This window comes from Salmo salar, chromosome ssa12, assembly GCF_905237065.1.
Source record: "Salmo salar chromosome ssa12, Ssal_v3.1, whole genome shotgun sequence".
NCBI lineage: Eukaryota > Metazoa > Chordata > Actinopteri > Salmoniformes > Salmonidae > Salmo > Salmo salar.
Window position 1 is genome coordinate 35,843,357 of NC_059453.1, and position 72,089 is coordinate 35,915,445.

At 42.1% G+C, this 72,089-nt stretch overlaps 1 protein-coding gene across 2 annotated transcripts; it reads right to left on the reverse strand.

Annotated features, from left to right (window-relative positions):
- Nucleotides 1-11,838: 11,838 nt before the first annotated feature.
- On the reverse strand, nucleotides 11,839-53,314 carry LOC106564814 (egl nine homolog 1). 2 transcript variants are annotated; one of them, XM_045691302.1, is made up of 6 exons: nucleotides 52,245-53,314; nucleotides 27,288-27,407; nucleotides 22,682-22,786; nucleotides 14,417-14,553; nucleotides 13,914-13,981; nucleotides 11,839-13,641 (listed from the first exon to the last, which is right to left on the reverse strand). In XM_045691302.1, the coding sequence occupies exons 1-6, from the start codon at nucleotides 53,034-53,036 to the stop codon at nucleotides 13,586-13,588; spliced, it is 1,278 nt and encodes a 425-aa protein (XP_045547258.1). In that variant the 5' UTR covers nucleotides 53,037-53,314; the 3' UTR covers nucleotides 11,839-13,585. The 2 variants fall into 2 exon arrangements, with proteins under 2 accessions (XP_045547258.1, XP_013986717.1); XM_014131242.2 differs by lacking the exon at nucleotides 22,682-22,786 and having other exon boundaries at nucleotides 52,245-53,311.
- Between the last annotated feature and the right edge of the window lie 18,775 nt (nucleotides 53,315-72,089).

Here is a 72,089-nt window from a genome sequence, read left to right on the forward strand (position 1 = left end):
ATTGTTGTAACCCGTGGTTTTGTTATTTTGTACCTATTTGTGTGATTTGTGCGCTATCGCTTTTTTCCTTGGGCTGGAGTGTTGTGACGCAGTTGCGTCCGGCTGTTTTCCTCTACCTGAATAAAGTGTGCCTGTTCACTCATCTCTGCTCTCCTGCACCTGACTTCCTTCGACCAGTTGCGCACATTTTGACAGTGACAAATAAAATTTGATTTGATTCCACTGCAGATGTGGAAGGCCGAAATAGGCAGATTCGATGGATTGAGACAATATCTCTAGCTTAAATTGACGCATTTTGAAGGGGATTTTTGTATTATGTTACTTAGATTGTCGCATGGGTTGACCAGGGAAAGAAGTTGACCGGGAAATTTTGTGGAATGGTAATGCAGGTCCATTGACTGGGTTAAATCCTATTGAACAGGTAGAGACCAAATGGTGGATGTTAATGGAAAACATTCTAGTGCGAAGGAGATTAGGTGTGGGGTCCCAAAGGGGAGCATCCTTGGCCCACTTCTCGTCTTACTATACCTTAACGATATGAAATCAGAAAATGCTCATCATTTGCTTCTGAATGTGGATGACTCTGCTCTACTGGTGTCCAATAAGAACAAAGCCTCAGTAGAAGAGATCCTTAGTGCAGAGTTATCCAATATCACTAAATGGCTTTCAGATAACAAACTTTTTCTGCATCTTGGAAAAACAGTTATTTAGTTCCAGAGTAAAGCTTGTAAGGTCCCCTGGTTTTAGTGTCAAAGTGGTCAATTTAGTGGTTACACCAAAAACTTCAGTCAGGTGTGAACTGGATAGGTACCTGACTGGTGAGACTATGGCCTTAAAGGTTTTAACAAAGAACCATAAATATTCATGACACGTAAACAGAGGTCACATAATATCAGGCAATAGCAAGCATTTTATTAACTGTCTGTTTTAGATACAAGTTTGAGGTGTTTTATTAAATTTTTTATTTATGCTTTGGTCACAAGTAGAAGTAAAGGACAAGTCAACAACATTATTTGGTTGTGAATGAACAGAATATTAACTTTTTTAAATGAGATTTTCATTGGACAGTTACAAATTTCATACAATTCTCCTCATTTTGCCATGGGGCAGAAAGAACATTTTGCCATTTTAAACCTCATTTCATGCAGTTCTACTTATTTTGCCATGCGACGGAGAGACAATTTTGCAGTTTTAAAGCTAATTTCCTGCAATTCTACGCATTTTGCGTAGTTGGAGGGAAAATCAAATCATGTGTAGACCTTACCGTTAAATGCTTACTTACAAGCCCTTAACCAACAGTGCAGTTACATTTTTTTGTTGTTGCAGTTTTGAAGCTAATTTCATGCAATTCTACATTTTGCCAAGACTAATGCCATGTTCATATAATGTCTGAGTGAGACTGACAAAAAAAATCAATGGGGGCTCCCTGGAGGTCAGGGCCCCTGGGTAATTCGGACATGATTAATACAAGGTTTAGATAGCTGGCTAGTCAAACTACCTAGCAATCTAAAGAATGTTAGCTGACATGGGCTAATTCAGTAACTATCAGTGACTGACATAAGAAGTGGAAAACTGCCGATGCACTAAGAAATTTAGCTTATGCCGCTTATTGGCTTGGCCGGCACTACAGGGCTCTCTACCTTGCAAACAGAAGTGACAGTCCGCTTGACAATGTCTTAAGCTAGCTAGCATTGCTGCGCACCACTGCTTGCCCCATTCACAAACAGAGTTGTGTGGGTGTATGCCAGTCATTATAAATTTAAAGTAAAGAGCTGATTTTCAAGTCCAGCCAAACGGAAAATGTTACGTTTTGGCAAAAGTATGAACTCACACAATATCAAGAAATAGCAAGTCTTTTTGAAACCGTCTGTTTCAGGTACAAGTTTGAGGTGTGGTTTTAAATAAAAAAATCTCTTCAATTTATGCTTTGGTCTCAGGTACAAGTCAACAACATTATTTTGATGTGTGAACAGAATATGAGCTTTAAAAAATGTAATTTTAATTGAACAGTTACAGTGTACAATTAAACTTAAACTTTGCTTTATGTCTATTAAAGTGGCATCACATCTGTGTGAGAGAAAACCATAGAGAAGGAATAAAGTTCAAATCCGTGGCAGAAGCTGTCCACCAGTTGTTAAAGGACCAGTGCAGTCAAAAACCTGCTTCCCTGTGTTTTAAACATATTTCCACATTATGAGGTTGGAATAATAATGTGAAATTGTGAAAATGATGATAATGCCCTTTTAGTGTAAGAGCTGTTTAAAAAGACAGCTTGAAATTTCAGCATGTTTTGGTGGGGTGGAGTTTTGGCCTGCCTGGTGACATCACCAGTTGGTAAATTAGTTAATAGACCAATAAGAAATGGAGTTCTCTGCCAATAACAGCTAGTTTTTAGTTTTCCCCTCCCCACTCAGACCACTCCCAGACAGTCCCAGCAAAATTCTTGCTTGAGAAATTGCTCTTTGCTAAGAAGCTATTTTTGTTTATTTTTGACAATTTTAATTGAAAGCAAATACAGTAAGGTACTTACTTATTACCCAGACATGATTTGATATTGAGATAAAAACAGCTGCATTTGAACTTTAAAAGTTTGCTCAGACTCTCTATAGAATTTCTATGATGTTTGCCCAATAATACCATTACCTACTAACTGTGTGATAATGCTGATGAATACACCTGTTGACCTAGAAATTGGCAGATGGCAGAACATCCAACATCTTGATAAACTGGCAATGTCGATCAATCATATGAACTTTGATTCTCAGATGACGCTATTTTCTAATCTAGACCAATTGTCACAAAAGGTGCCGTGTTGAATAGACCAAACTGCAGCGGGTATGTGGATGCTCATGTTTTAATTCAAAAAAGGAGTAAAGCATCCACTGGAAAAACAATACACACGACAGACACAGTCTTACAGGCATACAAAAACGCAGTGCAAGAACAACTACCCACAACCCCAAAGAAAACCACACACCACTATATAGAACTCCCAATCAAAGGCAACTCAACACACCTGCCTTCAATTGGGAGTCTAATCACCAACACAAACCCCTTAACATACAAAAAACCTGCCACATCCTGACCCAAAACTGATACCATACCTCCCTCTGCTGGTCAGGACGTGACACCAATATCAAGGAAGTGGGGAATGTATGGGGTGGCAGATCGAATCCCTGAGCTGACAAGGTAAAAATCTGTCGTTCTACCCCTGAACAAGCCAGTTAACCCACTGTTCCTAGGCCGCCATTGAAAATAAGAATTTGTTCTTAACTGACTTGCCTAGTTAAATAAAGATAAAATAAAATTGTCTGGCTGGCATTCATAAGAGCACACAGGTAGTCCCTCCCATTTTCAGTCCATTTTCTAAATTATAAATAGGAACATTCTTTGAGGATGTGTCCATAACATTGGGGCTTACTCCAACAGAAACTACAAAATGTAACTGCAGACATGGCTTCTGATGATCTTCATGTGCTGCTATGCTGTGCCACAAGGTAAGACTGAAATCCTGGAGATGACCCAAAATACTATTATGAATTGTTGGATAACTATGTGTTTCAGTAGTACTTACTTACTATACTATTAGGGTTGCAAAGTTCCCTGTAATTTTCTAAATTTCCGGGTATTTTACAAATCATTTGTAGACTGCAATTTGACCACAAGAATCACAAACAGATCATTTCAAACCATGCTTACATTTGTATACAATTATGTGTCTATAATGCGTGGGAATAGTTCGGAACAGATTTCCAAAATTAAAATCACTTGGAGCTGATTTCCTGGTGTTTTTACAGTCTTATGTCCAACAATAAAATTAAAACAAGAAAAGATCCCCAGTTGGGGAACCCTGCTGTAGTGGTTTGTATCAATGATGTATTAAAGGGGAGGTTCGTCACAACTTAAATCTTTTGTCTTGCCCATTCACCCTCTGAATGACACACATACTTGCAGACTTGTTTACGCTGCTGTGCATTTTGTTGCCGATCTTACTTTGCTACCTGACGGTTTTTTACTTTTTCATTACCGTATATTTTTACTTTTTCCCTCACTCAACTTTTTTCATTCAACTTTTTCACCCCGGAGGTTTTATCTGGACATGGTTCGTCAGGACTTCAAACAGCCGAAGCTAAGTAACATTAACATGATGCCTTCTAATTGCAGTCGTTGTACTTATAATATACAGGAGAACGATCGCCTTACGGCAAGGATAGCTGTGCTGCAAGCCCAGCTTCAGACGCGATCGTTAGGCAAGGGTAATTTCAGTGTAGGAAAGGATGAAACAGCGTCTGTGCCACCAGTAAGTACAGATAGTAACGTTAGTATAAACCCCCTCGCACGGTCCCGCGCAGCCGGACATCTTTCTCATGGCTTCTGGAGGGAAACGCTGTAGGAATGCTCAACCGGTGTCGCTTATTCAGCCGACAGAAACTTTCAACCGGTTCTCCCCATTAAGCGAGTCGGAGTCGGAGGCCGAGACTTCTCTGGTCTCTACTCCTCCCGTTGTGGGGTCTGAGACGCCGACGGCTCCCACCATTAGCTCTGACAAATTGAAAACCCTAGTCATTGGCGACTCCATTACCCGCAGTATTAGACTTAAAACTAATCATCCAGCGATCATACACTGTTTACCAGGGGGCAGGGCTACCGACGTTAAGGCTAATCTAAAGACGGTGCTGGCTAAAGCTAAAACTGGCGAGTGTAGAGAGTATAGAGATATTGTTATCCACGTCGGCACCAACGATGTTAGGATGAAACAGTCAGAGGTCACCAAGCGCAACATAGCTTCAGCGTGTAAATCAGCTAGAAACATGTGTCGGCATCGATTAATTGTCTCTGGCCCCCTCCCAGTTAGGGGGAGTGATGAGCTCTACAGCAGAGTCTCACAACTCAATCGCTGGTTGAAAACTGTTTTCTGCCCCTCCCAAAAGATAGAATTTGTAGATAATTGGCCCTCTTTCTGGGACTCACCCACAAACAGGACCAAGCCTGGCCTGTTGAGGAGTGACGGACTCCATCCTAGCTGGAGGGGTGCTCTCATCTTATCTACGAACATAGACAGGGCTCTAACTCCTCTAGCTCCACAATGAAATAGGGTGCAGGCCAGGCAGCAGGCTGTTAGCCAGCCTGCCAGCTTAGTGGAGTCTGCCACTAGCACAGTCAGCGTAGTCAGCTCAGCTTTCCCCATTGAGACCGTGTCTGTGCCTCGATCTAGGTTGGGCAAAATTAAAAATGGCGGTGTTCGCTTTAGCAATCTCACTAGTATAAAGACCTCCTCCATTCCTGCCATTATTGAAAGAGATTGTGATATCTCAAAATTGGGTTACTTAATGTTAGATCCCTCACTTCCAAGGCAGTTATAGTCAATGAACTAATCACTGATAATAATCTTGATGTGATTGGCCTGACTGAAACATGGCTTAAGCCTGATGAATTTACTGTGTTAAATGAGGCCTCACCCCCTGGTTACACTAGTGACCATACCCCCGTGCATCCGGCAAAGGCGGAGGTGTTGCTAACATTTACGATAGCAAATTTAAATTTACAAAAAAAAAAAAAAATGACGTTTTTGTCTTTTGAGCTTCTAGTCATGAAATCTATGCAGCCTACTCACTCACTTTTTATAGCTACTGTTTACAGGCCTCCTGGGCCATATGCAGTGTTCCTCACTGAGTTCCCTGAATTCCTATCGGATCTTGTAGTCATAGCAGATAATATTCTAATTTTTGGTGACTTTAACATTCACATGGAAATGTCCACAGACCCACTCCAAAAGGCTTTCGGAGCCATCATCGACTCAGTGGGTTTTGTCCAACATGTCTCTGGACCTACTCACTGCCACAGTCATACTCTGGACCTAGTTTTGTCCCATGGAATAAATGTTGTGGATCTTAATGTTTTCCTCATAATCCTGGACTATCGGACCACCATTTTATTACGTTTGCAATTGCAACAAATAATCTGCTCAGACCCCAACCAAGGAGCATTAAAAGTCGTGCTATAAATTCTCAGACAACCCAAAGATTCCTTGATGCCCTTCCAGACTGCCTCTGCCTACCCAAGGACGTCAGAGGACAAAAATCAGTTAACCACCTAACCGAGGAACTCAATTTAACCTTGCGCAATACCCTAGATGCAGTTGCACCCCTAAAAATTCAAAACATCTGTCATAAGAAACTAGCTCCCTGGTATACAGAAAATACACGAGCTCTGAAGCAAGCTTCCAGAAAATTGGAACGGAAATGGCGCCACACCAAACTGGAAGTCTTCCGACTAGCTTGGAAAGACAGTACCGTGCAGTATCGAAGAGCCCTCACTGCTGCTCAATCATCCTATTTTTCCAACTTAATTGAGGAAAATAAGAACAATCCGAAATTTATTTTTGATACTATCGCAAAGCTAACTAAAAAGCAGCCTTCGCAAATGGAGGATGGCTTTCACTTCAGCAGTAATAAATTTATGAACTTCTTTGAGGAAAAGATCATGATCATTAGAAAGCAAATTACAGACTCCTCTTTAAATCTGGGTATTCCTCCAAAGCTCCATTGTCCTGAGTCTACACAACTCTGCCAGGACCTAGGATCAAGGGAGATACTAAAGTGTTTTAGTACTATATCTCTTGACACAATGATGAAAATAATCATGGCCTCCAAACCCTCAAGCTGCATACTGGACCCTATTCCAACTAAACTACTGAAAGAGCTGCTTCCTGTGCTTGGCCCTCCTATGTTGAACATAATAAACGGCTCTCTATCCACCGGATGTGTACCAAGCTCACTAAAAGTGGCAGTAATAAAGCCTCTCTTGAAAAAGCCGAATCTTGATCCAGAAATTATAAAAAACTTTCGGCCTATATCGAATCTTCCATTCCTCTCAAATTTTAGAAAAAGCTGTTGCACAGCAACTCACTGCCTTCCTGAAGAAAAACAATGTATACGAAACGCTTCAGTCTGGTTTTAGACCCCATCATAGCACTGAGACTGCACTTGTGAAGGTGGTAAATGACCTTTTAATGATGTCAGACCGAGGCTCTGCATCTGTCCTCGTGCTCCTAGATCTTAGTGCCGCTTTTGATACCATCAATCACCACATTCTTTTGGAGAGATTGGAAACCCAAATTGGTCTACATGGACAAGTTCTGGCCTGGTTTAGATCTTATCTGTCGGAAAGATATCAGTTTGTCTCTGTGAATGGTTTGTCCTCTGACAAATCAATTGTAAATTTCGGTGTTCCTCAAGGTTCCGTTTTAGGACCACTATTGTTTTCACTATATATTTTTACCTCTTGGGGATGTCATTCGAAAACATAATGTTAAATTTCACTGCTATGCGGACGACACACAGCTGTACATTTCAATGAAACATGGTGAAGCCCCAAAATTGCCCTCGCTAGAAGCCTGTGTTTCAGACATAAAGAAGTGGATGGCTGCAAACTTTCTACTTTTAAACTCGGACAAAACAGAGATGCTTGTTCTAGGTCCCAAGAAACAAAGAGATCTTCTGTTGAATCTGACAATTAATCTGGATGGTTGTACAGTCGTCTCAAATAAAACTGTGAAGGACCTCGGCGTTACTCTGGACCCTGATCTCTCTTTTGAAGAACATATCAAGACTGTTTCAAGGACAGCTTTTTTCCATCTACGTAACATTGCAAAAATCAGAAATCTTCTGTCCAAAAATGACGCAGAAAAATGAATCCATGCTTTTGTTACTTCTAGGCTGGACTACTGCAATGCTCTACTTTCCGGCTACCCGGATAAAGCACGAAATAAACTTCAGTTAGTGCTAAATACGGCTGCTAGAATCCTGACTAGAACCAAAAAATTTGATCATATTACTCCAGTGCTAGCCTCCCTACACTGGCTTCCTGTTAAGGCAAGGGCTGATTTCAAGGTTTTACTGCTAACCTACAAAGCATTACATGGGCTTGCTCCTACCTATCTTTCCGATTTGGTCCTGCCGTACATACCTACACGTACGCTACGGTCACAAGACGCAGGCCTCCTAATTGTCCCTAGAATTTCTAAGCAAACGGCTGGAGGTAGGGCTTTCTCCTATAGAGCTCCATTTTTATGGAATGGTCTGCCTACCAATGTGAGAGACGCAGACTCAGCCTCAACCTTTAAGTCTTTACTGAAGACTTATCTCTTCAGTAGGTCCTATGATTAAGTATAGTCTGGCCCAGGAGTGTGAAGGTGAACGGAAAGGCTGGAGCAACGAACCGCCCTTGCTGTCTCTACCTTGCCGGTTCCCCTCTTTCCACTGGGATTCTCTGCCTCTAACCCTTTTACAGGGGCTGAGTCACTGGCTTACTGGTGTTCTTCCATGCCGTCCATGGGAGGGGTGCGTCACTTGAGTGGGTTGAGTCACTGACGTGGTCTTCCTGTCTGGGTTGGCGCCCCCCCTTGGGTTGTGCCATGGCGGAGATCGTTGTGGGCTATACTCGGCCTTGTCTTAGGACGGTAAGTTGGTGGTTGGAGACATCCCTCTAGTGGTGTGGGGGCTGTGCTTTGGCAAAGTGGGTGGGGTTATATCCTGCCTGTTTGGCCCTGTCCGGGGGTATCATCGGATGGGGCCACAGTGTCTTCTGATCCCTCCTGTCTCAGCCTCCAGTATTTATGCTGTAGTAGTTTATGTGTCGGGGGGCTAGGGTCAGTCTGTTACATCTGGAGTATTTCTCTTGTCTTATCTGGTGTCCTGAGTGAATTTAAATATGCTCTCTCTAATTCTCTCTTTCTCTCTTTCTGTCTTTCTCTCGGAGGACCTGAGCCCTAGGACCATGCCTCAGGACTACCTGGTATGATGACTCCTTGCTGTCCCCAGTCTACCTGGCCGTGCCGCTGCTCCAGTTTCAACTGTTCTGCCTGCGGCTATGGAACCCTGACCTGTTCACCGGACGTGCTTGTTGCACCCTCGACAACTACTATGATTATTATTTGACCATGCTGGTCATTTATGAACATTTTAACATCTTGACCATGTTCTGTTATAATATCCACCCTGCACAGCCAGAAGAGGACTGGCCACCCCTCATAGCCTGGTTCCTCTCTAGGTTTCTTCCTAGGTTTTTGGCCTTTCTAGGGAGTTTTTCCTAGGGAGTTTTTCCTAGCCACCGTGCTTCTTTCACATGCTTTGCTTGCTGTTTGGGGTTTTAGGCTGGGTTTCTGTACAGCACTTTGAGATATCAGCTGATGTACGAAGGGCTATATAAAAATACATTTGATTTGATTTTAAAACACTAGATTGCTAATTGATATGTATTGGCCATTGATAGACTTTAAAGCCACTGTCCACCATATTGGTACTTCTCAGAAAGAGCAGTCCTCCATAGGAATAAATGGAATGCTACATTATTTCAATTTAATGTTTCAAGGGTAAAATTACATATATTTAACTATTTATTTGCTGTAGAGTGAACAGTAACATTCATACTCTCTAAGAATTGTACTTCAAGGAAAAAAAATGTGTTGTTGTTTTGTTTGTTCATATAATACAATTTAAAAGTATGCATTAAGGTGTCTGTAATATAATATGCTTGACAAAAAAAGAATACTTCCTTTTTTACACTGGTGGAGGGGTACAAAAATGGTGACGCAGTGACTTCAAAACAGCGCCACCCATCAGTCATCTAGTGTTTATATGCACCATTGGTTTCTGTGTGCTACAGCAGATGGAAGTTATGGCTCCCTGTGTGGAGGCCACATCAAGCAGTGTTTGGAATAAGAACCTAAAAGGATATAGCTGTGCCTGTCCACTTATAATTGTTGGTATCACATAATGACAAATTACTTTCTAATATAAATAAAAATATCAATAATAAATACAATGAAAATGTATAACCACGTCTTTATTAATAGTTTGTGTTTCCATGACAGCCTCATTTTTGACACCACAGTAAAGCACACTGGGATTCTGGGCTCTGCACTCTAATCGCACAGAAAACTTCAGCAACGGAGGTCTGTGAAACTCAAAGTGGAAGAATATGCCATTCTAGAACTTGGTTGTACATCTTTTAGGAAATCCTCTGAAGTGTTTACCTATTTGTTGTTCTGGAATTACTTTTTCTGTATCACCTTTCCTCCAGAAAGGGCTGGTATAGAAGAGAGGGAGTCATAGGATTTAACATGACCATTGTGGTCTGCACACTCCCCACTTGGATAGAGACAAACATAGGAGACAACCTTTTCATCTAGGAGGGCCTGTGGATGAGATGTGTGACCAAGAGCACAGGCTAGATACAGTGTAAGGTCTACGACTCCATGCTGGCCTTACCTCAGGACCTGCAGGCCTCCAGAGCCCTGATCATCATCTCCATCATGTCCGGGGTTCTGGGGGTGATGCTGCTCATCAGGGTCAAGTGCACCAACCACATCAAGAGTCAAAAGTCCAAGGCCATAGTGATTCTAACTGGAACTCTCTTCCTCATCCCTTTCTCCTGGATAGCCAGAAACATCATCTGAAACTTCCACAACTCATTTGATTGCCCAGAGGAGTGAGCTGAGGGCTTTACATCAGGTGGGGGACCTCATCCTTGCTCCTGACCAGGGGGACCTTGCTGTACAGAACTGTACAGAACTGCTGTACAGAACTGTCTACCCCTCCAATATCTCCTAAAGCCCCACTGAAGCAGGAGTTGGATGGAGTTTGTGGTCAACACCCAGGGAGTGGCAGGGTGGATGATCTCCTTAGTGTCACGGCTCCTCCTCTGCAGTGCAGGGGCGGTTCCCCCTGCCGGTCAAAGGAGGATCGTTAGTGATTGCCACCTGGGCTCAGGGTATTTAACAAACTGCTCCACTAACCTCTCTGGCTTCTCGCTTGGCTTGCTCTCTCTCTCCCTGCTCCTCCAGGTATGATCCTGTTTTGTTTGATCCTTTGTTGGTGTATTTAGTTTCCACTCAGTCATGTTTACACACACATATTCACGCATCCATGCACCCTACATACACCCTACATTATGACATTTCCACACCTCATTCCTTTTTCTTTGTTTAGAGTTAATAGTTTTGTTTTATAATAAAGAACTTTTTGAATTGGCCTATACCGGTTGTTGATGTCGTCTCATTTTTGCCACAGGCTATGAGCCGGCCTGTGACATTAGTGACCTTTGCTTTGTCCTACCGGGCAATTATTCTGTTTCCCCATTACAGTAGGGTAGTAGCTTTGGCCATCACCTCCATCTCCAGCATCATTGGAACTCTGTGGGTGTTGGGGTCCATTGTCAGGGCCAAGTGCACTGAATACCTCAAGTGGAATTTGTCCAAAGACAGGGTGACGGTCATTGGCAGAACATTTATCATCCTGGCCTGTACTGTTCATCTGATCTTTGTCTTCTTGGTTGCCCTTGATGTAAACCCAAAATCATGAATGATTTTGGTGTTTTTTCGGAATGCAATAGGTGGGCCCCTGCCCTGCTCCTGATAGTAGGGACCATACTCCTGGTTAGAGCAGAACAAGCCAGACTCTCTTACTCACTCAACCTCTAACAGCTCTGTAATTTCTTGTTTATTTGGGGAGTTTCCTCCATATTACTTGCACCCATCTTATTCCTTCATACACTTGTAAAAACCAAAAGAGTAGGGGCTAGAAAAATATCCTTGGCTTTCCTGTGGGTGTGATGTGAGACATGGTCTGGGAAGAGAAGTTCCTGAGGAGACTGCAATGAAGAGATATTCAGACATGGGTGAAAAAAATTCTAATATTTCAGCTGTGCTTGATTGAGCTTGCCCTTTATAATGAAACCAATTGAAAAGTCTGTAATTATTTACCGGAACATATATTTTAAACTTGATGCAAACAATACATACATGTTTATCTCAAGAAACCATTTATTCTCTAAATGTTGTCTTATTTACTTGTCACCTGATTTATTGATAAATGAATAGATCAATGGCAAATAAATACAGTTTAAACAAAATCACATGCAAAGGTCCTGTGGTATGTTTTAGGGTGGATGGAGAAATGGAAAACCTAATCAGTTGCACAACTGAATGCGTTCAACACAGCCCATCTGAATCAGAGAGGTGCGGGGGGCTGCCTTGATCAGATCAACGTCAACGGCGCAGTTGTTGTTGGGGGTTATTGCCTTGCTCAAGGGCAGAAAGGCAAAAATTCAAATCAACGTTTCGGATACTTGCCCAACGCTCTTAACCGCTAGGATACCGGCCGCATTCAGTTAGGTCTGCCAATTCTCCTGTTGATAAACTCATTGGTCAGATGTGCCTTAACAGGAATGAATCCTTTATGGTTTTGTGACCACATGATGGCGATGGTGTATAGCCGGAGAGAATAGTCATGACTGTATTATTACAATCTCTCTCACTCACTTTCAATCTCGGCTCAGTGGTCAGAGAAAGAATCGCACAAATGCATACGTGCAGATACACACACACATCCCACACACGCTGCAATGACGAGACGATACAGCCGCAGACTCAAACTGCACTTACAAAATCAGCCTTTTTATTCAAAACTAAACTTCAGAGCTGCAAGGTCGCTGCAAGGCTAATAGGTAGGTGTCCGTTTTTGGTTTTTAAGACAACGGTGATATTACGTCTGCAACAACAGACAGATCTCTGATCGCAGGTTAGGATGCTCCTGTAACGTACACAGGGCCGTGTTCATAAGGGCAAATAAGGAAACGTTTTAAAATGCTTTGCAACGGAGAACGAGCACGTCAGTTTCAGTCCATTTTCTTCTGTTTGGTGGCTAATGAACAGGACCCAGTTACCAAACAATGGATGCCAGGACACAGAACAGCACCGCAATCAACATACGCCTGCAATGTGAAAATCACTACAGCCCGTTTGCACAAACGGGAAAACTTCTATCGTATTCGAGTCAGTGCAGCTTAAGCTATTAATAGCCTTTTCACTCTACTAAGCCAAACCATACTGTACTGTATTGTACTGTTCTGGCGTGGTTACGCATCATCCTCATTTACTAGGACCGTGCTGCAAAGGATCATGTGAAAAGAAAGTATCCAAATCAGCACAGTACGGTTTGAGTCGGCCTGATAGTGTGCATCAGGCAATAGCCGGACAGTGTGTCACAACCTCCTGTCGAGGGACATCATACACAGTCTTCTGTACCTTTTTTAACAGTGAGAGATCCATCCAGATGGAGACCATGACAACCCGTCTGACAGATAAGCACATATGGGTACCCTTCTTACATCACCCCCAAAATTCACAAGAATATAATTTCTTTGCATTCGGCTCACCCCGTACATATTTTTTTTCTCCAAAGCTAATTTTTACACTGGCATTCTACACATAATAAAGCCAAAAACATCAAAGCAACAAGCAAAAACAGAAACTTGGGAAATAATGATGAGTCCTTGCAGTGCAATGACATCACATTCAGGGTCTGTGTGTGTGTGTGTATGTGTTGTGTGTGTGTCAACTTTGGATAATAAGTGTAAAGAAAGCGGACTAGTCCGAGTTGGTTTCTTTCGTCGCTCTCCTCTTCATCCCACCATCCTTCTTATTTCCTTCCTTCCCTCCCTCCATCCATCCCTCTTTCCGAATCTGTCCACAGCAGCAGCAGGTGATGGCAGTGGCGCCTCAGGACCAACCGCTTCTCTCATATTAGCTCAGATTCGACGGCTTGTTCAATTCTACCTTTACTCCCTTTTCTCCTGCACCTATAGGACAGAATAGAGAAGGAGGGAGAGCGGGGGAGTTACATTTTATTCAACCAGTTAAGAACAAATTCCTATAAATTATTATTTCATATGATGATCACTATGGTCCTGTAGTCATAAAGCGTCTTAGTCTCACAGTGCTGATTTAAGATCAAGTGCTGATCTAGGATCATTTTATCTTATTTATTAGGATCCGAAAGGCAAAACTGATCCTAGATCAGCACTCCTACTTTGAGACATTTTATGAATACGTGCCCAGGACTCCATCTTACTTGTTAGGTATTTCTCCTTGGCCCGAGCTCGTTCATCGGCATCAAAATACCACACTGTTATGGCATACCTGGACAGCGAGTGAGACAACGAAAAAGAGAGGTCAACTAACATACAATTATTCACATAATAGGTATACATACCTAACACTACCCAACCATTTGTCATGGTCCAACTATTCTAACAGTATTGAGCATTTTCAAATATATTAAAGCTGGATAGTGTTGGTGGTGTTGCTTAATGTGGTAACACTTTACAATAATGTCTGTTCATAGATCAAGGCATGCATTAACCTAATGTAAACTATGTCACAATTCACGCTTCAACCAAGTTCTTAAAATGGCCTGACGGATGCTTTACTTATATGACATTACAATAAGAAAGACAAAACAGGAGGTGTGGGGTTGTGATGGAAGACAAGCAGACAACCCTGGGTCGAAGGTCAGGAATATGACATTTTCTCTGCGGTCAAAAGGTCAGAGGTCAAGCTAAGAGATCACCTTACCTGGTGTGGTATGCTGGCTGCACCTCATGGGGGTTCCGCCGGTCCGACCAGAAGAAGAGCAGGCGGTCGAACTTGGGTTCGATGTCGGCGAACTGTGCCTTGGCCTCTGGGAAAATCCTCAGGATTCCTCCATGTTCCTGCGAGACAAAACAAGTCATGTGTGACATCAATAAATTATCCAAACTTATCCAATAATTAATTAATTAATTCAGAAATTTTTAAAATTGTATTCCCCCATTTTGATTTGTCAAAGAACATATCCCCTCATAAAACAGCAAAAGGTGCGAATAGAAAGAAAAATCAAATGGAATAAAAACCTTTAAAAACACCTACCGTTCTGGACATTGAAACATTACTTTTTTGAAAATGCCATGCTGCAGCAAGGTACATTGTCATATTAACAATCTTCCGCAGGGAAACCAAGCACCAAGTTTCATTAGCAATTGCAAATATCATTGAACAATAACCTTTGTAATTAAATATATTTAAATATATATTTAAATATATATATTTGCAGGCCGGGCAAAGGGCATTCCCCAAACTGTTGCCACAAAGTTAGAAGCACAGAATCATCTGCTGTAGCATACAGATACTGTAGCGTTCTCCTGGCATAAGCCAAACCCAGATTCGTCTGTTAGACTGCCAGATGGTGAAGCGTGATTCATCACTCCAGAGAACGCGTTTCCACTGCTCCAGAGTCCAATGGCGGCGAGCTTTACACCACTCCAGCTGACGCTTGGCATTGCGCATGGTGATCTTAAGCTTGTGTGCGGCTGCTCGACCATGGAAACCCATTTCAATAAGCTCCCGACAAACAGGTATTGTGCTGACATTTCTTCCAGAGGCAGTTTGGAACTCTGTAGTGAGTGTTGCAACTGAGGGCAGGCGTTTTTTACGCTCTACACGCTTCAGCACTCGGCTGTCCCATCCTGTGAGCTTGTGTGGCCTACCACTTCGCGGCTGAGCCTATGTTGCTCCTAGACGTTTCAATTTCACAATAACAGCACTTACAGTTGATCGGGGCAGCTTTAGCAGGGCAGAAATTTTACAAACTGACTTGTTGGAAAGGTGGCATCCTATGACGGTGCCACGTTGAAAGTCACTGATGGAGATTGCATGGCTGTGTGCTCGATTTTATACACCTGTCAGCAACGGATGTAGCTGAAATCCACTAATTTGAAGGGGTGTCCACATACTTCTGTCCATGTAGTGTATGACGTGATCCTGACTGTGCAGAAAAAAAAGTGATATGAGGTTCGGGAGCGAAACAGGGCTGCATTTTGGTTCAAACCATTTGTACCAGATTCACCTTCAGTTGTGGCTAAATTAACCACTTGTTAGGCAAATAGCGGGGAGGAATGAGGAAGTAAACTCAGCAAAAAAAGAAACGTCCTCACTGTCAACTGCGTTTATTTTCAGCAAACTTAACATGTGTAAATATTTGTATGAGCATAACAAGATTCAACAAGTGAGACATAAACTGAACAAGTTCCACAGACAAGGTGACTAACAGAAATTGAATAATGTGTCCCTGAACAAAGGGGGGGGGGGGGGTCAAAATCCAAATTTACAGTCAGTACCTGGTGCATTAATGCAGCCACCAGCTGCATTAAGTACTGCAGTGCATCTCCTCCTCATGGACTGCACCAGATTTGCCAGTTCTTGCTGTGAGATGTTACCCTCTTCCACCAAGGCACCTGCAAGCTCCCGGACATTTCTGGGGGGAATGGCCCTAGCCCTGAATGCTGATTGGCTGACAGCTGTGGTATATCAGACCGTATACCACAGGTATGACAAAACATTTATTTTTACTGCTCTAATTACATTGGTAACCAGTTTATAATAGCAATAAGGCACCTCGGGGGTTTGTGATATATGGGGCGACAGGTAGCCTAGTGGTTAGAGCGTTGGCCCAGTAACCGAAAGGTTGCTGGATGGAATCCCTAAGCTGACAAGGTAAAAATCAGTCGTTCTGCCACCGAACAAGACAGTTAACCCACTGTTCCCCGGTAGCCCGTCATTGTAAATAAGATTTTGTTCTTAACTGACTTGCCTATTTAAATAAAAATATGGCTATGGGGTGTGTCCAGGCACTCCGTGTTGCGTTGTGCTTAAGAACAGCGCTTATCTGTGGTATATTGGCCATATATCACACATCTCAACACATACAAATAAATGCATGCATACACACATAGGTGCACACGCATCCCTACACACACACACCTTGAAACACGCAGGATAGAAATGTTAAGGGTGTGAAAATGTTAAAAGGAGAATGGCTTTTTCCTGTGGGTTAACCTGGTGCTAAACATAGCTATGAGGAATCTGCACGCCGTGATTTACATAACTTATGAATGCAGGTTTGCTTGGGGGCCGGTGTGTGACAGGTATGTGTGAGGGGTGTGTGTGTGTGTTTGCGTGTGACTGCGTGGGGTCCGATGTGTGTGTGCAGTGTGTGCAGTGTGTGAAGAAGACATGAGAGCGGGGTCTGTTGACCTTCGAACATGCACGTTTCCCCAAGCTTCTCTGGGGGATCAAGTTAACTGTTCGCCTCCTAAGGGGGGCTGGGGAATGATGAGGAACTAGTGGGTATGAGAGAGTAGTAACTTGGTCTTAACCCTACATCATAAGTAGAAAATAACTAAAAGGGAAGGTATTGCTATTTGGAGTGATTTTAGTGCCAACAGAAATTTTATCTGATCTCAATCATTTTCAAATGATTCAAAATGATTCAATTCAGATTCTATTTCTGTCAGCTCTAATATCACTCCATAGTGCCATGTGGATACACTTAAAAGGGCAAATGATACCTTGTGCTTACATGATTGAAAATCAGTTAAACATTACCTCAATCACTTTTAGTTTACTTTATGTGCTAATAGATTGGCTAACCAAATACTCTCTCTATTCAGAGATTGGCCATTTCATTGTGCAGGTATTTGTAAATAAGTGCCCTGTACTCTCTTGGTACCACAACTTGTGTCCTCTTGGCTGTTTCCTTCATAGTAAATCACAGCTATGCCTCCAATTTTGTTACCCACTGTGAGCTTATAAAGTTAACAGAAAAAAAATGTGGAAATACCGTTTAACTTATTTTTTATATGTACGAGGTAACAATCGGTCTACAACATGGTTTCTACTAGAAACAGCACCGAACCGAGCTCTTTGACCGAGCTCTTTGAGGGTGATTTCACAGTCCTCTTTAAAGTGAACTCGGTTCACTTTGTATTCACACTGCCCCTGCCTTTAAAATGAGGACTCAACTATTTTGCCAGTTCACTTCACCTATTCTGTGATCCGAGTCCTCTCTGCATTCAAATTGATATGTTTAGAAAGGAACCAAGACATTTTTCTAACATTCACTCAATGCACTCAGGATTTTTACAAAGTGCAAGACAAGCCATTCCATCCGTTATCGGACAGCTAGACATACCTACTTATATTTTGGAAGCTAATCGATTGCATTTAGTTAAAAGATTAGACAATCATTTTTTATCAGAATATCCTATTAACATGTGCCTTCAGAAAGTATTCACACTCCTTGACATTTTCCACATTTTGTTGTGTTACAAAGTGGGATTAAAACTGATTTAATTGTCATTTTGTGTCAACGACCTACACAAAATATTACAGCTGTGAGTATTTCTGGGTAAGTCTCTAAGACCTTTCCACACCTGGATTGTGCAACATTTTGGATTCAGGACAAAAAGTTTGTTGCAAACAGGATGCATTTTTAATAAATATTTGTATTCTGTACAGCTTGTCTTCTTTTCACTCTGTCAATTAGGTTAGTATTGTGGAGTAACTACAATGTTGTTGATCCATCCTCAGTTTTCTTCTATCACAGACATTAAACTTTAACTGTTTTAAGTCACCATTGGCCTCATTGATACACCATCCAAAGTGTAATTAATAACTTCACCATGCTCAAAGGGATATTTTTACCCATCTACTTATAGGTGCCCTTCGTCGCAAGGCATTGGAAAACCTTGATCTTTGTGGTTGAATCTGTGTTTGAAATTCGACTGAAGGGACGTTACAGATAATTGTATGTGTGGGGTATAGAGATTAGGTATTCATTCAAAAACCATGTTAAACACTGGGTTTGAAAACTTATTGACTCACATTTCAGCTTTTCATTTGCGAAGATTTTGACAAAACAATTCCACTTTGACATAATGGGGTATTGTGTGTTGGCCAGCAACAAAATACTTTCTGAAGGCAATGTAAATATTATTAGTGTCACGGCTGTCGTAGGAATGAGCGGACCAAAGTGCAGCGTGTGTGTCGTTCCACATTTTATTTATACTGTGAAACTATGCAATACATAAATAAACTGAATGACAAAAAAACAACAAACCGTGACACAGAGGTGAAACATACACTACTCAAAATGAATCACCCACAAAACCCAGGTGGAAAAACCCCTACTTAAGTATGATCTCCAATTAGAGACAACGAGGACCAGCTGCCTCTAATTGGAGATCATCTCAAACAAAACCCCAACATAGAAATACAAAACTAGAACCTAAACATAGAAATAGAAAATATAGAAAAAAATCCCCCTGTCACGCCCTGACCTACTCTACCATAGAAAATAACATCTTTCTATGGTCAGGACGTGACAATTAGTAACAAAATACACTGCTCAAAAAAATAAAGGGAACACTTAAACAACACAATGTAACTCCAAGTCAATCACACTTCTGTGAAATCAAACTGTCCACTTAGGAAGCAACACTGATTGACAATAAATTTCACATGCTGTTGTGCAAATGGAATAGACAACAGGTGGAAATTATAGGCAATTAGCAAGACACCCCCAATAAAGGAGTGGTTCTGCAGGTGGGGACCACAGACCACTTCTCAGTTCCTATGCTTCCTGGCTGATGTTTTGGTCACTTTTGAATGCTGGTCGTGCTTTCACTCTAGTGCTAGCATGAGACGGAGTCTACAACCCACACAAGTGGCTCAGGTAGTGCAGCTCATCCAGGATGGCACATCAATGCGAGCTGTGGCAAGAAGGTTTGCTGTGTCTGTCAGCGTAGTGTCCAGAGCATGGAGGCGCTACCAGGAGACAGGCCAGTACATCAGGAGACGTGGAGGAGGCCGTAGGAGGGCAACAACCCAGCAGCAGGACCGCTACCTCCGCCTTTGTGCAAGCAGGAGCAGGAGAAGCACTGCCAGAGCCCTGCAAAATGACCTCCAGCAGGCCACAAATGTGCATGTGTCCGCTCAAACGGTCAGAAACAGACTCCATGAGGGTGGTATGAGGGCCCGACGTCCACAGGTGGGGGTTGTGCTTACAGCCCAACACCGTGCAGGACGTTTGGCATTTGCCAGAGAACACCAAGATTGGCAAATTCGCCACTGGCGCCCTGTGCTCTTCACAGATGAAAGCAAGTTCACACTGAGCACGTGATAGACGTGACAGAGTCTGGAGACGCCGTGGAGAACGTTCTGCTGCCTGCAACATCCTCCAGCATGACCGGTTTGGCGGTGGGTCAGTCATGGTGTGGGGTGGCATTTCTTTGGGGGGCCGCACAGCCCTCCATGTGCTCGCCAGAGGTAGCCTGACTGCCATTAGATACCGAGATGAGATCCTCAGACCTCTTGTGAGACCATATGCTGGTGCGGTTGGCCCTGGGTTCCTCCTAATGCAAGACAATGCTAGACCTCATGTGGCTGGAGTGTGTCAGCAGTTCCTGCAAGAGGAAGGCATTGATGCTATGGACTGGCCCGCCCGTTCCCCAGACCTGAATCCAATTGAGCACATCTGGGACATCATGTCTCGCTCCATCCACCAACGCCACGTTGCACCACAGACTGTCCAGGAGTTGGCGGATGCTTTAGTCCAGGTCTGGGAGGAGATCCCTCAGGAGACCATCCGCCACCTCATCAGGAGCATGCCCAGGCATTGTAGGGAGGTCATACAGGCACGTGGAGGCCACACACACTACTGAGCCTCATTTTGACTTGTTTTAAGGACATTACATCAAAGTTGGATCAGCCTGTAGTGTGGTTTTCCACTTTAATTTTGACTGTGACTCCAAATCCAGACCTCCATGGGTTGGATTTGTGTGATTCTGTTGTCAGCACATTCAACTATGTAAAGAAAAAAGTATTTAATAAGATTATTTCTTTCATTCAGATCTAGGATGTGTTGTATAAGTGTTCCCTTTATTTTTTTGAGCAGTATAAATAGCAGAAGCATAACTGCAGATTAAATAATGCTGTAATTGAAAATGTACACCCAATGTAGGCTACTGCCCCTTTAAGAGCTAGAATTGATTTTGTACCCTGTTGTGATTCTCACCAAATATGTTGTTGAATCAACAGCTTATGAAGCTCCCTTAGCCTATAGATCACATATTGCATATTGACAATAGCTAATCAATATAAAAAAAACAGCACTTTTTTTTGCGAACCTGCACACCATCTCTCTTTTGTTTGGTGACACCAATGTGAGGGGTTATGTCAGGGGAAACCGTGTTGCAGTAGCCTAGTCTGGTGCGGGAATAATGAAAAGCGAACCTCAGGAGCTTAAATTGCCCTAAAAAAGGGAACCGGAATTCAAGCAACCTCTCGAGATCACGTGGTGGGCTATGGAAAGCTGTTTTAACATGTATTCATTGAAATTCTATTTTTTTTATATCAATAACTCCCAATAGGATTCAATGGAGAAACCGGTGTTTGTGAATTCGATTCCCCCTGCAAACTTTTTTTCCTCCCTGAAAATACTATCCACTGCTGCTCCTCAACAGTGCCAGAAGAGCTGTGCTTAGGCCTACATAATGTCTATATTACTGTAGCAACAGGGTTAGGGTCACGGCGTCCTGCGCATCTTTGCTGCAACGCTCCTAACTTGGTGAAATACACGTGCGGCCATGTTGCTGTGTCTTCCTGTTGGGAGCAGGGAAGATATGTAGCAGCATGCAAATGTAATCCTGCCCCCATGAAGGTCGTTATCATAGAATTATAGATATACAAAAATGATTTATCAATATCAAAATTATATATATATATATAAATAATTTTGATATTGATAAATATTGATATTGATAATTTTGATATTGATAAATCATTTTTGTATATATATATATATTTTTCAAAGCATATCAATAATAAAAATATAGATTTTTTTTATTTATAAAAATCCATTTTTATATTAATAAATCGTTTTTGGGGATATAAAACATTCAATTATTGATATAAGAAATTAAATTATTGATATAAAGGAAGACAATTATTGATATAAAAATGTAATGTATTTATGTTAAAACATCTTTCCATATGGGGTCTCTTTTGAGGCGTCTGAGTTCCTTTGCAGTGTTCACACTGCACAAAAAAAATTAAGCGAAAATTGTCTGGAAGGGACCAAGTGTGGAAACACCCTGAGTATCTACATGGTGTAAATGGCACCAAACACACATACTTTCTAATTCATCCTGCAGTCCCAATTTGTCTTATAAAGTATATTTATCCATAACTGAAGCCACATCTGGACTTACCCAGGCCTCCTTTTAGAAACTTGGTCTGTTAATCAATCTGTTAATAAACCCATATTGTAGATCAGTGTTTCTTAATCCTGGTTGTGGGGACCCAAAGGGCTGGACATTTTTGCTTTGCCGTAGCACTACACACGTCATTCCACTAATCAACTCATCCTCAAACCTTTGATTAGTGGATTTGTGTAGTGCTAGGGCAAAAACTAAAATGTGCACCCCTTTGGGTCCCAAGGACCAAGATTAACACTGCTGTAGATGGCACAGACCAAGTCTTGGTGTAATCTAACATCCTATTATGTGCTCTGAAATATACTGAACAAAAATATAATTGCAACATGTAAAGTGTTGGTCCCATGTTTCATGAGCAGAAATAAAATATCCCTGAAATCGTCCATACGCACCAAAATATTATTTCTCTCACATTTTGGCACACATTTGTTTACATCCCTGTTAGTGAGCATTTCTCCTTTGCCAAGATAATCCACCAACCTGACAGGTGTGGCATATCAAGAAACGGATTAAACAGCATGATCATTACACAGGTGCACCTTGTGCTGGTGAAAATAAAGGTCACTATAAAATTTGCTGTTTTGTCACACAACGCCACAGATGTGTCAAGCTTTGAGTGAGTGTGAAATTGGCATGCTGGCTGCAAGAATGTCCACCAGAGCTGTTGCCAGAGAATCAAATGTTCATTTCTCTACCATAACCCACCTCCAATGACGTTTTAGATCATTTGGAAGCGCATCCAACTGACCTCAGAACCGCAGACCACGTGTAACCACGCCAGCCCAGGACCTCCACATCCAGCTTCATCACCTGCGGGATCATCTGTGACCAGCCACCCGGACAGCAGATGAAACTGTGGGTTTGCACAACCAAAGAATTTCTGTCAGAAACCATCTCAATGAAGCTTATCTTCGTGCTTGTTGTCCTCACCAAGGTCTTGAACTAGGCAGATGGTAGACAGCGTGTATGGCGTCCTGTGGGTGAACGGTTTGCTGATGTCAACGTTGTGAACAGAGTGCCCCATGGTGGCGGTGGCAGGCATAAGATACGGACAACAAACACAATTGCATTTTATTGATTGCAATTTGAATGCACAGAGATACCGTGACAAGATCCTGAGTCCCATTGTTGTGCCATTCATCCACCACCATCACCTCACGTTTCAGCATGATAATGCACGGCCCCATGTCACAAGGATCTGTACACAATTCCTGGAAGCTGATAATGTCACAGTTTTTCATGGCCTGCATACTCACCAGCCATGTCACCCATTGAGCAGGTTTGGGATGCTCTGGATCGACGTGTACGACAGTGTGTTCCAGTTCCCGCCAATATCCAGCAACTTCGCACAGCCATTGAAGAGGAGGGGGCAACATTCCACAGGCCACAATCAACGGCATGATCAGCTCTATGCGAAGCAGATATGACATGCTGCATGAGGCAAATGGAGGTCACACCAGATACTGACTGGTTTTCTGATCTATGCCTCTACCTTTTTTTTCAGGTATCTGTGACCAACAGATGCATATCTGTATTCCCTATCATGTGAAATCCATAGATTAGGGCCTAATGAATTTATTTCATATTGACTGATTTCCTTATATGAACAGTAACACAGTAAAATCTTTGAAACTGTTGCATGTTGCGTAAATATTTTTCTTCAGTGTATTAGCAGCTATTAAGACCCACTGGAAGTATCTACCGGGTATCTACCTCTTAGTAGAGTTCATAATGTAGATCATTATAAAACAGGTTGTTTGGACCCTGGATGCTGATTGGTTGATATGTGGGACAACAGGAAATAATCTATGTGTGTGGCCATCGGTGAGAGAGCTCATTTAAGGGTTTTTGGCAGCCCCTAACATGGAGAACAGAAAGTGCTGGAGTGACATTTTAGCTGGCAACAATGTGAGGGATGTCCGATTCTCCGCCAAAGAAGAGGCAAACACTGGCTGTCACTAACCATTGCCAGGACCATGGCCAGTTCTTCCATTCGTGTGCCATCAACGGAAACATCACTATTAACATCACCAACTAGCTTGGTTAGCTTGGACTTGCCAACCATAATAGTTGTTGCCTATGTATGCCTATTGGATATTTATTAAATCATTATTTATCCAAAATTAAATCTAGAATCGGCTTCCTATTTCGCAACAAAGCATCCTTCGCTCATGCTGCCAAACATACGCTAGTAAAACTGACTATCCTACCTATCCTTGACTTTGGCGATGTCATTTACAAAATAGCCTCCAACACTCTACTCAGCAAATTTGATGCAGTCTATCACAGTGCCATCCGTTTTGTCACCAAAGCCCCATATACTACCCACCACTGCGACCTGTATGCTCTCGTTGGCTGGTCCTCGCTTCATATCCGTCGCCAAACCCACTGGCTCCAGGTCATCTATAAGTCGTTGCTAGGTAAAGCCCCGCCTTATCTCAGCTCACTGGTCACCATAGCAGCACCCACCCGCAGCACACGCTCCAGCAGGTATATTTCACTGGTCACCCCCAAAGCCAATTCCTCCTTCGGCTGCCTTTCCTTCCAGTTCTCTGCTGCCAATGACCGGAACGAACTGCAAAAATCACTCACAGATCACTGCACCTGTACATAGCCAATCTGTAAATAGCCCGTCCAACTACCTCATCACCATATTGCTATTTATTTTATTTATTTTGCTCCTTTGCACCCCAGTACCGCTACTTGCAAGCTCATCTTCTGCACAACTATCACCTCAGTGTTTAATTTGTCATACTGTAATAATTTCGCCACTATGGCCAATTTATTGCCTCACCCCCCTTATCCTACCTCATTTGCACACACTGTATATAGACTTAATCTATTGTATTATTGACTGTATGTTTGTTTATTCCATGTGTAACTCTGTGTTGATGTTTGTGTCGCACTGCTTTGCTTTATCTTGGCCAGGTCGCAGTTGTAATGAGAACTTGTTCTCAACTAGCCTACCTGGTTAAATAAAGGTGAAATAAAAATAAAAAAACAAAAATTGAGGTTCTTGTCTCTCATCATTATTGAATCTCTGCTAGCTAGCTACATGCTAATGATTTGTTTAGCATAGCAACGTCGAATGAATATAATTATTTGAATTAACGACTGGGTCAAACCATGAGAAAAGAACTAATGACCAGCCCGCTTGGGTAGCAATTTCAGAATGCAAAAACAAATTTACTTGTTAAAATAATATTTTTAAGGTAAAATATTTGTGTAAATATGTTGGCAAACGTTTTTAAAAGCAATAACACCCTCATACCCGGGAATTATCGTGTGACAACTCCCTCCATGGGCTGTATCCCGGCCCTTGGCTTCGCCTAGGTTCTCAGAACAACCCTTGTTGGGAGCTGTCAGACAATAATTCCCGAGTTCTCAGGCATTATTGCTTAAATATTTCCCAACCCCTGGTCCTCGAGTACCCCCAACAGCACACATTTTTGTTGTAGCCCAAGACAAACGCACCTGATTCAACTAATTGAGGGCTTGATGATTAGTTGACAAGTTGAATCAGGTGTGCTTGTCCGGGGGTACTGGATGACTGGAAGTGGGAAACACTGATGATGCATCAACTTCTCCAGCATTCCTCAAACTATTCCATGGAGACCTCCAACCATTCCATAAATGTGATATTCCAGAGCTAGCACACCTGATTCAACTAATCCTCAAACCCTTGATTAGGTGAATCAGGTGTGCTGGTTCAGGGCTACAACAAAATGTTTGGGATGCCCGATGGTGAGGCATTTGCAAGTTTAGGGTCGTGCTCAGTAGGGCACACCATAGGGAAATTACACAACAGTAAATTAAAATCTGTGTCTTTATTGTAAAAGTTTAGGTAATTCCCCTTGTTTCACTCTGTTTTCTCCTTACTGAACATGACCCAGGTAAGATCTCTAAGTGGTCCTAATTCAATAATTAGCTGCTAATCTTAGACCAGGCCTGTAGGGCAGTGAGACTGACAGCTTCTCTTCTGTCGAGTCTTACAAGGACCTAGGCTGCAGCCCTACTATATGGCCCCACTAGTGGATTCTAAACTGATAACTCCTTATCTCCCTATTCACGTTAATTCTTTCAGATCTGAGAGGAGGGTCAGCAATGGCAAAGATAAGGGGGAAAGAGCAGGGAGGGAGCTATCGTATTAGAATTAAGGCCCACAACGTCAGAGTGGGAGAGTGAGAGGACATGCCTGCCTGTCATTCCCATTCCAGCATAGTTTCCACCTGCAATCACAATGTTCTAGTGGTAGCCCTGGGGTTTGTTCTAGAAGTTACTGCCACCCCCTTTGGTGCATGAATGCCTGTGTGTGTGGGATTGTGTGTATTATTTGTGCAATTGAGATGAAAATGTAATAGCAGTAAGTGCCCACATTAGCTGTAAATTATGCAGACTGTGTCCATTACATGTTTTCCATCCCAACAGGACTCCATAGTCAGCCATGTCAAATTGCTTTTGTCATCACTTGTCACACCGTAGCATGTATGGTTGTCATATTAGAACAGCTTCAGATTCACAAGGTGTTGGTATCCCTCTGCTTTGTCTATCAGAGACTGTCCTAATATGGACACCATACATATGGTATGGAGTCAGTTACCTGACGACTCAAACTGAATTCTTCCGCTGCTCTATTGTTTGGTACATACTTCGGTCAGACTGCCATCGTTGAAGTCGTCTGTGGTGACGTCAAAATGAGGGACGCTTTACAAAACAAAAGTCATCAGACTGGATCATCTCTAACCAATCAGCGTTTCAAAGCCAATGATACATTTTCAAAACAACGCTTTACCAACATGTGTTCTGGCTCTCATTGGTTTCTGGAGCAAGGAGTTTGGGTAGTCAGGCAATGGAGTCAGTGTACAGTATGTATGGGATTAATCCTGTTTAGACACCCCCCTTTCCCCTTAATCGATCAATGCTTCTCTCCTCCGCTTAAACTCATTTAGTGGGCTGGTTGGTGAACTTTGGGATTACATCCAGAAACTGAACTCTAAAGGGTGACTGGCATGGAATTAACAGAGTCAATATTCAAAGCCACAGTGTTGTTCCCAGCAGAGAAAACTGATTGCAATGATGTCATTATGGCATCTTTGCTGAATAGGCCTTGTATAGATCTACTGTTTTTTTTTAGGAACCAGAATTGTTTTTACTGGTTAGAATTTGACCAAAATATGTAGTCTTTCCCATGCCATCTAGATCTTGTCATGAAAAATACTTCTTCACCCGGTGAAGTCTCCTCAAACAGAGAACCAGTTTACAACCAGAAAAATAAGTAATGTGCCAAATTTTGGGTTAGTATAAACTAAATATTGGACATAAAGTTTTGCTTTCAGTTCATTGTTTTGACATACCTTAGCCTCCCAGTCTTTATTGAGATAGTAAATACACGTTACACATCTCCCATCGCCGTTAGGGTTATCCACGTGACGTACATACCCAGTCCCGTCGCCTGGGTAACAGGCCACCATAGCCTGAAAAAGAACACAAGAAGGACATGTCAGGAGGAAATATTTTGTGTGGCCATTTTGACAGTGTCGTAAAAGTTGTCACAGAAGGTAAAAATGCTTCCCGACAGTAGACATACTTTCAACACCTATTTCTGAGATGTCCATGCAAGTTAGCAATAAATTACGCCGGTTCAGGATATCATTGCAGATGCAATTCAGTTGCTTGGCTGTTGCTTTCCAAATTCACTTTTAAATGTGACAATCATTACAATGCATTTCACAACAAATGATTAACGCATAGCCAATTGTTTAAAGTGACCCCTTTTTAACACGCTATTCTATGTCATTTCAGAATACTTGCCTCCATGACTAGGCTACACTCTGGTAAAGTATATAATAGAACAGCATATTTCCTATTATGAAATTGTCATGTCATTTAAGAAGTCTTGTTGCTTCATAATGGACAATACTGCAATTGAAATGCATGTGTATAAAAAGTGTATATACTCAATTATTCCTGTTCAAAGCACGCTAACAAAAAAGAGATTCACAAACATAAAAGGCGAGCTTGTTATTCATAATTGCTGATATGTGAAAGACGACGCAGAGGCGCGAGTGACACACTTGCTGGGCTGATTTGAAAGAAAAGAGGCTAATCGGAGTAGCCAAGTTGTTTTTGCTGTGTCATCAGTCAGGCCTTTACTTCAAGTGTTAGAAAACAATAGGTCAGAACTGTTGGCTTGCGAGGCATTTTCCCCCTTTATTATGTCGGTCTCTGGGTCACAGGCACAAGTTGTTACGTAACAAACCGTGGGTGGATTTGTACTTTTTAAAACATTTTATGAACAGATGCATCTTAATTTTTTTATTTTTATAAATGGATACATCCTTTTAGTGCACGGGTATTGCCATGGGACCGGGCCAAAGTGGAGGGGAGGGACACACACACATGCATTTTGCTTGGTCATTCGAGTGACACACTTGCTGGGCTGATTTGAAAGAAAAGAGGCTAATCGGAGTAGCCAAGTTGTTTTTGCTGTGTCATCAGTCAGGCCTTTACTTCAAGTGTTAGAAAACAATAGGTCAGAACTGTTGGCTTGCGAGGCATTTTCCCCCTTTATTATGTCGGTCTCTGGGTCACAGGCACAAGTTGTTACGTAACAAACCGTGGGTGGATTTGTACTTTTTAAAACATTTTATGAACAGATGCATCTTAATTTTTTTATTTTTATAAATGGATACATCCTTTTAGTGCACGGGTATTGCCATGGGACCGGGCCAAAGTGGAGGGGAGGGACACACACACATGCATTTTGCTTGGTCATTGGAGATGTATAGTACTTCCAAGAACATACGCTACAATTGAGTAGTCGCGAAGTAGTATATTTTTGTCAGACTTTATTTGGATAGTCCCATATAGATGATCTACAGATCAAAAGAGATGGCACTGTGCTCTGATATTGATTAATTAATTGTTAGGAAAGAGCTTGCAAAAAAAGGCTTTTCACTGTCTTTGTGCATGTGACAATACAACTTGAAAGTACAGATGGTCAAACTTTCAACAAACAAGGCAAAAGTGAACATGTCGTCCCCCTACGAACGATGCTGCACCTCCCTTGGATCAATCAGTGTCATTTTATAAATGACAGATCTCTATGGCAAGATGCATCATTCACCCAAGTTGAATCAAAATCGGGCCAGTGGTGTCTGAGACATTGCATGGGTTAGCTATCATATCCCTGAGCGTGTGTGCCAAATTTAATCACTCGGAGTCAAACAGATCAAGAGATATGTGCCCATTATAGTGCCACCATGTGGGTCAATAAGAATGTTCTCGCATATGTTGTGTCTTGACAGTGTTTACAACATGTGTACCAAATGTTGTTACAATACGAATATCCTTGACTGATTTATATGTATTAATTTGCAAGACCAAGCCCACGTGAATGTTTATTGGTCAATAGCGGCCATGTTTTGGGTACTAGTCTGGAAAATATTGCATTAAGAGACTTCTGTCTATAGATGCCACATCAAGTTTTGTGCAGATAGGTCATTCTGTGCCATAGGCGTAGCGTTTAAGTGTTTTTTTCCCACAAAATTCTAAAGGGCTGAATGTGTAATTTTGTAAATGCCAGATCTCTATGGCAAAACACATCATTCACCTAAGTTTTCGTCAAAATCAGTCCAGTGGTGTCTGAGAAATCGCGTGTGACGAACGAACGTACGGGGACTCATTTAATCATGGGGGGACAACTATTGATAAGCAACTACTTGCTAAGGTTAAGATTAGGGCTAGGGTTAGTGGATAGTTAGTTGAAATGTTATTGAACATCTACAAATCATGTACAAACCATTTATTTGGGACTATCCAAATAAAGTGTTAGCATATATTTCATATCTAATCACAGAAACAGAAAACATTGATGCGACAAATCATTCAATTCCAAAGTAGGCAAACTGACAACACTCTGAATTGGAACTGCTTTCCAAACGATATCCCTGTCAAGTTACTATAGCAATAATCATAACTATGCTACACTGATAACAGAAATCCGATAGGTTCTTAGACTGTCAACAATGGCCAGAGTGTAACCCACCACCCCACAGGACTGTATGATACTATGACATGAGACTGCTTACAGTGCTGTTTTCCCCAGATTACCGGGCTCTCTCTGTATGTGCTTATTTGTGAACTGGAAGGCCTTCTGATCTCTTTTCCATCTGTGGAGGGGGACGGAGAGGTGGGGTGAGACGAGATGAGGGGGGCCGGAGGCTGTTAACCACCAGGATGTTCTGCACGTCTCCCGTTCACGCCTCTCCGCCAGGGTCATTTCCAGATGGTGGAAACCCCCTCGTCTTTTTTTATTTAAGAGAGGCCCGCACGCAAAAGAAAGGAAATCAAAGAGAGGAAAGGGGGGGTCTGAGGTCACGAAATAGGTCACCGGCGCTCTGGGTCAGACTTTGAGTCTAACTGGGACAGGCGATGGTGATCAACGTTGTGTGTGCGTGTGGTTGTCTGTCTGTGTGGAGACCATGCTGTAAAAGCGAAGGCCAGACTTTGTGATAACCAAGGTCTTGATTTATTTTGTTTTGCACAACAGAACAATCCATCCCCGAAAGTTTTGGAATGTCGAGGTCGGAACGAGGGAGGCAGAAAATTGAAAAAAAAAAAAAGGCCCACTGCTATTGTTTGAAATTTTTCTGCTTAGCTCATCAGGATAGGGCGGCAGGTAGCCTAGCGTTTTAAGAGCATTGGGCCAGTAACAGAGGTCGCTGGTTCCAATCCCCGAGCCGACTAGGTGAAAAATCTGATGTGCCCTTGAGCAAGGCACTTAACCCTAAATACTCTAAGGAACTGTGGATAAGAGCTTCGGCTAAATGACTTGACTTTTTTTTAATATAAATGACGCTGCTTCGATCTCCCCCGCGCTCGCCCTCGGATTCCGTAGAGTGATCACCATGCTGCAGCCGGCAGTCAGTGACAGGCTATGCATGACAGCCCCCACAATCCACTCGCCATTATTTCAACTGTTATCCAACCATTAGCGCTTTTCCTGCTGGCAGGTGCAAGCTGAGCTCGAAATGGAGGGAACCACCGACACACGCAAACAAAAACAAAAGACGAGTCGGGACAAAGCTAACACGGCTCCAAGGGCTGACGCAAGTCGAGGGAGTGAACGGGTACATGCGGAAGATAACGTCAGATGCCATTTGAAGACATTGAGTGTGGGGCTGAAGTGCGTCAGAGGTTTCACTCAGTGCGAGAGGGGGAGTGGGGTGGTGAGCCGTGGGGGTTTACATTATGTGGACATTGCGTCATTTGGCTTCTGGTGGTCATGTCTCGCATGCCATGCTATGCCTCCTATCAGCTCTGTGCAAGAGCGATTTCTCTAGTGCCCCCATTGAAAGAGGGCAGGTGAATGGAGAGAAAGGGTGAGGGGGTTGGCAGCAATACCACCTTCATACAGGCAGTGCCCGTACAAAACCTAGGGTTGTAAAATTGGGGAAGCTTTCAATAAATTCCATGGTTTTCTAGAAATCCTGGTTGGAGGATTATGGATTTCCTGCTTTTTTGCTCCTGAATCCAGGAATCCACCAACAGGGATTTTGGAAAAACCAGGGAATTGATTAAAAGTTTTGCAACCCTACGCATACCATATTATGACAACAGCGGTCTACAAAACGCAAGAAACATCTCATACTGTAAGCACTTAATATGCATCACAAGACTGTTATAGGGTAATTTGGTAACTGTGACCTGAAATTGCTGCTCTTGTTACTTTATTTTCCAGATGTTTAATGAATGTTTTATGTTAATAAAGTTGATGGTGATCAGTTACATTTTATACCGCACTGCTGCAAGCAGATGTGAGAAAGCCAATGTATGCGTTATGCCATAGACATGTATTTAAGCGAGGTACTCGCTTACTGTAGGCACAATGCATAAATGGGTCACAGCTCTGAACTGTATAAGGCCACACAAATGGAATGGGCTATATTGCACTTATAGGCATTGCACATAATGCGCTTCAACACTCCAGTCTTTGCACACAGTTGGAGTGAGTGTGTCCCTATCTGACTGAGTGTATCTGTATCTGAGTGTAAATGTCTGAGTATTCCTGTGTTTGTGTGTCTGAAGGTGAGGGTGTCTGTGCATGTTTCAGTCTTTCTGTGTAATTGCATGGTTCAACGTTTGAAAGTGAGTGTGTGTCTGTGTGAATGCACCTCAGTGTGTGTGTGTGAGTAAGTGATGTCTCCCGCTCTCTCATCCTACTCGATCTCTGACACCGCGCCACCTCCAGAGTAGACATGGGTAGTATCCAGATTTTCATACCGTCCTCCTCTCATCCCGAGATTTACGATATTACCGGCATAGCACACAAGGGGGAGCTAAAAATACGAGAAAAGCTAATTGACCGTCTATTATAAAATGCTAACAAAATTAGCACAAACTAATAGCAAAATCACATAGCTAACAGTGTCTAACTGCTAACGGGTGAAACACGAACAAACTAATTGCAAAGACAGGGAAATCGAGCTCAGAGTTATACAAGTTAGTAGCTACCAAATGTCATTTTCAGTGAGTATGGACATTTACAAGCAAAAGTGAACTAGGGGAATTGTGCAAATGAACAAAGATGTGACGCATGCTTTTCTGAAGGAAGAGCAGTATGTGTAAACCAAGCAGATGGAGAAAGAACAGAGGAGGAAAAAATGCTAATAGGAAGCACAGGGAAAAAATTGTAACTGTGCAGATCCAGAGTTTTTGACATCTGGCAGAAAGCCATTAGTAGTGAATTACATACAAGTGTAACTTCATCACCTCATGTGTTCGCCACACAACTGAGACACGCCGATAGATATAGAACGCTATGGACATACCGGCTCCTGCTGTGCTATTTAAAAACAAACACGCGACTGGCTAAACTGTTCTGGGGAACTACGGTAAGCTTCATAATGTGACAGGTGAAATTAAGAACGCAATTTGCTTTATCTCCTAACGTATAACACAAGTTGACTGCTGGTATTAACTTAACCTTTTCACAAGTGAGTTCCAAATATCTCTAATGGTCGCCCCAGCGTGACTTGTTTTATGCACGTGATGTCAGAATGCACTCATTGTTCTAAAATGTGATTATTACGCAACAGGACAGTTAACACGCGCTGCCTGCTAATTATCTATAGGCTATGTTTAAACTTGTCAATTTCAAATTATTTTCTAGCAAGTTGTATTTTCTAACAACAGTTTGAATTGAGGTGTGTTCCGCCTCCTCATTAATTCACATAGAAGTAGCCCATTTCAGCGTTGCGGACAATTTATGTTTGAGGCTTTACTGAGCCAGATAAACTTCACTCATGTTTGCGCAGATCAAATATGCATATATTGCGCAGTCTTGCAAGAATTGGAAAATTCTCTTGCTGGCACTCGCTTTGCCTTGCTTGTTGTTTTCCTTACAAATAATAACGTTGGACATGTGTGCGTTCCTATCAAAGTAAGTTTCTTATTTTTTTGTATATCGTGTTGTTTCTACTGTAGGCGCATACATACATGCATACATACTGTATGTATGGAGCATAATGTATTTACAGTTTTATTCACATGTTTTCAAGTACTAGTGACAAATAATGCATTCCGATTATTGCATTTATTGTAATGGACACCTATGATGTGTGAAAAATACTTTTTTGAAGGTTGTACTATAAACCGAACAGACTCATCTTGTCTCCTTATCTTTGGTTGATGCGAGAAAAAAACAAGCATGGCGGTGCGCACAAACTACCCATCGTCAGATTACGTTCTAGAAAGTGTTTTACTCAATTATTTCGATCAGTCGTGAGCTCACCCGTAATGTGATTAATTATAAATAGTCATTGCTATTAGCTAATTCATATTGTAGTTTCTATCAGCCGAGAGTTATAAAAATATGACCGCTTGTGTTACTTCAATCTTTCCTCACTTAGCGCTAGAACAAATGTAGCCTACATTTTTTCTTGTTTGTATGATTGTGTTATGCTGTACCTACTTCTGTAAATGTCTGATCATTCCATCCAAAAATAAACTGGTCACATTCTGGACATAACTTTGTAAGGACTGTGTTTGTGCAAAATGTTTGTGGAAAAAAGTGTGGCCAGCTCAAATGCTCATTGTTGTGTCAATCGAAAATGGACGTTCAAAATAAGCTTTCTAATCAAGAGGTATGATCGTACGCAACAGGGACCACTGTAGAATGATCACATCCGTTTGTTGGTAGGTGTAAAATGGTTAAAAGTTAGCTACAAATATTTGTGAAAAACTTAATAGAAATAGTTTTGACGGTATTGAAAAAACATCCTGTGGCTTTTTTCAATACCCCGGTATACCACAGGAGGTTGGTGGCACCTTAATTGGGGAGGACAGGCTCGTGGTAATGGCTGGAGCCGAATTAGTGGAATGGTATCAAATACATCAAACACATTCTTTCCATATGTTTGATGCCATTCCATTCACTCCGTTCCAGACATTATTGTGAGCCGTCCTCCCTTCAGCAGCCTCCACTGCGGGATATGGTATAAATGGTATACTGCCCAAGCCTACTTCAGGGTGAAGAGGAACTGATCTAAACTCAGCGGTGGCTGTGTCGGCAGCTGGAGCCCATCCAGACAGGCTTTATTTTAATGTTCGTGCTACGTGCGGTGCGTGATGCTGCCTGTCTGTTTTCTAGCTGGCTGCTGCTCCTCTAGCGGGGAGTGGGGACTAGCCCTGGCACTAGAAGAGCATCCAGGCCAGGCTCAACCGGTGTTGGAGTAAACACATTTGTTATGGTCAAGAGAGGGAGGTTAGCGAGCCAATTGAGGATTGAGACGGGTCATGCACAACCCCCGCAGTGTGCAGTTTATGCTACATGAGTTACTGTCTGACACAGACATGTAGTGTTTGAGATGAAGGACCTGAACTGCCTTCAAAGTGACCTTTTAAAGTGAGACTGACTTTCAAGAAGGATGTGCACTGTTTTATGCCTTAAGCTGGATTTATATGAAGCAGCTGTTTTAAAAAGCAACTGTTTTCACTCTTTCAATGCAACTTCACTTAGATCACGAAGCAACTCATCTACGTTTGAAATTGCCTGCAATATTCAAAGTCAATAAATATGCTCTTCTTTACAGCAGTGTTCTACAATTTAGGTCCTGGGGACCAACCCAGGGTGTGGACATTTCTGTTCTATCCCAGTGCTGAACACACCACATTCAACTTATCAGGGGCTTGAATGTGCAAAAGCTGTGGGTCCCCCAAGATCAGAATTGAAGAACATTGCACTACTGTAAGAATTTGTTACAACGAGTTGTGCCATCATATCAAAGCTTTCTGTGCAGCTGGAGACGAAAGTCGGTAGCCCCACTCCATTGGTAAAGCAACGTCATTTCATTTCAGAAGCACATGAGAACCCATTTGGACCAGGATTCATTTTGTTTTCACATATGAGCTGCAGCACGGATAAGGAGTTCAAGCACTCAAGGATCCGATACGTTGCTATGACGTGAACATTTTCTTAAATAACCTCTGAAACAGAGTAACAAACTCTTATTTCCTGTCAGTTTCACCGACTGTCCCGAGGGGGACTTTCCACAGTGAGTCTACAGTGCCACTGTGAGTTCTGGGCGAATGGAGTAGCCTCGGTCTTCTGAATTAAAATAATTTGGCAAAATGGGCTGTCCTTAGCCTGTGCATCTCCACCGTAGAATGTAAATGGAGGCATTAGGCATTTCATTGTGCCAGAGCTCCAACCCACCATTGTGCCAGAGCTCCAACCCTCTACATAGAGGTCTGTCAACCTCTATGTAGAGGTTGACAGACCCAGTCACCAGGGTTGTGTTCATTAGGGCATGCAACAGAACTTTATTTGCAACGAAAAATGAAAATGCGTGTTTCTTATTGGCCAAGTCCACGTAGTCCATCCCGGTATTGGTCAGCTTTCCACAGTTTATGGACTAATGAACACAACCCTGGATAAACCATCTATGTGTCTCACTAGAGAGCTCAACCTGTTTTGTTTACATTCCCTAAATTGCTGTTTTAGCGTCCATTAGCATTTAGCCTGTGAGGGTCAACCCATTGCATCACTGCCCGTCCAAACAAGCCCCTAAATGAATCAATAGCGCTTCCTAGACAGGATAAAAATGGTGGGGAAACTGCCAGGACAGGTTCAAACAATCCTAAGGCAGCCAGTAACTCACCAAAGGTTTTAGGATTTTTTGAGGCCTGAGACAACCAGTATGCACAACCAGGAGGAATTATTCCATAGGCTTCCCATTACCATGTGTGGACCACTGCATTTTGTAGGTCTCCATAAGTAAGATTCTTTAGGGATCGCAGGTGGATCCCAAATGTATGCAATGGGCCATGTTAAGGGGAAAGGGGTAGTGTACAATTCTTTGCCGAGTAACTTGAGCATTTCCTCATTGTCTAGTAGGTGCTAACATGCTATTGTGCTAATGGTCAGAGAAATCAGTATGGCCCTGCTGCCCGTATCAGTGTCTGCAGAAAGTGCTGCTTTGGCGCCTCTCAAACATCCTGTTGTAGTGCACGGCCACAAGGAGATGACACGGCTGAGCAAACTGACAGATGAAACTGGACCAGCTGCATTGGACTGTTGCCAATTTCCTTGAATTTGTACAAAAGTCTATCAATTGCAGTTGACATGTCCTTTGAATTGTCAAACAGGAAAGTATACAGGAAAATCTCCTAAGCAATTTTAACACCCACAGTGCTCAAATAAACACTTTCAACATGTACATATAATTACCCGGAAAAGCGTTAAATTAACTTTGTAAAGTGTTGATAAATGAACACATTTTAAAATGTCAAAGTCCATCAATCAAGAAAACTTTAGCGTGTTAGGCTCCCAACACTTTGGGTGATAAATGTATTTTTCAAAATAGTGACAAGCGACAAAAAACATTGATGTACAATTTTTTTTCTGCCAAATAAGTCAAAGCCTTGCAATCACAGAAAGGGGAGATTTTCTTGTTCTTTAGACCTTGACGGAGTGCGTTTTGTGCAAAGTCCCAGGACCGCTGGAAAACAATCAATTAGGAAACAATAATGATAGTTTCTTTTCAATTTGTTAGCGGATATGGCAGGGGAGTCTGAATACCCGGCGCACAATATCATGGTCAGTCTGTTTATTTTCCTACTGTTCAGGCCTAACACCCGGAAAATTTAAAAATGAAACCTTCAAGCCTGGACACTTCTCTGCTTCTCACAAACTAACGACTGAGGCAAACGTCAAATTATTATAGAAAATAAACAAGCCGCTATTTAAGCTTGCAGGGCGGATTACTTCCTATCAAATTTCACTTGAAAGCCCTATCTGTACTCTAGGGAGATGATTGTTTTCCTTTAACCCCATACCATAGTGTTGTTTCCAGTGTAGTATTACTGTAATTTCATATTACTTTGAGATCTTGACACCAGATACCAATTTTAGTAACCACAAAAGCCAGGCTTTTCTTGTAGTGAAATGTTGTTTTTGCATTCCCTGTAGTGAAATGTTGTTTTTGCATTCCCCACAGAACCAATCATTATAGACAGAAGATACATCAAGACACAGAGCATGTTCGGGTTCCAAAAGCAACATTCTCCGAGTAGTTTAGAAGTTGTTTGTTTGGTTAGACACCGAGAAGTAAAGTTCATAGAATCTGGGGATTGCGTTACAAGCAAGCAGAGCTGCACTGTTTTCCATGGCAGACAAAGTTGAGCTTCATGCATATGTCTGTCTGTGTATAGAGACTGATAAGGGAAGCAATCCAATCTACAGTCCAAACAGTCACTGGATCTATCAGGGGTCGTCCTTCTTCACAGCTGTGTCGGAACAAACTCAGTCACCTTGCTAGCCAACAGTGTTGAGAGAACTATAGCAGCTCGAAGGGTTCAGAGACACACCCCCAAACAAAATGGCAGTTACATCAGTGTCTTTTTTCTCTATTGGTCTAACTTAAAGAGGCTATATGTAACATCTGCCGGGAGGTGCTCTTGAGCCAAAGGGGTACCCTAAATGGACTGAAATAGCCCAATGTCCAGAAATGACCTAATTGGACTTGGACATTTTTCACAACCATGAGCAAAAGCATACATTGTTTCCCTAATATTTTTTTCATGGATTTGTGTGAAAACAGGAAATGCATGTATTAACGTATAATATGCATATGAAACATGCAACCAACATCCAAGCCACAATTTGACTTAAACAATGAGAACTAAACTTCCAAAGTGTGTCTTTAAGGCAATTGTCCTCTAAACACAACCTTTTTGAGTAAGGGCCCAAAGCTGGCGGTAAAGGGGTGTTCCTCGCATGCAGGAAATGTGAAGGTCGTCCTGGCGATGGATGACTCAAATACGTCCTATCAGTAGCATAGGGTGCAGCCTGCCAGGAAGTCCCTGTTTAAAGAAATGGTCTCAAGTTTTTATATCAGAGAGTTCAGAACAATAGAGAGAGAAGATACATAGCAGTTTGGCTGAGCCTCTACCTTTTAAACCCCTATTGAGCAGATTCCAAACTGGAGATAAGTGCACATAACAGCTCATTTTTGGGTACATCTTCAAACCTCAAAACATTGAGTTTGTATGTGTTAAGAGGGGGTGGGCCCCATGTGTTGAGCTTGAGTGGTGGGCCTGTGGACTTTGCAATGAACCCCTGGCAAGAACCTATAGGGGCCACAACAGATGCATACCTTAGTGAACTAGTCCTCTCGACGGGGGCAGACTGTGGAATGAAGTAATGATAAACCATGAGAGTTTGGCAGTAGACTGCCATTTAACAGCTGGTGAGAGAGGCACAAGGGGCCAAGGTCCACTACACATCCAAAGTCAAGGGGACATGAGCAGGGCAGCAATTACGCTTGCATTGCTCTCCATACAGCTCAATCAAAGGTATTCGAATTGCTTTGCATTGAATTATTTTGCATCACCGGTCAACCGGTTAACAGTACACACCAACACTGTACATAGAATGGTTAAGACTTCAAAGTTTGTCAAGCGATAAGGCTTAATGAGTGCATACTAGCAGCGTGGTTCAGCTGGTGTGTGTGGATTGACTGGATGAATAACACAGTACAATATCGTAACCCTAGTACAGTTCTGTCTGGTGGAGGGGTGAAGACTGATCTCACGACTAGATGTGTACCAACGGTTGCGTGCCATGTCATTGACTGTGCAGTTGGGCATCAGATGGCTATACAGTGGATTGCGAAAGTATTCACCCCCTTGGCATTTTTGCTATTTTGTTGCCTTACAACCTGGAATTAAAATGGATTTTTTGGGGGGGATTTGTATCATCTGATTTACACGACATGCCTACCATTTTGAAGATGCAAAATATGTTTTATTTAGGCTGATCGAGACCCCCAGACGTTCCATGAACATCCTCCAGACTCATGAAGTGAACTGTGGACCTCGATCAGACAGTATATCCTCAGGCACCCCGTAGTGCCGGAAGACGTGTGTAAACAGAGCCTCCGCAGTTTGTAGGGCCGTAGGGAGACCGGACAGAGGGAGGAGACGACAGGACTTAGAGAAACGATCCACAACGACCAGGATCGATCCACAACGACCAGGAAGATCCGTTAGAAAATCCACCGACAGGTGTGACCAAGGCGCTTGTGGAACGGGTAAGAGATGTAGCTTACCTCTGGGCAGGTCTCTACGAGCCTTACACTGGGCGCACACCGAGCAGGAGGAAACATAAACCCTCACGTCCCGAGCCAAGGTGGGCAACCAGTACTTCCCAGTCAGACAGCGCACCGTCCGACCTATCCCCGGATGACCAGAGGAGGGTGATGTGTAGGCCCAATAGATAAACTGGTCACGGACAGCAGACGGAACGTACTGACGCACTGATGGGACACTGGAGTGGAGTGGACTCTGTACGCAACGCCTGCTCAATGTCCGCGTCCAGCTCCCACACGACCGGCGCTACCAGGCATGAGGCCGGGAGAATGGGCGTTTGATCCATGGGCCGCTCCTCTGTGTAAACACAAAACAGGTAAAGAACATGGCCAACCTTGCCTGACGAGGATTCAGTCGCCTAGCTGCCTGGATGTACTCCAGGTTGCGGTGGTCAGTCCAGATGAGGAAAGGGTGTTTAGCCCCCTCAAGCCAATGTCTCCACGCCTTCAAAGCCTTAACCACAGCCAACAGCTCACGGTCCCCCACATCATAGTTCCGCTCCGCCGGGCTGAGCTTCTTCGAGAAGAAAGCACAGGGGCGGAGCTTCGGTGGCGTGCCCGAGCACTGAGAGAGCACGGCTCTGATCCCAGCCTCGGACGCGTCCACCTCCACTATGAATGCCAAAGAGGGATCTGGATGGACCGGCACGGAAGCCGAGGTAAACATAGCTCTTAGGTGCCCAAAAGCCCTGTCCGCCTCAACCGACCACTGCAGACGTACAGGACCCCCCCTTCAGCAGTGAGGTAATGGGAGCAGCCACCTGGCCAAAACCCCGGATAAATCTCCGGTAGTAATTGGCAAACCCTAAAAATCTCTGCACCTCCTTTACCGTGGTGGGAGTCGGTCAATTACGCACGGCTGCAATGCGGTCGCTCTCCATCTCCACCCCTGATGTGGAAATGCGATACCCTAGGAAGGAGACGTACAGGTTATGCTCTAACAGTCGTCCAAGTACCTTGCGCACCAAGGACACATGCTCGGCGCGTGTAGCGGAGTATATCAGAATGTCATCGATATACACCACTACACCCTGAAAATCTCATCTACGAAGGATTGGAAGACAGGATTGGAGCATTCATCAACCCGTACGGCATGACGAGGTACTCATAATGCCCTGAGGTGGTACTAAACGCCGTCTTCCACTCATCTCCCTCCCGGATACGCACCAGGTTGTACACACTCCTGAGATCCAGTTTAGTGAAGAAGCGCGCCCCGTGCATTGACTCAATCACCGTGGCGATAAGAGGTAGCGGGGTAACTGTATCTCACCGTGATTTGATTGAGACCTCTATAGTCAATGCACGGGCGCAGACCTCCATCCTTCTTCACAAAAAAGAAACTCGAGGAGGCGGGGATTCGGAGACATATGTCTCCATAGCCACAGTCTCCGCTTGCGACAGGGGATACACGTGACTCCTGGGAAGTGCAGCGTCTACCAGGAGATTTATCGCACAATCCCCCCACGTCGATGGGGTGGTAATTGAGTTGCCTTCTTTTTACAGAAGGCGAGAGCCAAATCGGCATATTCTGGGGGAATGCGCACGGTGGAGACCTGGTCTGGACTTTCCACCATGGTAGCACCAACGGAAACCCCTACACACCTCCCCGAGCACTCTCGCGGCCACCCCGTGAGAGCCCTCTGTTGTCAGGAAATGGTGGGGTTATGACGAGCCAGCCAGGGAAGGCCTAGTACCACGGGAAACGCAGGAGAGTCAATGAGAAAGAGACTGATTCTCTCCTCGTGACCCCCCTGCGTCTCCATGGCCAGGGAGATGGTTGCTTCCCTGATTAGCCCGGACCCTAATGGTCGACTAGCCAGAGCATGAACTGGGAAAGGTCTAACCACAGGAATAATGGGGATCCCTAAACTAAGAGCTAACGCTCTGTCGATAAAATTCCCAGCTGCGCCTGAATCGACGAGCGCCAAATGCGGGGAAAACTCAGGGAAACAAACGGATACAAACGGGTGGACAACAGAGGACTCTGGATGAGAGTGTTGCAGACTCACCTGGGGTGACGCCAGAGTGCGCTGCCTCGACTCCCAGAGGGACCAACCCGGCACCGACCGGCAGTGTGCCCTCTGCGGCCACAGATGGTGCACGTGAAAGCCCCTCCTCCAGCTTCCCTACGCGCAGCCCCTCCCAACTCCATGGGCACCGGAGCGGGAGTGCTGGGAGATAGAACCGACAGAACACCCTCAGAACCTCCACGGGTGACCAGCAGGTTATCCAACCGGATGGACAGATCCACCAGTTGGTCAAAGGTGATGGTGGCATCCCTGCAGGCCATCTCCCGTCGGACGTCCTCATGCAGGCTGCATCAATAATGGTCGATGAGGGCCCTGTCGTTCCATCCAGACTTCCTGTCTCTCCCAGCGGTCCATGGTCTGGACAATGCGATCCATCATGGCACCGAGATGATGTAGCATTACCGCGTGTTCCTGGACGCGCTCCTCGACTCCTCTGACCGGGCTACCTGGTCATAGGAGACTGAAACAGGTTTTCCTCAAGAATGTCCTTGTATTTAGTGCCATCCATCATTCCGACCAGTTTCCCAGTCCCTGCTGATGAAAAACATCCCCACATCATGATGCTGCCACCACCATGCTTCACTGTGGGGATGATGTTCTCGGGGTGATGTGAGGTGTTGGGTTTGCACCAGACATAACGTTTTCCTTGATGGCCAAAAAGCTCAATTTTAGTCTCATCTGACCAGAGTACCTTCTTCCATATGTTTGGGGAGTCTCCCACATGTCTTTTGGCAAACATCAAATGTATTTGCTTATTTCTTCCTTTGAGCAATGGCTTTTTTCTGTCTACTCTTCCGTAAAGCCCAACTCTGTGGAGTGTACAGCTTAAAGTGGTCCTATGGACAGATACTCCAATCTCCGCTGTGGAGTTTTACAGCTCCTTCAGGGTTATCTTTGGTCTCTTTGCTGCCTCTCTGATTAATGCCCTCTGCCTGGTCCGTGAGTTTTGGTGGGCGGCCCTCTCTTAGTAGGTTTGTTGTGGTGCCATATTTAAAAAAATAAAATAATAATAATAATGGATTTAATGGATGTTCAAAGTTTCTGATATTTTTTTAGAATCCAACCCTGATCTGTACTTCTTCACAACTTTGTCCCTGACCTGTTTGGATACCTCCTTGGTCTTCATAGTGCTGCTTGCTTGGTGGTGCCCCTTGCTTATTGGTGTTGCAGACTCTGGGGCCTTTCAGAACAGGTGTGTGTATCTCTCAGATTATGTGACACTTAAATAAAGTCCACGTGTTCAATCTTAACCTGTTAGGGCTAGGGGGCAGTATTGACACGGCCGGATAAAAAACGTACCCGATTTAATATGGTTACTACTCCTGCCCAGTAACTAGAATATGCATATAATTATTGGCTTTGGATAGAAAACACCCTAAAGTTTCTAAAACTGTTTGAATGGTGTCTGTGAGTATAACAGAACTCAAATGGCAGGCCAAAACCTGAGAAGATTCCATGCAGGAAGTGGCCTGTCTGACAAGTTGTTTCATCTTGGCTCTTTTTATTGAAGACTGAGGATCTTTGCTCTAACGTGACACTTCCTACGGCTCCCATAGGCTCTCAGAGCCCAGGAAAAAGCTGAACGATATCGAGGCAGCCTCTGGCTGAAACACATTATCGCGTTTGGCAAGTGGCCGATCAGAGTACTATGGGCTTAGGCGCGTGCCCGAGTCGACCGAATGCTTTATTTTCTTTCGTCTGTTTACCTAAACACAGATTCCCGGTCGGAATATTATCGCTTTTTTATGAGAAAAATGGCATAAAAATTGATTTTAAACAGCGGTTGACATGCTTCGAAGTACGGTAATGGAATATTTAGAATTTTTTTGTCACGAATTGCGCCATGCTCGTCACCCTTATTTAGCCTTTCGGATAGTGTCTTGAACGCACGAACAAAACGCCGCTGTTTGGATATAACTATGGATTATTTTGAACCAAACCAACATTTGTTATTGAAGTAGAAGTCCTGGGAGTGCATTCTGACGAAGACAGCAAAGGTAATAACATTTTTCTTATAGTAAATCTGACTTTGATGAGTGCTAAACTTGCTGGGTGTCTAAATAGCTAGCCCTGTGATGCCGGGCTATCTACTGAGAATATTGCAAAATGTGCTTTCACCGAAAAGCTATTTTAAAATCGGACATATCGAGTGCATAGAGGAGTTCTGTATCTATAATTCTTAAAATAATTGTTATGCTTTTTGTGAATGTTTATCGTGAGTAATTTAGTAAATTCACCGGCAGTGTTCGGTGGGAATGCTAGTCACATGCTAATGTTAAAAGCTGTTTTTTGATATAAATATGAACTTGATTGAACAAAACATGCATGTATTGTATAACATAATGTCCTAGGGTTGTCATCTGATGAAGATCATCAAAGGTTAGTGCTGCATTTAGCTGTGGTTTGGGTTTATGTGACATTATATGCTAGCTTGAAAAATGGGTGTCTGATTATTTCTGGCTGGGTACTCTGCTGACATAATCTAATGTTTTGCTTTCGTTGTAAAGCCTTTTTGAAATCGGACAGTGTGGTTAGATTAACGAGAGACTTGTCTTTAAAACGGTGTAAAATAGTAATATGTTTCAAAAATTGAAGTTTTTGCATTTTTTAGGTTTTTGAATAACGTACCACGGGATTACACTGGCTGTTACGTAGGTGGGACGATTTGGTGCCACGTACCCTAGAGAGGTTAACTAGTTATGTGACTTCTGGAGGTAATTGGTTCGCTTATGTTAAATACCAATAAAGCAATAAAGTCGGGCAGGAACTCAGTCATAAAGTACGGGACGTATCAGAACCGACGATCAGTCCAACACCGTCAGTGGTCGACCATCGCCCACAGGTGTCTGCCGCATCCTCGCTCTTAGTTGGACATGAGCGATTGGCCGTCATTCCCAGATACATGTATAACCTTGTTCAGGGCGGACAAAGGGTAAAAAAAATTGTCAGTGGCCAGCCATCGCTGAATCCTTTCTATCTGTTTTAGGCTTAACACTTTTGACTGCCCATGAATTACATTTTTATTACTCTGCCATTTTTGAAGTCATGCCCATCCCCCCTCCGTTCTTGACCTTTCCTAAATAAGTCTATATAACACACTGTCGGTGTTAGAATCTTATTATCACAAACAGAACTGGAGTGAATGGTTATTCCCCATTGGCCCTCCTTTTCCCGACAGTTGAAAGTGCAGTGCCCAGCTGATAATCACCCCAATAATTGCCTCGGAGCTAAACCTGAACTATACCAGGAACTAATTCAACACATATAAAAACAGATTAAATAAATTAAGTAACGTATGATGGGGGTGAATGGGTTGATGAGCAAGGGAAAGTGAACAATGCATAATTATGTAATCGCCAATTGTGAATGAAGAACAGGATGGGCCATTCTATTGTACTGATCTGTTCTAATTATAATCTACAAAATGTTATGTACCCTATATCAGGGTTGGCAAGTGGAGAAATGTCACCATGGACAATTTCTTTACTCCACTGTCATTGGAAGGCACCGTGAACAAAGTGAGGTGGGAGATCCCTCTGTGCAAAATAAGGCACTTGCACAGCAATTGTACTCCACAATATGGCTGAAGAATGACAAGACAACGAGGACACAACAAAGAGAGAACCGAAGACTATTACGCATTACAACCAAACAAAGGTACGGTGCATTCGGAAAGTATTCAGACCCCTTGACCTTTTCCACATTTTGTTACGTTACAGACATTCTAAAATTGATGAAATTGTTTGTTCCCTCATCAATCTACACACAATACCCCATAATGACAAAGCAAAAACATGTTTTTATAAACTTTAATACAGTACCAGTCAAACGTTTGGACACACCTACTCGTTCATGGGGTTTTCTTAATGTTTACTATTTTCTACTTATTTCAGCTTATTTGAGCTGTTCTTGCCATAATATGGACTTGGTCTTTTACCAAATAGGGCTGTCTTCTGTATACCACCCCTACCTTGTTACAACACAACTGATTGGCTAAAAAGCATTAAGGAAAGAAATTCTACAAATTAACTTTTAACATGGCACACCTATTAATTGAAATGCATTCAAACTGACTACCTCACAAAGCTGGTTGTTAAAACGCCAAGAGTGTGCAATGCTGTCATCAAGGCGAAGGGTGGCTACTTTGAAGAATCTCAAATATAAAATATATTTTTTGGGGGGTTACTACATGATTCCATATGTGTTATTTCATAGTTTTGATGTCTTCGCTGTTATTCTACAATGTAGAAAATAGTCAAAATAAAAACTTTGTTGAAGCACCTTTGGCAGCAATTACAGCATCGAGTCTTCTTGGGTATGACGTTACAAGCTTGGCACACTTGTATTTGGGGAGTTTCTCACGTTCTCTTCTCCAGCTCTGTCAGGTTGGATGGGGAGCGTCACTGGACAGCTATTATTAGGTCTCTCCAGAGATGTTCGATCGGGTTCAAGTCCGGGCCTCTCAAGGACATTCAGAAACTTGAACCAAAGCCACTCCTGAATTGTCTTGGCTGTGTGCTTAGGGCTGTTGCCCTGTTGGAATGTGAATCTTCGCACCATTCTGATGTTCTGAGCGCTCTGGAGCAGGTTTTCAACAAGGATCTCTCTGTATTTTGCTCAGTTCATCTTTCCCACGATCCTGACGAATCTCCCAGTCCCTGCCGCTGAAAAACATCCCCACAGCATGATGCTGCCACCATGCTTCACCGTAGGAATGGTGCCAGGTTTCCTCCAGACGTGACACTTGGCATTTGGGCCAAATAGTTGGTATTCATTGGGGGGGTAGATTGTAGCTTCCATCAATTGTACGTGTCTGCATCATTTCCAATCCCCCATATATTTTTTTTAGCAAATATATACATACATATCTTTAATTTTTTTATATATTTCCTTTATTACCCTACCACCCCTCCCACAATTGGAGCAAACTAGTGAACAACAACACTTACGCCTGTTTTTCCATCTTATACTGTACATACTATATACATTTTATGGACAGTCTATTTTACAATAGTTCTATTTTGTTTGTTTTTACTCCTGTCCTTCCTCTACCCGCAACCTCTTCCATCTATTTCTGATGCCCATTCTATTTGCCATATCTCTCAAACTCCGCTCTTTTAAAAAAAGTTCTCAACCTATATTCGTTTTACAGGCACAGTATGTTTTACATTAGTTATCTTTGTTGTTATTAGTCCCAACCTTCAGCTCCATTCAAAACCTCCCATCTATCTCTTAACACCATCCATATTGGATTTCTATTTACCATATTTTTCAACTGTGCTGTGATGTTTCACAAAAGTTCTGAACCTTTTCTATTCTCATTGTTTCTACAGATTGAAAATCATTTTTTTGCTAAAAGTATTATTATATTATTGATTGACTGACTATGACTTTTCAGATCACACAGTAGTGCTATCTGCAGGGTTAGCTCCAGGTAAATATTGCAAATCTTCAGCCATTCCTGGATCTATGACCAAAAACAAGCTACATATGGACAGTACCAAAACAAATGATCTAATGATTCTGCCTCTTCACAGCAAAATCTGCAGAGCTGGGAAAGTTGTATCCCCCATATAAATAACATTCTATTGATTGCAAGAATTTTGTATAATAATTTAAATTGAAAAAAATATACGTTTTGAATCCGGCCTCATTTTGCGTATCAGTTCAGAAACCATTTGCCATGGAATCGGTACGTCAAAAAATCTCTTCCCAACTATTTTGCAATCCATATGGCACGGCTACCAATTTTTTGGTCCTTAAATTAAACTGGTATACTTTTTGATTTATCACTATTTTTTTAACCAATTATGGTCTTTAACGCAGGGCCGACAGACAAGTTACTTACGCTTTCCCCTTCCACTTTCCTCTTCCATTTTTGCAGTAATGCTGCAATTAGTTGGTTGTAATTTTGGGTAGAGCAGAAATATACATTTTTGTTAGCTGCATGTATGAATAAAAAACATGAGCTTGCGAACACCCAGAAAAAAAGTATGTATGACATAACTCTACCATTTGTATTTATGATATAATTTATGAAGATTGCCTTTTAAAAATGTTTTGTTTTTAAATATATATTTTTTTAATCAATTAGCATATTTGAGTTTATTTGAGTTTATTTGAGTATTATTTGTTCTGAGTATTATTTGTTCTGTCTTTTCTGGTGGATTAAATTGAAATTGCAACCAACTTTATGGTGTTTTAAAAATAGCGATATTTGGGAGATTATTTCCTTTTCAAATATCTGAAAGTGAGAGATTGTAATCAGAATAAAGGGAAAAAGGCCTTTCTTGAACAGAGACATTGTTACTAATTTGGATTTAAGTATAACTTTTATATGACTGAAGCCTTCAGTGAGAGATCTAATGCTTTAATATTTATTCATTTCTGTCCTCCGAATTCATATTCATTATATAAATAGGCCCGTTTTAATTATTTTCTGGCTTGCCGTTCCAAATAAAATGGAATCTTTTTTTTCTCTCCATATAATAAAAAAAACTGTTCATTAGGTGTAGGCAAGACCATAAACAAATAGGTAAACTGGGACATGACTAAATCAGGGTGATTTTTCCACAAATAAAAGGCATTTGCCTTTCCATGGTAGCAAGATCTTATCTATTTTTGTTAACTTTCTATAAAACTTTATTGGAGTGATGGAGGCCATTGTGTTCTTGGGGACCTTCAATGCTGCAGACATGTTTTGGTACCCCGTCCCCAGATCTGTGCCTCGACACAATGCTGTCTCTGAGCTCTACAGACAATTCCTTCGACCTCATTTCTTGGTTTTTGCTTATATAGACAGGTAGACAGGTGTGTGCCTTTCCAAATCATGTCCAATCAATTGTATTTACCACAGATGGACTCCAATCAAGTTGTAGAATCGATCTCAAGGACGATCAACGGAAACAGGATGCACCTGAGCTGAATTTTGGGTCTCGTAGCAAAGGGTCTGAATAGTTATGTAAATAAGGTATCTTTTTATATTTTTAATACATTTACAAAAATGTCTAGAATTAAATGTATATATTTTAGAATAAGGCTGTAACAAAACGTGGAAAAAGCCAAGGGGTCTGAATACTTTCCGAATGCACTGTATGTCAGTGTGTCAAGCAAGTGAAAGTACACACAATGTAAGCACGAGCTGACAATAATTAACTGTTTTTGACTGCTGTCATAGACACATTCATTATAATGCCATTATTGCTTTTGTTATGATTTTTTACTATTTATCAAGGCCACTTGGTGCTTATAATGATGTTTCATCATCTGACCACACGTCTTGCTGACCGTGTGTCTTGGTGGTTGGGGTATTTATTTTATTTTGTCATTATAAAAAGCTGTTACCGTGTTCGAACACACATCCTTTCTGTTTCACCGTTGTAACAATGGCAATCCACAAATAAAATGGATTTAACACTTGAATTTGGGTGTTTTCTGTTTTTACATACAGCATACAGTTTATTTGGGTGTTTTCTGTTATAAACTAATGAAAATGTGTTATTTGAAATAAAATAATCGTATTCTAATGTTACCCAAGGCTTTCATAAACACAACTAAATAATATGTTTTGCGATAGCATATATGAAATATATAAATTACACTGTTAGAATGTTGCAGTCAGAATGACTCCTCATTAGCTTGAAGGGGGGTCCCTCGAGGCCCAGCGGTTCTACTGTTTAAGAGTGAGGTTGTTAGGGTGTGTGGCACAGTAGCTGTGCTGTAGTCCACCAAGCACACATGGCCAATAACTGCATGGGATCAAATCTTGCACCCGCCACCACTTTCCTCATAAATAAACTGAAAAACCTCTGTTAGGACGACAGAGCTCCATTATCCCTACAAAAAAAGGGAGGTGGTGGTGGAGGGAAAGAGAATCTGGACTCCTCAGTAATAGGGAATACCCCGTTCTCTCAGTTTTTTTTACATATACATTTTAGTCATTCAGCAGACGCTCTTATCCAGAGCGACTTACAGTATTGAATACATTTAATTTCATGCATTTTTTTGTAACTTTTTTTTGTCCTGTAACTAAAATATCCTAGCATATGGAAAGTAGCATATCGTAGTAATAGTTACATTTATTAATTTAACAATTCAATAAGCACCAAGTCATTTTATTGTGATTCTGTTTTGTTTCAAGTAGTGGTGTAAAGTACTTAAGTAAAATTACTTTAGAGTACTACTTAAGTATTTTTTTGGGGGGGGTCTGTACTATTTACACTAGAAAATATATATATTTCACATCTACATTTCAGCAGACGCTCTTATCCAGAGCGACTTACAGTAGTGAATGCATACATTTCATACATTTTTTTTTTTTCTTCTCCGTACTGGTCCCCAATGGGAATCGAACCCACAACCCTGGCGTTGCAAACACCATGGTTTACCAACTGAGCCACACGAGACACGAGATATTAACGCAACGTGTGAAGTGTTGGTCCCATGTTTCATGAGCTGAAATAAAAAATTCCAGAGATGTTCCACACAGTGTATTTCTCTCCAATTTTGTGCACAAATTTGTTTACATCCCTGTCAGTGAGCATATCTCCTTTGCCAAGATAATCCATCCACCTGACAGGTGTGGCATATCAAGAAGCTGATTAAACAAGCATGATCATTACATAGGTGCACCTTGTGCTGGGGACAATTGGCATGCTGACTGCAGGAATGTCCACCAGAGCTGTTGTCAGAGAATTGAATGTTTATTTCTCTACCATAAACTGGCTCCAATGTCGCTTTAAAGAATTTGGCAGTACGTCCAACCGGCCTCACAGCTGCAGACCACGGTTCTAGTCATATCAGGGCTACTTTCCGAATTCGCTACAATACTTTAATATTCTCATTTATACAGTGTATGCGAAATGTATTCAGACCCCTTGACTTTTTTCACATTTTGTTACGTTACAGCCTTATTCTAAAATGTATGAAATTCATGTTTTTCTTCATCAATACCCCATAATGACCAAGCGAAAACAGGTTTTTAGAAATGTTTCCTAATTTATTAAAAATAAAAAACAGATACTTTATTTACATAAGTATTCAGACCCTTTGCTATGAGACTCGAAATTGAGCTATGGTGCATCCTGTTTCCATTGATCATCCTTGAGATGTTTCTACAACTTGATTGGAGTCCACCTGTGGTAAATTCAATTGATTGGACATGATTTGCAAAGGCACACACCTGTCTATATAAGGTCCCACAGTTGACCAGTTCATGTCAGAGCAAAAATGTCTGCAGCATTGAAGGTCCCCAAGAACACAGTGGCCTCCATCATTCTTAAATGGAAGAAGTTTGGAACCATCAAGAGTCTTCCTAGAGCTGGCCGCCCAGCCAAACTGAGCAATCGGGTTAGTAGGGCCTTGGTCAGGGAGGTGACCAAGATCCTGATGGTCATTCTGAAAGAACTCAGGAGTTCCTCTGTGGAGATGGGAGAACCTTCCGGAAAGACAATCATCTCTGCAGCACTCCACCAATCAGGCCTTTAAGGAATTTGCCAAAAGGCAGGATCAAGGGAAAGATGAACAGAGCAAAGTACAGAGAGATCCTTGATGAAAACCTGTTCCAGAGCGCTCAGGACCTCAGACTGGGGTGAAGGTTCACCTTCCAACAGGACAATGACCCTAAGCACACAGGTTCACAAGTCTCTGAATGTCCTTGAGTGGCACAGCCAGAGCCTGGACTTGAATCCAATCGAATATTTATGGAGAGACCTGAAAGTAGCTGTGTAGCGATGCTCCCCATCCAACCTGACATGAGCTTGAGAGTATCTGCAGAGAGGAATGAGAGAAACTCCCCAAATACAGGTGTGCCAAGCTTGTAGTGTCCTACCCAAGAAGACTTGAGGCTGTAATCGCTGCCAAAGGTGCTTCAACAAAGTACTGAGTAAAGGGTCTGAATACTGGGCTCCCGAGTGGCGCAGCGTTCTAAGGCACTGCATCTCAGGGCTAGAGGCGTCACTACAGACACCCTGGTTGGAATCCAGGCTGGATCACAACCGTGATACAGCCGTGATTGGGAGTCCCATAGTGCGGTGCACAATTGGCCCTGCGTCGTCCGGGTTTGACCAGTGTAGGCCGTAATTGTAAATAAGAATTTGTTCTTAACTGACTTAGCTAAGGTTAAATAAAAAATGTATGTAAACTGTGATATTTCAGTTTTTTTTTTATACATTTGCTAAATTTTATAAAAACATTTTTGCTTTGTCATTATAGGGTACTGTGTGTAGATTGAGGAGAGAAAAACAATTTAATACATTTTAGAATCTAGAATTTAGAGTAACATAACAAAATGTGGGGGAAAATCAAGGGGTCTGAATATTTTCCAAATGCACTGTTGTATAGGCCTACTCTTATTAATTATTATATTAAAAATAGGCATATGTTATTATACGATTATATGTATTATATATTCTTATAATAGTATAATTAATGATACCATATTTATACCATCATTATTACACATTTTTAAATATTTGATTCCTGTTTTCAATATTATGATTATTATGTTGCTGCAAAAATAAATGTTTAAGACTCATATCTTTTTAATAGGCCTAAATGGAGAAGATAAACAACTATTTCAATAAGTTAACATCTAATAATAATGTGCAACTCACTTTCAGTGTTTACTTACTTTCGTCCTTCCATTTATTCTGTAGTTTCCCAGTTTACCATTACAGTGTCGGACCAGGTCGTCCATGCGACTCATGAGAAAGGCTATCTTCTCACAACCAGGCTCTCTTCCTTCAGTCCAAGTTATTTTGTCTCCTCGTATATCTTTAGTGGAGTCGCTTCTTTGACTAACCAACTGTCCGTCAGTAAATTTACCAGTCTTGTGGAGGGCTCTCACATCTTCCAAAATACTCAGTCCAGTCTCTTCTCCAAGGAAATTGTCAACAACACAGATGCCATGCTTATTCATACATGGAACGATATAGTTCATAGCCAGTTTCTGCGGGGGGGACATCGTTTGTCCGTTGGTCTTATAGCTGAGCTTAATTCCTTCCCCAGTCTGCTTGCTGTCAGACACACTACCCGAGCGAGTTGCCGAAGTGATCAAATCTTTCATTCTTTCGCCATCTGCAGGCGGATTTGAACGTCCAGTGTTTGTGGTGCTCTGAGAAGCTGTGTCATTCTGTTGCTCGGTGCTTTTCTTTTTTAACTGCTTGCCTTGCCCTCCTTTCGCAGTCCGTGCGGGCTGTTGTGTTGATTCGGGCTGCGTCTGACACTGAGCTTTTCCGGCCTCTTTACAAAACTGCTTGTGCTTCTTCCAGTCCGATTTCTGGTGTTCTTTACTACAGTAGAACGAGTTCCGACATCGTCCACATTTAAGCAGGTTTTCCATCTTTCCACAAAGCTCACAATACTGCTGGTCCCTGTCCAAATCGGTCACGACGGCGCTTTCCTTTACGCTCTCCGTCTCCATGCTTAAGGTAGAGCGAGCACCCCTTTAAACCTAGCTCTTTTCACGCGCTGCTACCGTGTAAGTTTTGGAAGACTCCTAAAACAATACAAACGAAATTGGAGAGCGGCGGCATCCCAGCTAAATTATTTAATCACGTGGTGAATTGCCCTCCTTTTGGGTTTCGTAATAGATAAAATATTGTTTGAGCACGACATAACCAATTGTCTGACTCTCGTTTGCAGTGTGTCGTTCTGGTCGAGTCGCATGGCGCCGACGCACCGTACCCCACCCCTTCCCCCCTCAACTTCACTCCACACGTAGTCCAAAGTAACCCAACCCCTGACGTCAGCATAACGAGGCCAGAGCCAACCGCTGAGGGCCAAGGCCCATTCAAAGGTAGAAACAAAGCGTGCCGTTTTTTCCAATTCGCTGTTGTTTTTATTATTCAGATCATTATTAAAGCTATAACCACTCATTATTTTCTATTTAAAGTGGTTGTTTACATAAGCATGTAATGTTTACTGCCTATAAATGTGTTACAAAATTATGAATGTGTTATGAAGTCGTTAGGTACATTCCATGATTTCATGTTCCCAATCTTCTTTTCATAATTAAATAGAAAGTGTTTTGACCAGCAATTAAGCTTTTTTAAGTTGCAATATGAAATTAGCCTATTTTGGACACTCATCCAAATATGCTGTCATTCATCAAATGGACTTTTATACTAGGATGAAGAGTGACTATAGCCTAACATTAAAACAACTATATATTCAGAGTTGATTTTAAACATATGATGCAACATTATAAATATAATATCATAATAATCAGAAAATCTGAAATATATCTCCTACATCATAAACCAGAAATACCTGGACCGTAATGATAATAAACAGCAACACCTTATCAAAACTGTTGACAGCAGTTCACTACCCATTGATGTTTGACTCATTCACTGAAAATAGATACTGACGAAAGGTCGTGTTCCTTTACCTAGAAATTCCACTACACCAGCAGCATATAATAAATTAGGATTAATATTAAACCGAGTTGAACACCTGCTTGGTAAATACTGGCACTCTTACAGGAACTGTTGGAACTGGAGTCTGGCTGCACGTACACAGTTGGCTTCAGTCTTTTTAGAGAGGAGGACCTCATATAGCACTCGACCTTCACCTCTCCTGAAGAGAAAGACATGAATGTGTTTCATTGTAAAATCAAGGAAGACCAACCTGCAACCTTACTGTCGCCAGGGTTATAATTAACCGTGAATTGGAAGTGTATCATTGCTAAAGGCAAAATTATAATGCTCAACTTTGGAATTAAAGGGTGTTGGGGCATTTAAAAAGTTGAGCATGCACTTGAAATAAAATATGGTTAAAATATCAACAACAACAAAAATATTTGGATAGGGATAATACACATTTTGCAGTATAATCAGAGGGATAAAAATGTAATTAAAACAACACAAATCACCAAGTAGAAACGTTTGGTAACACTTTCTATGAGGCACACATACCTTAAAATTGCATAATGCCTTATGATATATTTATTGTAAATTATAACACTAGAAAGTGTTACCAAGTTTCTTCTAGGCACTAGACTAGGGCCAACTCAGCCACCACATGAAGTATGCCAAGGCACTGATTATGACATGCCACCCTTGGATAAGACAAAAAAATTACTCAAAGATTATTATTTCCCATTGCTATCTTAGAGAGAGGTAGAGAATTGGTCTGGGGCAGACATATTGTCTGCCATGTTTTTGAAGGGAACATTAGGGGCTTTTCCAACTGCTTTTTACTGTAGTTATCTTGAAGTTAATTTTAGATTACAGTCCCGGGGTAATTGCTTTTTCATCTAAGCTGACTTGACCACTTGCCCTTTCCCAACAATTCAAGCTTTCTTAAAAAATAATATAGTTTTCATCAACTTTTCTAAATTGATCGACAGCCCAACATTGTGGCAGTTATCTCACAGCAACATTTTTTAGATGTTGTTAAGTACCACACGGTGTTAGCTACCTCTGTGTAGTGTGGAACAATATAGACACTTTTTAGTGTTACATTTAACACTATTAGTGTTAGATTTCAGGGAGCTTCAGTAACTGTAAAGAATAGAAAATTAACACTAATACAGTTGACTACTTTTGAACACTGTAGAGTTTTAACTTGAATTATACATTGTAAAACCTAAAGGTTAAGATGTTATGTTCTCCCACAGGGAAAGTCTTTATAGTGGTTGTTGTTTGCACAGTAACCATTAACATCTCTCAGTGGCTACATCTGGGGCGTAATTATCCCTGATATGAAAAGTGCTTTGATAAGGTCTGTCTGAGTAACAGTTGGCTTGCTGGAACTTTTCCTGCTAATGCTATCTTAGATAAGCTAAGGGAGGCTATTTTCACAACAACTTTTAGTAACTTTCTATGAGGCACATGCATTTATAATGCTTTATGATAGGTCTACCCTTGTAGTGCATTATAACACTTGCTGTAAACTGTCATAACAACTCATAAGTAGTTATAACATCCTTATAATACACTCGATCACCTCTGAATTCTGAAATACCCCGTTGTACAGTACCAGTCAAAAGTTTGGAAACACGTACTCATTCAAGGGTTTTTCTTTATTTGTACTATTTTCTACATTGTAGAATAATAGTGAAGACATCAAAACTATGAAATCATGTAGTAACCATAAAAAGTGTTAAACAAATCAAAATATATTTTATATTTGAGATTCTTCAAAGTAGTCACCCTTTGCCTTGATGACAGCTTTGCACACTCTTGGCATTCTCTAATCAGCTTCATGAGGTAGTCACCTGGAATGCATTTAAATTAACAGTTGTGCCTTGTTAAAGTTAATTTGTGGAATGTCTTTGCTTTTTAATGCGTTTGATCCAATCCGTTGTTTTGTGACAAGATAGGGGTGGTATACAGAAGATAGCTCTACGGTATTTGGTAAAAGACCAAGTCCATATTATGGCAAGAACAGCTCAAATAAGCAAAGAGAAACAACAGTCCATTATTACTTTAAGACATCGTGTTCAGTCAATCCGGAAAATGTCAAGAACTTTGAAAGGTTCTTCAAGTGCAGTTGCAAAAACCATCATGCGCTATGATGAAACTGGCTCTCATGAGGACTGCCGCAGGAAAGGAAGACCCAGCGTTACCTCTGAGAGGATAAATTCAGAGGATAAATTCAGAGGATAAATTCAGAGGATAAATGCAGAGGATAAATTCTTTAAAATAACTGCACCTCTGATTGCAGCCCAAATAAATGCTTCACAGAGTTCAAGTAACAGACACATCTCAACATCAACTGTTCAGAGGAGACTGTGTGAATCAGGACGTCATAGTCGAATTGCTGCAAAGAAACCACTACTAAAGGACACCAATAAGAAGAAGAGACTTTCTTGAGACAAGAAGCACCAGCAATGGACATTATACTGGTGGAAATCTGTCCTTTGGTCTGAGGAAGCCAAATTTGAGATTTTTGGTTCCACGGATGATGTGTGGTTCCCACCGTGAAGCATGGAGGAGGAGGTGTGAAGGTGTGGGGGTGCTTTGCTGGTGACACTGTCTGTGATTTATTTAGAATTCAAGGCACACTTAACCAGCATGGCTACCATAGCATTCTGCAGCGATACGCCATCCCATCTGTTTTGGGCTTAGTGGGACTATCATATGTTTTTCAACAAGACAATGACCCAAAATGATTCCATATGTGTTATTTCATACTTTTGATGCCTTCACTGTTATTCTACAATGTAGAAAATAGTAAAAATAAAGAAAAACCCTTGAATGAGTAGGTGTGTCCAAACTTTTGACTGGTACAGTATGTTTGGATAGTAGGTAGGCCTATTAAATTCACTTCATGGCCAGCCTTACTGTCATCTCCTCAGTTGCTTATTTGGCCCACTTTACTGTCACATATACAATGACTCAACAACATTGGCTCTGGGGCACAGGGTATGTTTGGCAATAACTCACCTTGTCCTTTCCGCTCAATCTGACGGCGGCAGCGACTTTGCTCGCCCCAACACTGAACGCTTTGTTAGGGCCTGCCATGGCGGTACTGACGTTGGCACCTGCAGGTAGACCTGGTGTTGGAAGCGTCACAGTATTGCATTGCCAGTTTTGGCTTGCAGTTGTGTGTACCTCTCCGATGCACGTATATGCAAAACAGCTGTCTGAAAGTGACCTTTTGCAGTGTTATGAATGAAAAGTGCACAACACCAGCTCATTATGGAGGCAGAGTCAAAATCATAATCAATGATTGGATAGAATGAACCCAGCCTATTTATGGATAAATGGTCCAAGCTATCCTTAAATCTTTGCAATTTATCCATTATTCTCACATGGGGGCTTTGAATAAGCCATACCTTTACAGTAGAAGGGCGTAAGCATTTAAAGAGAACGTGGAGAGAGGACTCAAACAACAGCACATTCACGACCCACATAAACTCCCACATCTCTCAGTCTATGAGGTATTGTCTCGCTAAGAAAGGGCCAGTCGACCCAAAGTGATAAGAGCACTGGGTTTTTTTTAATCAGATGCATACCAGATATAAATTCCTGCCCCTATCTACATGCTGCTCTATTACCACCTCCATTAGAGGGTATCACAATATACCAATCATTTTAGAAGGTGCCGCAAAAGCTGGAGGTCATTAATATACTATTTAACCGTCTCTGTTTTGTCCTCATTTTTGTGTCGCTTATGCGGTTCACCGCTCCCATGGAAAACAAGGGACCCGGTGTCTTGTTGAGGCTTTGTCGATTTGGGTAGGCGTTTTAATATTCTTGGCCGCCTACCACGCCAGCTCATTTTCGAGGTTGCGTCTGAAATGGCACCCTGTATTCTTCCCTATCTAATGCACTTTTGACCAGAGCCCTATGGCCCAGAGCCCTAAGCACTACATAGGAAATAGGGTGCCATTTGGGATGGATCCCAACTGTTTATTGTGGAGGAAGTCAGGTGTGCTGTCTTTTCTCTCTCTCTCGCTCTCTCTCTTTTTATCTTCCCTTTCTCCTCGTCACCTTAAATAAACCAAACGGTCCCACGAATCACACAACCATGGGCACTGCCAGGCACCTCTCTGTCACAAGGTAAACATAACAACTTGTCATAAGCTAGACATAACTACCCTGTCGTAAGTCATAAGGTAGACATAAGATTGTCATAAGGTAGACAAATGTCAGCAATGTTTCAGGCCATAGGACAGCTATACTCTACCCCATTGTTATGAGGTAATAAACAGGTTTTCCCAAACATATTTATAACATATTTTCACATGCACCCATGCATGCATAGGGCAACTGGCACTGTAAAACCTGATTAGTTAATTTTACTCAAATGATTTGAGGAAACCGATTTGCATTGAAAAATTTGAGTTAAAAAAATATCTAATTTGAGTATACTATACTGCCGATGTTTGAGTAAGCATAACAAGTGTTCTTGTTAACCGTACTTAAATAAACAACGTAAATGTAAGATTTATTTATTTAACTAGGCAAGTCAGTTAAGAACAAATTCTTATTTACGATGACAGCCTAGGAACAGTGGGTTAGCTGCCTTGTTCAGGGGCAGAACGACAGATTTTTACCTTGTCAGCTCGAGGATTCGATCTAGCAACATTTTGGTTACTGACCCAGCGCTCTACCACTAGGCTACCTGCCGCCCCAAATTACACAATGGTGTACACAGTGGTGTTGACTTTACCTGAATAATTAAGTGAAGTGTACTGAAATGTTGTCGACTTTACTTAAATATACTATGTTATTGTAACATAACACTTTTGAGTGAAGTTGGCTAACACAAATGAGTTAAGCTCTGTCACGCATGCTCCCGCTCCTCCTGTCTGGTGCTCGATGGCGCCAGGCTTCCCATCATTACGCACACCTGTCACCATCATTATGGGCATCAGCGCTTCATGGGACTCACCTGGACTCTATTACCTTATTGATTGCCTCCACTATATCTGTCACTTCCTCAGTTTCTTCCCTGTGTCTGCATTAATGTCGTCTTGTTCCCATTGTCCAGACGTTGTCCCTGTTTTGTTTCATGTCTGTTATTTATTAAATATTCACTCCATGCATTTGCTTCTCGTCTCCCAGCGTCTGTCCTCACAAGCTCACTTGAACATGAAAACTTGCTACTCAAATGGCTTAAGGAAACCGATTGCACTAATCCTATTAAGTTGCAACAACTCAACACACTTTAAACCAATTAAGTTGTGGCAACTCAATATACAGTAATTTCATAAAAGACATAAACACATGTATGATGGAAAGATGGCCCAAAAACATGGTCTTTATGAAATAAAACTGTTAATTAGGACACATTATTCAATTTTTACGTCTTAAACACGCTTCTAAACATGTTTTTTTTGTTTCAGTAAAGAAATGAAAATGTCCAATGAGATATTAACAGTGTTTCCTGAACTAGCATAGAGTGCAAAGGTTCACATTTAAAGAGAGCACAAAGTTTACTGTAGCAACTCCATCAATTCAGTCAATACAAAAAGTAAATTCTCCAATATCAATTCAAATTTCCTCATTGCCTCCTATAAGATAAAACCCAAAAAATTTGGGGGGGGGATTGGACTTTCAGTTTACTTCCTGGAATTGACCCCAACCCCAACCCTGAACTCCACTGATACATTTCCCATACAGTATACTCTGTATACTCTTTCTATTGTGGTTATGAAATAACATTATTATAAGGTTATAAGAAGGTTTTCACAAGAAGGTTTTACACACACACACACACACACACACACACACACACACACACACACACACACACACACACTCTCTCTCTTGCTCTCTCTTTATATCTCCCTCTCCCTTCCTCTCTCACACCACAATCTCCCTTCTATCTGTATCGTGGAGGTATGCTCTTGCAACAGATAGAGACAAGCCAAGTGATAGCAGCAGCGTTGAAAGGAGCCATCCAACATTCGACGAAGCTACGTGTCAGACTGTGGCCAAAGAATGGAGAGATATCACATTCTTTGATGTTAATTGCCGTAGTAAAAATAGATCCAAGTGCTAAACCCTCCTTCCTGTGGCTATTGGGCCTGTAGCTATTGTTTACTGATGGGCCGCTCAAGACCTCATATGACCTCATTTGTGTTCATGGTTGTCATTAAGAGTCTCATCTAGTTGGTGAAATGCTGGCTAAACTGTGTTGATTTTGTGGCTCAGCTACTTTTCTGGTCGTTTATATGTGCTTGATGATTTACAGTTAATGTATAGGCTACAACCTTTCCCTTGTTTTTTCCCTCGGTGTCACAGTGTATCAAATGTACTGGATGGAGATTATTTTGAGGTGATATTGTATTGTCTATAATTCTGTGGTTGGGTGCTAATCATCATAACTAAAGTTCACAATATAAGAGAGGTCTTCCCTGTGGCTCAGTTGGTAGAGCATGGTGTGTGCAACGCCAGGGTTGTGTGTTCGATTCCCACGGGGGGCCAGTACAAAAAAAAAAATGCATGAAATGATATGAATGCACTCACTACTGTAAGTCGCTTTAGATAAGAGCGTCTGCTAAAATGTAAAGAGAGGAAACAAAGTGCAAAATAAGAGAAAAACAGATCTACTGGTGAAAACATACAAATGTAAAGATATCGCATAGTATTTATTTTTCCTGCACTATTTAATGAAATATCCAGTGTCACACAAACATCACAGCATATCTTGATGTCAAACGTCAAGTCAATGATGTTATTATCATCATAACAAAGATGTCTGTCATCTCATCACTTCAAAAGAGCTGTCACGAAAACCACACATGCTTCCAGTAGAGGTCGCTGTAATACAGGCAATTGGTGCTCAGCAAATTCAGTCTTACATACATACAGTACAGTACAGATAGAAAATAAAATGTCACTACAAAACTGTTTGAAAAAGAACCACATCAATCGACTGAAGTCACTATTTCTGCAGTGTTGTCGAGGTTAATGAAATTAAACAAGCATCATCTATGCTTACTGTAACTCAGACCAGTGTTCAGTTGTTAGACACAGATAGTGGGTTTTTCTACATTGCGCTTCCAGACATACGTTTGATGTTTGTCCCAGTTTGATGGGCAGGTTCGCCTTAGCACTACAACTAGACCATAGTTGTGTTGGGTAGGCATGAAACGGAGGGAAACGCACCTAAATAGAGTGAAATGGGGAGGTACTATCTGTACTTGTCCAATAAGAACAGCTTGTTTTAAAACATTTAAAAACATTTTCTGTTGAATGTCCTAATGAACACGACCCAAACTTGGGCTCATCATTGCTCCAATTTAGATTTTGAGTAGTTACGCTCCCGCCTGGTGGATGAATGCATTGCAACAGGTCAACAAGGCGTCTGTCTGGTTGACAATCTGCGCTTCACTGTGCCTCTAGTAGTCGGTGGGGAGGGGCTCGTCCTCTCATGATTTACACAAACTAACCTCTCCCATCTGCCAGTGTGCCCTAGTTGCATCACTTTGGCGCATGTGAAATTTGTAAACAGAAATCACCCCCGTTGCAAAGTGAAATATATGTGAGAGCTGAGAGCCAAGGGACAGCAGTTGCCCGGAACCATAGTCAAAATAAAAACATGTTTTTTCTTTTTTTGGTTGTTTATTTGATCTATCCCTCCTGTTTTTGATGAGTCAGTGTTGAGCATTGCCTCTGTCAGGGACCTCACGCTTGGCCTCCCCACGACACGATTTGGAGAACTCTCCGCCACCTCTGTGTTGCTTAATTGGTGTGACCTTTTCCCTCTCTCTTCTCTCCTTTTTCTCTGTTCTCTCTCTCGCTCTCTGTTCTCTGTCTCTCTCTCTTTTCTGGCTACATCGGGTTTGGCCATTATCTGCAGGCATAAAGTATCTCTCCGCGTGTGTGTTTGCGTGTGAATGGAAGGTTCATGATCTTGGTTAAAACATTCTGTACACTTGATTCATCTAGTGGTCAAAGTTTCCAGTCGGCTGGATTTCACAAGCTATAATCAATGCATGTAGGCTACAGTATGGGGAAAATGGAGGAAGTCATATGGTTATGCTTATGGTGAAAATGCATGCACAGTATTGCAAAAATGGAGCAAGTTACATGGTTATGGTTATCCTTAAGTTTATTGCTATGGTTAAGGTTATGCTTATTATTACAGTTTATTTTAAGTGTGCTTATTGGTTTATTATTCTCACAGATGTAATTGGTTGTGGTTTATTTTAAAATATACCTAAACAGCGAGCACATGCAAAAAAAACATATGTCTGAGACCCATCAAATCAAGCTTTATTTATAGATCACATTTCAGACATGGAATGCAACGCAATGTGCTTCACAGAAGGAAAAAAAAAGAAAATAAAAGCTGAAATATTTACTACACAACAAACATAAGATTAAAAAAAAATTATGACAAAACTGAAAAACTAAAAAAGCACCCTAAGGAAAAGTAAAGCTAAAAATATGTGTTTTAAGATCTCTTTTAAATATGTCCACAGTTTCGGCCCCACTCAGGTTCTCTGGCAGGCTATTCCAGAGGCCTGGAGCATAATAACTAAAGAATGCCTCTCTATGACTTTGGGATGGTTAAAAGGCCAGTGCCAGAGGACCTGAGGGACCTACTGGACACATAAAAGCATTTCTGACATGTATTGGGGTGCACAATTGTGGATTGATTTAAAAACCAATAAAATAATCTTCAAATGAATTCTGAAACTCACAGGCAGCCAGTGCAGAGACCTTAAAACCGGTGTACTGTGTGCTCTCCGTCTGGTCATGGTCAGTACCCGTGCTGGAGCATTCTGTATGTTTTGCCAATGGCTTTCTTGGGTAGACCAGACAGGAGAGTATTACAGTAGTCAAGCTCTCCTGTCTGGTCTACCCAAGAAAGCCATTGGTCAACTGCAAAACATACAGAATGATGCAGCACGGGTACTGACCAAGACCAGACGGAGAGCAAACATTACATCGGTTTTTAGGTCTCTGCATTGGCTGCCTGTGAGTTTACAGTAGTCAAGCCATCACTGCCAAGACTTTATTGTAATTTCCTTCTTTTTATTTATTTAGTTTGTTTTCTAGCTACTACCAGTCTGCATGTCACAGTGTTTTGGGGTGGCAGCACAGCGACCTGATTCTTAAGTAATGAATCTTTAAGCACTAGGCTGATTCAAGTCCCAAATGGTTAAATTTGCCTTGCTCGTGTGAGGGTTATTTGTTGCAAGTTTTACTTTTCACACCATTACTCAAGTAGCACATGCTTCCAGAGATTTCCCATGTTTTTTTTGTGAATTCATAATGCTTCCTGTCTCTTTCACAGACTGCTTTATATTTGTAGTTTTTTCCAAATGTTATTTTCTCCCGTGGCTTCTTGCCCCAGTTGTGAGTGACGCTGTAAAATAGGCCTACTGTGTACTATGAGGGGTGTGCTTGTGTGTGTTTGTGCATGTACTTATAAATGAAGGCAGTGGCATAAACATTACTATCCCAAGTCTGAATTCTACACTTTTAATTTTGGAATATGTAGCTATGCATGCCTAGCATGGTCAACATTATTGACTGCTGAACTCAACCAGATTGGCCGCTGGGCTCACTCAGTCTGGTTTAAGGGGCTAATGCATACCTGTCTTCCTTTTGCTTTCAGGAGCCGCTCCAGGGCTTATGACATCATCACACAGTGCCGTCTGGGACCATTCTCCCTGTTCTGGAACGTGAGTCACTGAGGTGCTCCAGGGTGAAGTTTCCTCTAGGTACAGATCTAGGATCAGCTTCTCCTCCCCAAATACTAACCTTAACCATTATTGGGTGAAATGCAACACTGACCCAAGATCAATGTCTAGGGACAACTGGCATGAGTCGTTGAGGTATCACTGCTGCTGCTGCTACTGCAAGCATTTCTCCCTCCATGTCTAGGGAGAGCATAGAAATATTTAGAGAAATAGCAGGACGTCGTAAATGCTTGGCAGGGTATCTTCTCAGCAGGAAAGTGGGCCAGCTTATTTGTCACATTTGAAGGAAAAATCAACACTTGAGTGACTCGATTCTGCAACTTCTTTTGACAGTAAAAGGGACAGTGTAAATGTCAAGATAGATTCAAAGTTAGAGTTTGGCATGTTGGTTGAACACTTTGGGATTGATCTTTCAATCACTGGCGTGTCAAAAGTTTTTGTGAGAGGGCTTTCAGATCACCGAAATGTGTCGTTTTTGCTTTAAAGCCAACCCCTTCAGGAACACTTAAAAACTATTACAGACTACAAAGGGAAACCCAGACGCGAGCTGCCCAGTGACGCGAGCCTACCAGACGAGCTAAATGCCTTTTATGCTCGCTTCGAGGCAAGCAACACTGAAGCATGCACGAGAGCACCAGCTGTTCTGGATGACTGTTTGATAAGGCTCTCGGTAGCCGATGTGACTAAGACCTTTAAACAGGTCAACATTCACAAAGCCGCGGGGCCAGAAAGATTACCAGGACGTGTACTCAAAGCATGCGCGAACCAACTGGCAAGTGTCTTCACTGACATTTTTAACCTCTCCCTGACTGAGTCTGTAATACCTACATGTTTCAAGCAGACCAGCATAGTCCCTGTGCCCAAGGAAGCGAAGGTAACCTGCCTAAATGATTACGGCCCCGTAGCACTCACGTCGGTAGCCATGAGGTGCTTTGAAAGGCTGGTCATGGCTCACATCAACAGCATCCTCCCGGATACCCTAGACCCACTCCAATTTGCATACCACCCCAACAGATCCACAGATGATGTCATCTCAATCACACTCCACACTTCCCTTTCCCACCTGGACAAAAGGAGCACCTATGTGAGAATGCTGTTCATTGACTACAGCTCAGCGTTCAACACCATAGTGCCCACGACTCATCACTAAGCTAAGGACTCTGGGACTAAACACCTCCCTCTGCAACTGGATCCTGGACATCCTGACGGCCGCCCCCAGGTGGTAAAGGTAGGCAACAAAACATCTGCCACGCTGATCCTCAACACTGGGGCCCCTCAGGGGTGTGTACTTAGTTCTCTCCTGTACTCCCTGTTCACCCACGACTGCGTGGCCAAACACAACTCCAACACCTTCATTAAGTTTGTTGATGACACAACAGTGGTAGGCCTGATCACCGACAATGATGAGACAGCCTATAGGGAGGAGGTCAGAGAACTGGCAGTGTGGTGCCAGGACAACAACCTCTCGCTCAATGTGAGCAAGACAAAGGAGCTGATCGTGGACTACAGAAAAAGGCGAGCCGAACAGGCCCTCATTAACATCAACAGGGCAGTAGTGGAGCGGGTCGAGAGTTTCAAGTTCCTTGGTGTCCACATCACCAACGATTTATCATGGTCCAAACACACCAAGACAGTCGTGAAGAGGGCACACAAAACCTTTTCCCCTTCAGGAGACTGAAAAGATTTGGCATGGGTCCCCAGATCCTCAAAAAGTTCCACAGCTGTACCATCGAGAGCATCCTGAATGGTTGCATCACCGCCTGGTATGGCAATTGCTCGGCCTTTGACCTGTAAGGCGCTACAGAGGGTAGTGCGTACGGCCCAGTAAATCACTGGGGCCAAGCTTCCTGCAATCCAGGACCTATATAATAGGCGTGTCAGATGAAAGCCCATAAAATTGTCAGAGACTCTGGTCTCCCAAGTCATAGACTGTTTTCTTGGCTTTCACACGGAAAGTGGTACCGGAGCACCAAGTCTAGGACCAAAAGGCTCCTTAACATCTTCTACCCCCATGCCATAAGACTGCTGAACTATTAACCAAATGGCCACAAACTATTACATTGACCACCCCTCCATTCCATTTGTTTTGTACACTGCTGCCACTCGCTGTTTATTATCTATGCATAGTCACTTCACCCCTACCTACATCTACAAATTACCTCAACTAACCTGTACCCCCGCACACTGACTTGGTACCGGTACCCCCTGTACATAGCCTCGTTACTGTTTGTTATTGTGTTACTTTTAATTTGTAATTTTTTACTTTAGTTTATTCGTAAAAATGTTCTTAACTTTTCTTGAACTGCACTGTTAGTTAAGGGCTTGTAAGTAAGCATTTCACGGTATGGTCTACACTTGTTGTATTCGGCGCATGTGACAAATAAAGTTTGATTTGATTTTAGAAATGGCAAAGCTCTCAGTATAGAGATGTAGGTCTTTAGATGTTGTACACATGAACATGTGTCATTCTGAATTTCACAACCTTATAATCCATTATGTTGGACTCGAGCGATACTTTTCCATGTGCGAGCATGCGCTTGCTTTCCTTTCCCATTGTGTTGATAGAAAGCACACGCATGCTCACACATAGAAAAGTATCGCTCGAGTCTAAACAAAATGTAATATATTTATCTGTATTTTTATTTTTTTAAATGTCAAACCAGGAATCCTTTGCCTTTCACCTTTAAGGGCATAGGTCATCTAGGATACCAAGAATCCCATCTAACTTTAATCAGGAGTCTGTTCTGAAGGGCCCCATTACAGAATGCTCAGCTAGAAATGTACAGTATTGTGTACAACAGATATTATTGTCTGTCGGTTAGAATTGTGGCTGCTCTTTTCATTTGATTTATGGTTCACTTGTAAAAAACTGTATCAAAAGAAGGAAAACAAAGACAGCACTTCTCAACGCAAGCCCCTCCCTCCATTGCCTTTGAAATCCAAAGAACTAGAATCATATTTTTCAATTACACTATATTTTCATGGGTAACACGTTACTTTACTGCACAGGAAAAAGCAGTTATGGTAGTTGTGACCTAAAACACTTACCCACATCACTTACAGCAGGTTTTATTTTTAAAAAGTACATAGTAAAATGGTACATGAAGACCTTCTTTTCAGTTTGACAGTTAATGACGGCTATCTCCAGGAAGTCTGTGACTGTGTCCCAAATGGCAATCCATTTCCTAAATAGTGCCCTACTTCTGACTACAGCCCTATGGGCCCTGGTCAAAAGAAGTGTACTACATAGGGAATAGGGTTCCATTTGAGAGGTGGATTCTGGAACTGACCTTTACAGTAGTTGGCTTGGCCTTTGTGACAAGGCGCCTTCCTTTCCACTTGACATTTCTGGGGCTGCCGTGTGTGCATATGGGGGCAGTGTGTGTGGAACGGGGGTATCTGTGTGTGTTTGTGTGTGTATGTGTGTTGGGGTGTGTGTGTGTGTGTATCGGGGTGTGTCTCTGTGTGTGTGCGAGCACACGTTTGTGTGTAGGTGTGTGTGTGTGTGTGTGTGTGTGTGTGTGTGTGTGTGTGTGTGTGTGTGTGTGTGTATATAGCATGGCTGGCGTTGGAGGAGCTGAGACTTGTGACTGTTCACGGAGGTGACAGTAGCTTATTGCGTGGAAGGAGATCAGTGTTGAAATTCCACCGCTGCCAGGGGGATGCCAGTGACAGGGGCTCTTTGGCAGCCACCCACTGGGCAAAAACTGGTTGAATCAGTGTTGTCTCCACGTCATTATATTATTTTTATGTTATCAATGTGGGAAAATGATTGGGTTTCCAAAACGTCAACAACATAAGGGAATTTTGAGGTTTTTTTCACCTAACTTTTAACCTAAATCCAATGTCATGGTAACATTTTTTGTTGAATTCACGTTAGTTGACAACTCAACCAAATTTAATTCAAAAATAGACATTGAACTGACGTCTGTGCCCAGTGGGCAGGCACTGGTGTGTGTGTTTGGTGTGTGTGTGTGTGTTCGGTGTGTGTGAGTGTGTGCTTGTGATGATATTTGTCAGTGTGTATTCTTATCAGCCAGTCTGAGTATACAGAGGCTTGTTGAATGACGTGTGTGTGTCTGCGTGTGTGTGTATGTGCGCATGTGCGACCGTACACGCTTGCATATGTGTGTGTGGATGGGAATGTGTGGGTGGGTATTGTCTGTTCATGCATCAATAATCAAATTAACCCAGTGAAATTAACAGCCATTCCAGGCTGGAGGTTAAATGCATTTAAGATTCAAACCTTCTTGTTCTCACGCAAGGTCCCAATAGACCAATGACATGACAGAAAGTGTGTGTGTGTGTTTGTGTGTGTTTGTGTGTGTACATGCTTGACAATGCCTGTCCCCTTACAAGCCTTTAGCATTGCAAAGTCATTTAAATGTCATACAGAATGTGACAATTTCAATTTTCCTCAACCTTTTTGAGGCATAAAGTTTTGCAATCTAGCATCTATGAAAATTATATTCATCGAATATCGGAATATACTCTATGTCAAGTACTGTAAGTTCATTATCAAGTCATACAGGGAGGAAAGGCCTCCAAATTGGTTGTATTACTATCGTCATATTGCAGAATGATACCATGCCAAGTTATCACGTTATGCTGTCTGACCAATACGATGGAATCATAGATGTACAAAATTCTCATTGTACTGTCTTGTAGGCAGAGGAAGGGATGGTTTCAAATGAGCAATCTTGCATCCCTCAGTCAAAATCTAAAGCCATTCCACCAAGAGCAGCGAAGCCTAATGGGTATGCTGTGAGAGCTTACTGACATGCTCGCTATGGTTGTCACTAGAATACACTCCTACCTGCTGACCAGACCGTACGTGCGTGTGCGTCCGTGTTCGCCATGGCGCGCATGTTGATTCTGTCCCCCCACACAGGACGCGATCAGGACACTTAGGTTAAAATATCAAAACAAACTCTGAACCAACTATATTAATTTGGGGACAGGTCAAAAAACATGAACCTGTCTGGGATAGGGGGCAGCATTTTCACGGCCGGATAAAAAAACGTAACCGATTTAAACTGGTTACTACTCTTTCCCAGAAACGAGAATATGCATATTATTAGTAGATTTGGATAGAAAACACTCCTAAAGTTTCTAAAACTGTTTGAATGGTGTCTGTGAGTATAACAGAACTCATATGGCAGGCAAAAACCTGAGAAGATTCCAAGCAGGAAGTGGCCTGTCTGACAATTTGTAGTCCTTCTGTTGCATCTCTATCGAAATTAGAGTATCTGTGCTGTTACGTGACACTTTCTAAGGCTTCCATTGGCTCTCTAAAGCCTTCAGAAACCGGATTGACGCGTCTCCTGTCTCTGGGCAGATAACAGCAGCTCAGTTTGTCAGTGGACTGCCTGGTGACAGAGAGACTGGAGATGCGCGTTCACGAGACCTCGCCATTTTTTTCCGGTTGGAATATTATCGCTATTTTACGAGAAAAATTGCATAAACTTTTATTTTAAACAGCGTTTGAAATGCTTCTAAGTACGGTAATGGAACATGTAGAATTATTTTGTCACGAAATGCGCTCGCGTGTTACCCTTTGGATAGTGACCTGAACGCGCGAACAAAACGGAGGTATTTGGATATAACTATGGATTATTTGGAACCAAAACAACATTTGTTGTTGAAGTAGAAGTCCTGGGAGTGCATTCTGACGAAGAACAGCAAAGGTAATCCAATTTTTCTAATAGTAATTCTGAGTTTAGTGAGCCCCGAAGTTGGCGGGTGTCTGAATAGCTAGCCTGTGATGCCTGAGCTATGTACTCAGAATATTGCAAAATGTGCTTTCGCCGAAAAGCTATTTTAAAATCTGACATAGCGATTGCATAAAGGAGTTCTGTTTAAAATAAATTTTTATGCGATTTTTCTCGTAAAATAGCGATAATATTCCAACTGGGCGACGTTGTATTCATTCAAAGAGAGAAAGAAAAACATGGAGAATTCACATGAACGTGCATCTCCAGTGTCACTGTTCTCAGCCTGACCACTCACAAAATCTCCTGCTGTTTTTCGCCCAGAGACTGGAGAGATGTCATTCCACTTTCTGGCGCCTTCTGAGAGCCAATGGAAGCCTTAGAAAATTTCACGTTACAGCGGAGATGCTGTATATTCGATAGAGATGCCGCAGAAGGAGAACAAATTGTCAGACAGGGCACTTCCTGTATGGAATCTTCTCAGGTTTTGGCCTGCCATATGAGTTCTGTTATACTCACAGACACCATTCAAACAGTTTTAGAAACTTTAGAGTGTTTTCTACCCAAATCTACTAATTATATGCATATTCTCATTTCTGGGCAAGAGTAGTAACCAGTTTAAATCGGGTATGTTTTTTATCCGGCTGTGCAAATACCGCCCCCTAGCCCCAACAGGTTAATCCACAAATGAAATGGTAAACGTTTGTTTCTAGTAATCTCTCCTCCTTCAGGCTTCTTCTTCTTCTTTGGTCTTCATATGGCGGTTGGCAATCAACTTTAAGGTGCATTACCACTACCAACTGGCATGGAGTGTGGACCTCAGTTCGTCTTTCAATCACCCATGTAGGTATACGCTCCTAAAAACCAATGAGTAGATGGGAGAGGCGGGACTTGCAGCACGTCCAGCGTCACAAATAGAACAAAGTTCTATTTTAGCACCTGGCCACGCAGACGTCCGTTAACGCGCACGAGCAGTGTGGGTGCAATGATTGAATAACATGTATGTGTACATTTATTTTGCAACGCTTGCTCACACGATGCGAGCGGTGTTGTCAGCATGTTAGAAAACAGGGTTTCATAAGGGTTGTTCAGCTGTCACCATAGGAGAACCCTTTTTGGTTCCAGGTAGAACCCTTTTGGATTCCAGGTAGAACCCTCTGTAGAAAGTGTTCTGCATAGAACCCAAAAGGGTTCTACCTGGAACAAAAAAGGGTTCTTGAAAAGGTTCTCCTATAGTATGGGGACAGCCAAAGAACCCTTTTAGGTTCTAGACAGCACCTTTTTTGTAAAACACCATTTGTTTGTAGATCCAGCCCAACCCCAAATTAATGGAAAAGATAAGCACCGCAAATGTGGAAATTATGGTGATTACCTTATTCATTCAATTTGGATTGTGCCATAGAGCTGGATCTACAAAACAGATCTCCTGGGACATGAACTCATCTTGACATTAGACTTGTTTTGACAAAGTTTGATTTTGGAGGGTGTTGTCCCTTTAAGTCAGTGTCCTTCAGCCCTATTCATGGAGGGCTGCAGTATGTTTGGGCTTTAGTCTCAACCCAGTACCAACACACCTGACTTGTCTCGTCAACTAATGACCAAGACCATGATTAGTGGATTAGCTGAATCATTAAACTAGGTGATTTAATATTGAGCTGGAATAAAAGAATGCACACACTGTCAATGTACAGATTTCTAAGATCAGAACTGTGAAGTGGAGAACACTGCTTCAGTAAGTCATTGTTTCGTTTATGCTTGTTGAGTGATGGAGGCGTGTATGCAGCTGCGTCGTTGATCTCTCTGCTGTAAAATCTTTGTTCACTTCAGGCTCCACTTTGAGATGTCGATGTTCAGAGGCGGGCAAGCCTGAAGCGTAGCCCCGGGGGAGACAGGACCTCCAGTCATCCTCAAATAGCTTTCTCTGATGGAAGTTCCAGCTGCAACAACAGACAACTATGTAGTAACGTTGTCATTGCATGCTTCCATTATTCCATTATATCACTCTGGTAAAAACCCAGAGTGGTAAGATTTTTTGGTGCAGTGGTAAAAATAGAAACGGTTCTTTTACTGGTATTTTACTCTGTGACTCTCTCTCTGTAGGACATTTTCTTTTCCTTTTTGGGTGTTTTTTTAGGTGACTGCTGAAGGACTTCACCTTTTATTGGACTGTACTTGTCCTGTAATGTACAGTATGGTGCTCAATGGAATTCTGTACTTCAATTACATTTTGCTTGGTGCATTTACATTAGAAATTCAAGACTTAAAGGGGCAATCTGCAATTGCTACATCCATTTAGAGGTTTAAATGAATGATATATGTAACTCACCAGCTGGATTCGGTCTTATGTAGCAAAATTTGAAATTTAGTTTATTACATTAGATAAAAGTAGAGACTCAGAGATACAAAATGGTATATCATACACAAATGTTGAGAAATAGTGGGAAAGTAATTCTGCTTTGAAAGTTGATCAACTTGTAAACTCACTTTTGAAAAAAATCGCCTTTGGATGCTTTGCTATGTATTGTAGAGCTCTTCTTTGTCTACACCCATTCAGCATCATTCACACCCTCACCCAAAGCTTTAGCCCCCCGCCATCTCATTTCACTCTCGAAGCGCACACTTGACACGCTGGCTGATGATTTGTTTACCT

Excerpts from the sequence above, each read along its gene's own strand:
- LOC106564814 (XM_045691302.1), bottom strand. The coding sequence starts at position 53,036 with ATGGAGACGGAGAGCGTAAAGGAAAGCGCCGTCGTGACCGATTTGGAC. Across the intron at positions 22,787-27,287 it reads ATAAAGACTGGGAGGCTAAG|TTTCATCTGCTGTCCGGGTG; the intron begins GTATGTCAAAAC and ends GCAAACCCACAG. Across the intron at positions 13,642-13,913 it reads CAAGGAGAAATACCTAACAA|GTGCAGGAGAAAAGGGAGTA; the intron begins GTAAGATGGAGT and ends TCTGTCCTATAG.